Genomic DNA, 72,089 nt, shown 5'->3' with positions numbered 1-72,089 from the left:
AGAGTTTAAAAACTGTTCTGTCGAAAGGAAGGTTCAACTCTTTGAGTTGAAAGGACACATTTCAAACTAGTCTCTGAGAATTCTGTCTAGTTTTATATGAAGAAATCACGTATCAAATGATGGACACAAAGAGGTCCTAATATCCACTTACAGATTCTACAAAAAGAGTGTTTCAAAACTGCTCCATCAAGAGGAATGTTCAACACTGTGATTTGAATGCAAGTATCACAAAGTAGTTTCTGACAATGCTTCTGTCTAATTTTTTTGTGGAGATATTTTCTTTTCTTCAGTAGGCCTCAAAGGGCTCTAAATATACACTTGCAAATTCGACAAAAAGAGTGTTGCAAAACTGCTCTATCAAAAGAAAGTTAAACTCTGTGAGTTGAACGCACACATCACAAAGTAGTTTCTGAGAATAATTCTGTCTAGTTTTCCTATGAAGGTATTGCCTTTTCTACCATAGGCCTGAAACAGTGCTAAATATCCACTTAAAAATTCTACAAAAAGAGAGTTTCAAAACTGATCTTTGGAAAGGAAGGTTAAATTCTGTGAGTTGTAAGAACACATCACCAAGATGTTCCTGAGAATTCTTCTGTCTAGTTTTATTTGAAGAAATCACGTTTCAAATGAAGGCCACAAAGAGGATCCAAATATACACTTGCAGATTCTACAAAAAGCGTGTTTCAAAACTGCTCAATCAAGAGGAGTGTTCAACTCTGTGAGTTGAAAGCAAATATCACATTGTAGTTTCTGAAAATGTTTCTGTCTAGTTTTTTCGTGAAGATATTTCCTTTTCTACCATAGGCCTCAAAGTGCTCTAAATATACAATTCCAAATAACACAAAGAGGGGGTTTCCAAACTTCCCCATCAAAAGAAAGGTGAAACTCCGTAAGCTGAATGCACACATCACAAATTAGTCTCTGATAATTATTCTATCTAGTTCTTTTATGAAGATATTTTCTTTTCTACCATAGGCTTCTAACCGCTCTAAATATCCACTTGGAAATTGTAAAAAAAGAGAATGTCAAAACTGCTCTATCGAAAGGAAGGTCCAAATCTGTGAGTTGAATGTACACATCACAAAGAAGTTTCTGAGAATTCTTCTGTCAACTTTTATATGATGAAATCCCGTTACCAACGATGGCCACAAAAAAGTCAAAATATTAACTTGCAGATATTACAAAAAGTTGGTTTCAAAACTGCTCTATCAAAAGAAAGGTTACACTCTGCGAGTTGAATGCACACATCACAAAATAGTTTCAGAGAATCACTCTGTGTAGTTTTTCTATGAAGATATTTCCTTTGCTACCATAAGCCACAAAAGGCGATAAATGTCCACTTGGAAATTCTACAAAAAGAGTTTCAAAAATGCTCTATCGAAAGCAACATTCAACTCCGTCAGTTGAAAGCACACATCACAAAGAATTTTCTGAGAATGCTTCTGTCTACTATTGTATGAAGAAATCTCGTTTCAAAAGAAAGCCATGAAGAGGACGAAATATTCACTTACAGATTCTACAAAAAGAGTGTATCAAAACTGCTCTATCAAGAGGAATATTTAACTCTCTGAGTTGAATGCAAATATCGCAAAGTAGCTTCCGACAATGCTTCTGTCTAGATTTTTGTGAAGACATTTCCTTTTCTACCTTAGGCGCCAAAGCGATCTAAATATACACTTGTAAAATTCACAAAAGGGGAGTTTAAAAACTGCTCTCTCAAAAGAAAGGTTTAACTCCAGAAGCCGAATGCACACATCACAAAATAGTTTCTCAGAATGATTCTGTCTAGCTTTTCTATGAAGATATTTCCTTTTCTACCATAGGCTACGAACCACTCTGAACATCCACTTGGAAAATCCACAAAAAGAGTATTTCATAACTGCTCTATCGAAAGGAAGGTTCAACTCTGTGAGTTGAATGCACACATCACAAAGTAGTTTCTGAGAATTCTTCTGTCAAGTTTTATATGAAGAAATCGGTTATCCAAAGAAGGTCTCAAAAAAGTCCAAATATTCACGTGCAGATTCTACAAAACGAGTGTTTCAAAACTGGCTATCAAAAGAAAGGTTAAACTCTCTGAGTTGAACACACACATCACAAAGTAGTTTCTGAGAATCATTCTGTCTAGTTTTTCTATGAAGATATTGCCTTTTCTACCATAGGCCTCAAATGGCGCTAAATATCCTCTAGGAAATACTTCAAAAAAGGAGTTTCAAAACTACTCTATATAAAGGAAGGTTCAACTCTTTGAGTTGAAAGCACACATCACAAAGTAGTTTCAGAGAATTCTTCTGTCTAGTTTTATAGGAAGAAATCACGTATCAAACGATGGACAAAAAGAGGTCCTAATATCCACTTACAGATTCTACAAAAAGAGTGTTTCAAAACTGCTCCATCAAGAAGAATGTTCAACACTGTGAGTTGAATGCAAGTATCACAAAGTAGTTTCTGACTATGCTTCTGTCTAATTTTTTGTGAAGATATTTCCTTTTCTTCCATAAGTCTCAAAGTGCTCTAAATATACACTTGCAAATTCGACAAAAAGAGTGTTGCAAAACTGCTCTATCAAAAGAAAGGTTAAACTCTGTGAGTTGAACGCACACATCAAAACGTAGTTTCTGAGCATCATTCTGTCTAGTTTTTCTATGAAGATATTGCCTTTTCCACCATAGGCCTCAAACGGCGCTAAATATCCACTTAAAAATTCTACAAAAAGAGAGTTTGAAAACTGCTCTAAAGAAAGGAATGTTCAACTCTGTGAGTTGAAATAACACATCACCAAGATGTTTCTGAGAATTCTTCTGTCTAGTTTTATATGAAGAAATCACGTTTCAAACGAAGGCCACAAAGAGGATCCAAATATACACTTGCAGATTCTACAAAAAGCATGTTCAAAACTTCTCAATCAAGAGGAATGTTCAACTCTGTGAGTTGAATGCAAATATCACAAAGTAGATTCTGACAATGCTTCTGTCTAGTTTTTTGTGAAGATATTTCCTTTTCTACCATAGGCCTCAAAGGGCTCTAAATATACACTTGCAAATTCCACAAATAGGGGGTTTATAAAGTGCTCTATCAAAGGAAAGGTTAAACTCGGTAAGCTGAATGCACACATCACAAATTAGTTTCTGAGAATGATTCTGTCTAGTTTTTCTATGAAGTTATTTCCTTTTCTACCATAGGCCTCAAACCGCTCTAAATATCCACTTGAAAATTCTACAAAATGAGTATCTGAAAACTGCTCTATCAAAAGAAAGGTTCAACTCTGTGAGTTGAATGCACACATCACAAAGAAGTTTCTGAGAATTCTTCTGTCAAGTTTTATATGAAGAAATCCCGTTTCCAAAGAAGGCTTCAAAAAAGTCCAAATATTCACTTGCAGATACTACAAAAAGTGTGTTTCAAACCTGCTCTATCAAAGGAAAGGTAAAACTCAGTGAGTTGAACGCGCACATCACAAAGTAGTTTCTCAAAATTCTTCTCTCTAATTTTATATGAAGAAATCACGTATCAAATGATGGACACAAAGAATTCCAAATATCCCCTTGCAGATTCTACAAAAAGAGTGTTACAAAAGTGCTCTATCAAGAGGAATGTGATATGAATGTGATTTGAATTCAACAGTGAGTTGAATTCAAATATGACAAAGTAGTATCTGACAATGCTTCTGTCTAGATTTTTTTGTGAAAATACTTCCTTTTCTACCATAGGAATCAAAGCGCTCTAAATATACAATTGCGACTTCCACAAAAAGGTTGTTTCAAAACTGCTGTATCAAAAGAAAGTTAAACTCTGTAAGCTGAATGCACACATCACAAATTAGTTTATGAGAATGATTCTGTCCAGTTTTTCTATGAAGATATTTCCTTTTCTTACACAGGCCTTGAACCGCACTACATATCCACTTGAAAATTCTACAAAAAGAGTATTTCAAAACTGCTTTATCGAAGGAAGGGAAGGTTCAACTCTGTGAGTTGAATGCACAAATCAAAAAGAAGTTTCTGGGAATTCTTCTGTCAAGTTTTCTATGAAGACATCCCGTTTGCAACACAGGCCTCAAAAAAGTCCAAATATTCACTTGCAGATTCTACAAAAAGGGTGTTTCAAAACTGCTCTATCAAAAGAAGGTTAAACTCTGTGAGATGAACGCACACATTGTGAAGTAGTTTCTGAGAATTATTCTGTCTAGTTTTTCTATGAAGATATTGCCTTTTCAACCATAGGCCTCAATCGGCGCTAAATATCTACTTGGAAATTCTACAAAAAGAGAGTCTCGAATCTGGTCTATTGAAAGGAAGGTTCAACTCTGCGAGTTGAAAGAACACATCACAAAGAAGTTTCTGAAAATTCTTCTGTCTAGTTTTATATGAAGAAATCACGTTTCAAACGGAAGCCACAAAGAGGTCCAAATAACCACTTGCAGATCCTACAAAAAGAGTGTTTCAAAACTGCTCTATCAAGAGGAATGTTCAACTCTGTGAGTTGAACGCAAATATCTCAAAGTAGTTTGTGACAGTGCTTCTGTCTACTTTTTATGTGAAGATATTTCCTTTTCTACCGTAGGCCTCAAAGCGCTCTAAATATACACTTGCAAAGACCACAAAAAGAGTGTTTCAAAACTGCTCTATCAAAAGAAAGGTTAAACTCTGTAAGTTGAATGCACGCATCACAAAGAAGTTTCTGAGAATGATTCTGTCTAGTGTTTCTATGAAGATATTTCCTTTTCTAAAATAGATCTGGAACTGTTCCAAATATCCACTCGGAAATTCTACAAAAAGAGTATTTCAATACTGCTCTATCGAAACGAACGTTCAACTCTGTGAGTTGAATGCACAAACCCATAGAAGTTTCTGGGAATTCTTCTGTCAAGTTTTCTATGAAGACATCCCGTTTGCAACACAGGCCTCAAAAAAGTCCAAATATTCACTTGCAGATTCTACAAAAAGGGTGTTTCAAAACTGCTCTATCAAAAGAAGGTTAAACTCTGTGAGATGAACGCACACATTGTGAAGTAGTTTCTGAGAATTATTCTGTCTAGTTTTTCTATGAAGATATTGCCTTTTCAACCATAGGCCTCAATCGGCGCTAAATATCTACTTGGAAATTCTACAAAAAGAGAGTCTCGAATCTGGTCTATTGAAAGGAAGGTTCAACTCTGCGAGTTGAAAGAACACATCACAAAGAAGTTTCTGAAAATTCTTCTGTCTAGTTTTATATGAAGAAATCCTGTTAACAACGAAGGCATCATAAAAGTCCAAATATTCATTTGCAGATACTACAAAAAGTGTGTTTCAAACTGCTATATCAAAAGAAAGGTTAAACTCTGTGGGTTGAACGCACACAACAAAATGAAGTTTCTGAGAATTATTCTGTCTAGTTTTTAAATGAAGATATTGCCTTTTGTACCATAGGCCTCAAACGGAGCTAAATATCCTATTGGAAATTCTACAGAAAGATACTTTCAAAACTCCACTATTGAAAGGAAGGTTCAACTCTGTGAGTTCAAAGCACTCATCAGAAAGAAGTTTCTGAGAATTCTTCTGTCAAGTTTTATATGAAGAAATCAAATTTCAAACGAAGGCCACAAAGAGGTCTAAGTATCCACTTGCAGATTCTATAAAAAGAGTGCTTCAAAACGGCTCTATCAAGAGGAATGTTCAACTCAGTGAGTTGAAAGCAAATATCACAATGTAGTTTCTGAAAATGCTTCTGTCTAGTTTTTATGTGAAGATATTTCCTTTTCTACCATAGGCCTCAAAGCTCTCTAAGTATACACTTTCAAATTCCACAAAAACAGCAATTCAAAGCTGCTCTATCAAAAGAACTATTAAACTCTGTAAGCTGAATGCACAGAACACAAACTAGTTTCTCAGAATGATTCTCTCTAGTTTTTCTATGAAGATATCTCCTTTTCTACCATAGGCCTCGAACCGCTTTAAATATCCACTTCGAAATTCTACAAAAAGAGAGTTTCAAAACTGCTACATCGAAAGGAAGTTTTACCTCTGTGAGTTGAAAGCACACATCACAAAGAAGTTTCTGAGAATTCTTCTGCCCAGTTTTACTTGAAGAAATTCCGTTTCAAACGAAGGCCACAAAAAGGTCCAAATATCCACTTGCAGATTCTACAAAAAGAGTGTTTCAAAACTGCTCTTTCGAGAGAAATGTTCAACTATGTGAGTTGAATGCACACATCACAAAGAAGTTTCTGAGAATTCTTCTTTCTAGCTTTATATGAAGAAATCACCTTTCAAACGAAGGCCTCAATGCATCCAAATATCCACTTGCAGATCCTACAAAAAGAGTGTTTCAAAACAGTCCTATCAAGAGGAATGTTCAACTCTATGAGTTGAATGGAAATAACACAAATTCGTTTCCGACAATGCTTCTGTACAATTTTTTTTTTTGTGTGAATATATATTCTTTTCTACCGTAGGCCTCAAAGCGCTCTGAATATACACTTGCAAATTCCACGAAAAGAGTGTTTCAAAACTGCTCTATCAAAAGAAAAGTTAAACCCTGTGAGTTGAACGCACACATCACAAAGTAGTTTCTGAGAATCATTTTGTCTAGTTTTTCTATGAAGATATTGTCTTTTCTACCATAAGCCTAAAATGGCGCTAAGTATCCACTTGGAAATTCTACAAAAGAAAGTTTCAAAATTGCTCTTTTGAAAGGAAGGTTCAACTCTGTGAGTTGAAAGCACATATCACAAAGAAGTTAGTGAGAATTCTTCTGTCTACTTTTATATGATGAAAACCTGTTTCCAAGGAAGTCCTCAAAAAAGTCCAAATATTCACTTGCAGATACTACAAAAGGAGTGTTTCAAAAATGCTCTATCAAAAGACAGGTTAAACTCTGTGAGTTGAACGATCACATCACAAAGTAGTTTCTCTTTATCATTCTGTCTAGTTTTTCTATGAAGATATTGCCTTTTCTAGCATAGACCTCAAATGGCGCTAAATATCCACTTGGAAATTCTACAAAAACAGAGTTTCAAAACTGCTCTGTCTAACGGAAGGTTCAACTCTGTGAGTTGAAAGCACACATCACAAAGTACTTTCTGAGAAATCTTCTGTCTAGCTTTATAGGAAGAAAACACTTATCAAACGAAGGCCACAAAGAGGTCCTTATATCCACTTGCAGATTCTACAAAAAGGGTGTTTCAAAACTGCTCTATCAAGAGGAGTGTTCAAATCCGTGAGTTGAATGCAAATATCACAAAGTAGCTTCTGACAATGCTTCTGTATAATTTTTTTGAGAAGATATATCCTTTTCTACCGTAGGTCTCAATGCGCCCTAATTATACACTTGGAAATACCACAAAAAGCTGGTTTCAAAACGGCTCTATCAAAAGAAAAGTTAAACTCTGTAAGCTGAATGCAAACATCACAAAGTAGTTTCTGAGAATGATTCTGTCTAGTTTTTCTATGAAGATATTTCCTTTTCTTCCATAGGCCTCGAACTGCTCTAAATATCCATTTGAAAAGTCTATAAAAAGAGTATTTCAAAACTGCTCTATCGAAAGGAAAGTTCAACTCTGTGAGTTGAAAGCACACATCACAAAGAAGTTTCTGAGAGTTCTTCTGTCAAGTTTTATATGAAGAAATCCCGTTAACAACGAAGGCCTCACAAAAGTCCAAATATTCACTTGAAGATACTACAAAAAATGTGTTTCAAACTGCTCTATCAAAAGAAAGGTTAAACTCTGTGAGTTGAACGCACACAACAAAATATTGTTTCTGAGAATTAGTCTATCTACTTTTGCTATGAAGATATTGCCATTTGTACCATAGACCTTAAAGGGAGCTAAATATCCTATTGGAAATTCTACAAAAAGAAACTTTCAAAACTGAACTATTGAAAGGAAGGTTCAACTCTGTGAGTTCAAAGCACTCTTCAGAAAGAATTTTCTGAGAATTCTTCTGTCAAGTTTTATATGAAGATTTCAAACGCAGGCCACCAAGAGTTCCGTATATCCACTTGCAGATTCTATAAAAAGAGTGCTTCAAAACTGCTCTATCAAGAGGAATGTTCAACTCTGTGAGTTGAAAGCAAATATCACAATGTAGTTTCTGAAAATGCTTCTCTGTAGTTTTTATGTGAAGATATTTCCTTTTCTACCATAGGCCTCAAAGCGCTCTAAATATACACTTTCAAATTCCACAAAAAGAGAGTTTCAAAACTGCTCTATCAAAAGAAATTTTAAACTCTGTAAGCTGAATGCACACATGACGAAGTAGTTTCTAAGAATGATTCTGTCTACTTTTTCTATGAAGATATTTCCTTTTCTACCATAGGCCTCGAACCGCTTTAAATATACATTTGGAAATTCTACAAAAAGAAAGTTTCAAAACTGCTATATAAAAAGGAAGGTTTAACTCTGTGAGATGAAAGCACACGTCACAAAGAAGTTTCTGAGAATTTTTCTGTTTTATATGAAGAAATCACGTTTCAAAAGAAGGCCACAAAAAGGTCCAAATATCCACTTGCAGATCCTACAAAAAAAGCGTTTCAACACTGCTCTATCAAGAGAAATGTTCAACTCTGTGAGTTGAATGCACACATCACAAAGAAGTTTCTGAGAATTATCTCCAGGTTTATATAAAGAAATTCCGTTTCCAATGAAGGCCTCCAAAAAGTCCAAATATTCACTTGCAGATTCTACAAAAAGTGTGTTTGAAAGCTGCTCTATCAAAAGGAAGTTTAAAATCTGTGAGTTGAACGCAGACAACAGAAAGCAGTTTCTAAGAATCATTCTGTCTAGTTTTTCTATGAAGTTATTTCCTTTTCTACCATAGGCCTCAAACGGTGCTAAATATCCACTTGGAAATTCTACAAAAACAGACTTTCAAAACTGCTCTATCAAAAGGAAGGTTCAACCACGTAAGATGAAAGCACACATCACAGAGAAGTTTCTGAGAATTCTTCTGTCTAGTTTTAAATGAAGAAATCACGTTTCAAACGAAGACCACAAACTTGTCCAAATATCCACTTGCAGATTCAACAAAAGAGTGTTTTAAAACTGCTCTATCAAGGGGAATGTTCAACTCTTTGAGTTCAATGCAAATATCACAAAATAGTTTCTGACAGTGCTTCTGTCTAGTATTTATGTGAAGATATTTCCTTTTCTACCGTAGGCCTCAAAGCGTTCTAAATATACACATGCAAATTCAAGAAAAAGAGTGTTTCAAAACTGCTCTATCAAAAGAAAGGTTAAACTCTGTAAGTTGAATTCACGCATCACAAAGTAGTTTCTGAGAATGATTCTGTCTGGTTTTCCTATGAAGATATTTCCTTTTCTACCATAGGCCATGAACGGTTCCAAATATGCACTTGGAAATTCTACAACAAAAAATATTTCAAAACTGCTCTATGGAAAGGAAGGTTCAACTCTGTGAATTGAATGCACACATCACAGAGAAGTTTCTGAAAATTCTTCTCTCTAGTTTTACATGAAGAAATCCCGTTTCCAACCAAGGCCTCAAACAAGTCCAAATATTCACTTGCAGATTCTACAAAAAGAGTGTTTCAAAACTGCTCTATAAAAAGAAAGGTTAAACTCTGTACGCAGAATGCACACATCACAATGTAGTTTCTGGCCCCAAACGGCGCTAAATACCCTCTTGGACATTCTACAAAGAGAGTTTCAAAACTGCTCTATCGAAAGGAAGGTTCAACTCTGTGACTTGAAAGCACTCATCACAAACAAGTTTCTGCGACTTCTTCTGTCTTGTTTTATATGAAGCAATCACGTCTCCAAGGAAGGCCACAAAGAGGTCCAAACATCCACTTGCATATTCTACAAAAAGAGTGTTTCAAAACTGCTCTATCAAGATTAATGTTCAACTCTCTGAGTTGAATGTAAATATCACAAAGTAGTTTCTGACAATGCTTCTGTCTACTTTTTATGTGAAGATATTACCTTTTCTACCGTAGGCCTCAAAGCGCTTTAAATATACACTTGCAAATTCCACAAAAAGAGTGTTTCAAAATTGCTCTATCAAAAGAATGGTTAAACTCTGTACGCAGAATGCACACATCACAATGTAGTTTCTGAGAAAGATTCTAATTTTTCTATGAAGATATTTCCTTTCTAACATAGTCCTGGACCGCTAGAAATATCAACTTGGAAATTCTACAAAATGTATTTCAAAACTGCTCTATCAAAAGGAAGGTTCAACTCTGAGAGTTGAATGAACACATCACAAAGAAGTTTCTGAGAATTCCTCTCTCTAGTTTTATATGAAGTCACGTTTTAAACGAATTCCACAAAGAGTTCCAAATATCCACATGCTGATTCTACAAAAAGAGTGTTTCAAAACTGCTCTATCAAGAGGAATGTTCAACTCTGTGAGTTGAATGCAAATATCACAAACTAGTTTCTGACAATGCTTCTGTCTAGTTTTTATGTGAAGATATTTCCTTTTCTAACTTAGGACTCAAAGCGCTCTTAATATACACTTTCAAATTCCACAAAAAGAGGGTTTCAAAACTGCTCTATCAAAAGAAATGTTTAACTCTGTAAGCTGAATGCACACACCATAAAGAAGTTTCTGAGAATGATTCTGTCCAGTTTTTCTATAAAGATATTTCCTTTTCCACCGTTGGCCTCGAAAAGCTCTAAATATTCACTTGGAAATTCTACAAAAAGAGTATTTCACAACTGCTCTATCGAAAGGAAGGTTCAACACTGTGAGTTGAAGGCACACATAACAAAGAAGTTTCTGAGAATTCTTCTCTCAAATTTTATATGAAGAAATCCCGTTTCCAACGAAGGCCTCAAAAAAGTCCAAATATTCACTTGAAGAATCTTCAAAAAGAGTGTTTCAAAACTGCTCTATCAAAAGAATGTTAAAATTTGTAAACTGCATGCCCACACCACAAAGTAGTTCCTGAGATTGATTCTGTCTAGTTTTACTATTAACATGTTTCCTTTTCTTCTATCGGCCTTGCACCGCTCTGAATATCCACTAGGAAATTCTACAAAAGGAGCATTTCAAAACTGCTCTATCCAAAGAAACGTTCATCTCTGTGAGTTGAATGCACACACCACAAAGAACTTTCTGAGAATTTCTATTTCAAGATTTACATGAAGAAATCCCTTTTCCAACAAACGACCCAAAAAGTCCAAATATTCACTTGCAGAAACTACAAAAAGTGTGTTTCGAAACTGCTCTATCAAAAGAAAGGTTAAACTCTGTAAGCTCAATTCACACAGTATAAAAGAGTTTCCTAGACTAATTCTGTATAGTTTTTCTATGAAGATATTTTCTTTTCTAACTTAGGCCACGAATCGCACTAAATACACACTTATAAATTCCACAAAAAGGGTTTTTCAAAACTGCTCTATCAAAAGAAAATTTCAACTCTGCGAGTTGAATGCACACATCACAAAGAATTTTCTGAGAATTATTCTGTCAAGTTTTGTGTGAAGAAATCCCGTTTACAGCGAAGGCCTCAAAAGTCCAAATATCCACTTGCAGATTCTACAAAAAGACTGTTTCAAAACTGCTCTATCAAAAGAAAGCTTAAACTCTGTGAGTTGAACGCAGAAATGACAAACTAGTTTCTGAGAATCATTCTGCGTATTTTTTCTATGAAGATATTGCCTTTTCTACCATAGGCTTCAAACGGCGCTATATATATACTTGGAAATTCTCCAAAAAGAGAGTCTCAAAACTGCTCTATCGAAAGGAAGGTTCAACTCTGTGAGTTGAAAGCTCACATCACAAAGAAGTTACTGAGCATTCTTCTATCTAGTTTTATATGAAGAAATCACGTTTGAAACAAAGGCCACAAAGAAGTCCAAATATCCACTTGCAGATTCTACAAAAAGAGGGTTTCAAAACTGCTCTATCAAGAGGAATGTTCAACTGTGTGAGTTGAATGTAATTATAACAAATTAGTTTCTGACAATGTTTCTGCCTAGTTTTTATGTGAAGATATTTCCTTTTCTACCGTATGCCTCAAAGCGGTCTAAACATACACTTATAAATTCCACAGAAAGAGAGTTTCACAACTGCTCTATCAAAAGAAAGGTTAAACTCTGTGTGTTGAACGCACACATCACAAAGTAGGTTCTGAAAACCATTCTTTCTAGTTTTCTATGAAGATATTTCCTTTTCTACCATAGGCGTCAAACGGCGCTAAATATCTGCTTGGAAATTCCACAAGAAGAGAGTCTCGAATCTGCTCTATCGAAAGGAAGTTTCAACTCTGTGATTTGAAAGCACACATCACAAAGAAGTTTCTGAGAGTCCTTCTGTCTAGTTTTATATGAGGAAATCACGTTTCAAACGAAGGCCACAAAGAGGTCCAAATATCCACTTGGAGATACTACAAAGAGAGTGTTTCAAAACTGCTCTATCAAGAGGAATGTTCAACTCTGTGATTTGAATGCAAATATCTCAAAATACTTTCTGACAATGCTGCTGTCTAGTTTTTATGTGAAGATATTTCCTTTTCTACCGTAGGGCTCAAAGCGCTCTAAACATACACTTGAAAATACCACAAAAAGAGTGTTTCAAAACTGCTCTATCAAAAGAAAGCTTAAACTCTGTAAGCTGAATGCACACATCACAAAATAGATTCTGAGCATGATTCTGTCTAGTTTTTCTATGAAGATATTTCCTTTTCTACCATAGGCCTCGAACCGCTCTAAATATCAACATGGAAATTCTACAAAAAGAGTATTTCAAAACTGCTCTATCGAAAGGAAGTTTGAAATCTGTGAGTTGAAAGCACACATCACAAATAAGTTTCTGAGAATTCTTCTGCCTAGTTTTATATGAAGAAATCCCATTTCCAAAGAAGGCCTTAAAAAGGTCGAAATATTCACTTGCAGATTCTACAAAAAGAGTGTTTCAAAACTGATCTATCAAAAGAAAGTTTAAATTCTGTGAGTTGAACGCACACATCACAAAGTAGTTTCTGAGAATCATTTTTTCTAGTTTTTTTTGAAGATATTTCCTTTTCTAACATGGGCCTCAAATGGCACTTAATATCCACTTGGAAATTCTACAAAAAGAGAGTCTCAAAACTGTCCTATCCAAAGGAAATTTCGACTCTTTGAGTGGAAAGCACACATCACAAAGAAGTTTCTGAGAGTTCTTCTGTCTAGTTTTATATGTAGAAATCACGTACGAAACGATGGACCCAAAGAGGTCCAAATATCCAATTGCGGATTCTACAAAAAGAGAGTTTCAAAACTGCTCTATCAAGAGGAATGTTCAACTCTGTGAGATGAATGCAAATATCACAAATTAGTTTCTGACAATGCTTCTGTCTAGTTTATGTGTGAAGATATTTCCTTTTCTACCCTAGGCCTCAAAGCGCTCTAAATATACATTGGCAAATCCCACAAAAAGGTTGTTTCAGAACTGCTCTATCAAGATGAATGTTCAACTCTGTGAGATGAATGCAAATATCACAAATTAGTTTCTGACAATGCTTCTGTCTAGTTTATGTGTGAAGATATTTCCTTTTCTACCATAGGCCTCAAAGCGCTCTAAATATACATTGGCAAATCCCACAAAAAGGTTGTTTCAGAACTGATCTATCAAAAGAAACGTTAAAATCTGTAAGCTGAATGCAAACATCACAAAGTAGTTTCTGAGAATGATTCTGTCTAGTTATTGTATGAAGATATTGTCTTTTCTACCATAGGCCTTGAATCGCTATAAATACCCTCTTGGAAATACTAAATAAAGAGTATTTCAAAACTGATCTATCGAAAACAAGGTTCAACTCTGTGAGTTGAATGCACACATCACAATGAAGTTTCTGAGAATTCTTCTGTCAAGTTTTATATGAAGAAATCTTGTTTACAATGAAGGCCTCAAAAAAGACCAACTGCAGATTCTACAAAAATATTCAACGGCAGATTCTACAAAAAGAGTGTTTCAAAACTGCTCTATCAAAAGAAAGGTTAAACTCTGTGGGTTGAATGCACACATCACAAAGTAGTTTGTGAGAATGATTCCATCTAGTTTTTCTATGAAGATATTGCTTTTTCTACCATAGTCCTCAAATGGCGCTAAATATCCCCTTGGAAATACTACAAAAAGAGAGTTTCAAAACTGCTCTATCAAAAGGAAGCTTCAACTCTGTGAGTTGAAAGCACACATCAGAAAGAAGTTTCTGAGAATTCTTCTGTCTAGTTTTATATGAAGAAATCACGTATCAAAAGATGGCCACCAAGAGGTCCAAATATCCAATTGCAGATTCAACAAAAGAGTGTTTTAAAACTGCTCTATCAAGGGGAATGTTCAACTCTTTGAGTTCAATGCAAATATCACAAAATAGTTTCTGACAGTGCTTCTGTCTAGTATTTATGTGAAGATATTTCCTTTTCTACCGTAGGCCTCAAAGCGTTCTAAATATACACATGCAAATTCAAGAAAAAGAGTGTTTCAAAACTGCTCTATCAAAAGAAAGGTTAAACTCTGTAAGCTGAATTCACGCATCACAAAGTAGTTTCTGAGAATGATTCTGTCTGGTTTTTCTATGAAGATATTTCCTTTTCTACCATAGGCCATGAACAGTTCCAAATATGCACTTGGAAATTCTACAAAAAGAGTATTTCAAAACTGCTCTATGGAAAGGAAGGTTCAACTCTGTGAGTTGAATGCACACATCACAGAGAAGTTTCTGAAAATTCTTCTGTCTAGTTTTACATGAAGAAATCCCGTTTCCAACCAAGGCCTCAAACAAGTCCAAATATTCACTTGCAGATTCTACAAAAAGAGTGTTTCAAAACTGCTCTATAAAAAGAAAGGTTAAACTCTGTGAGTTCAACACACACATCACAATGTAGTATCTGAGAATCATTCTGTCTAGTTCTTCTATGAAGATATTGCCTATTCTGCCATAGGCCTCAAATAGCGCCAAATATCCACTTGGAAATTATACAAAAAAAGAGTCTCAAAACTGCTCTATCGAAAGCAAGGTTCAACTCCGTGAGCTGGAAGCACTCATCGGAAAGAAGCTTCTGAAAAATCTTCTCTCTGCTTTTATATGCAGAAATCACGTTTCAAACGAAGGCCACAAAGAGATCCAAATATCACCTTGCAGATTCTATAAAAAGAGTGTTTGAAAACTGCTCAATCAATAGGAATTTTAAACTCTGTGAGTTGAAGGTAAATATCACAAAGTAGTTCCTGACAATGCTTCTGTCTACTTTTTATGTGAAGATATTACCTTTTCTACCGTTGGCCTCAAAGCGCTCTAAATATACACTTGCGAATTCCACAAAAATAGTGTTTCAAAACTGCTGTATCAAAAGAAAGGATGAACTCTGTTAGCTGAATGCACACATCTCAAAGTAGTTTCTGAGAATGATTCCGTCCAGTTTTTCTGTGAAGATATTTCCTTTTCTCCCATTGGCCTCGAAAGGCTCTGAATATCCACTTGGAAATCGTGCAAAAAGAATATTTCAAAACTGCTCTATCGAAAGGAAGGTTCAATTCTGTGAGTTGAATGCACAGTTCACAAAGAAGTTTCCGATAATTCTTCTGGCTAGTTTTGTATGAAGATATCTCCTTTCCAACGAAGGCCTCAAAAAGTCCAAATATACACTTGCAGATTCTACAAAAAGAGTATTTCAAATCTGCTATATCAAAGGAAACGATAAACTCTGTGAGTTGAACGCGCACATCACAAATTACTTTCTGGGAATCATTCTGTCAAGTTTTTCTATGAAGATATTACCTTTTCTCCCATGGGCCTCAAATGACACTAAATATTCACTTCGAAATTCTGCAAAAGAGACTCTCAACACTGCTCTATCTAAAGGAAGGTTCAACTCTGTGAGTTGAAAGCACACATCACCAAGAAGTTTCTGAGAATTCTTCTGTCTAGTTTTATATGAAGAAATCACGTTTCAAACTAAGGCCATAAAGAGGTTCAAATATCCACTTGCAGATTCTACAAAAAGAGTGTTTCAAAACTGCTCTATCAAGAGAAATGTTCAACTGTGTGTGCTGAATGCAAACATCACAAAGTAGTTTCTGAGAATGCTTCCACCTATTTTTCATGTGAAGATATTTCCATTTTTACCATATGCCTCAAAGCGCACTAAATATGCACTGGCAAATTCCAGAAAAAGAGTGTTTGAAAGCTGCTGTATCAACGCAAAGTTTAAATTCTTTGTGGTGAACATACAAATCACAAAGTAGTTTCTTTGAATTCTTCTGTCTTTTTTATATGAAAAAATCCCGTTACCAAAAATGGCCTCAAAGTGGTCCAAATATCCACTTGCGGATTCTAAAAAAAGAGTGTTTCAAAACTGCTCTATCAAGAGAAATGTTCAACTCTGTGAGTTGAAAGCAAACGTCACAAGTAGTTTCTGAGAATGCTTCCGTCTAGTTTTCATATGAAGATAATTCTTTTTCTACCGTTGACCTCAAGGCTCTCTAAATATACACCTGCAAATTCTACAAAAAGACTGTTTCAAAACTACTCTATCAAAAAAAAGTTAAACCTTCTGATTTGAAGCCACACATCAAAAAGTAGTTTTCCAGAATGATTCTGTGTACTTTTTCTATGAAGGTATTTCCTTTTCCACAATAGGCCTCAAATCGCTCTAAATATCCACTTGGAAATTCTACAAAAAGAGTGACTCAAAGCTGCTGTACAGAAATGAAGGTTCAACTCTGTGAGTTCAATGAACACAACACAAAGAAATTTCTGAGAATTCTTCTCTCTAGTTTTTTATGAAGAATTCCCATTTCCAAAGAAGGCCACAAATATGCACAAATATCCACTTGCAGACATTTCCAAAAGAGTGTTTCAAAACTGCTCTATCAAGAGGAATGTTCAACTCTGTGAGTTGAATGCAAACATCAAAATGTAGTTTCTCAGAATGCTTCTGTCAAGTTTTTATGTGAATATATTGCCTTACAAACACAGGCCTCAAAGCATTCTAAACATACACATGCAAATTGTACAAGAAGAGCATTTCAAAACTGCTCTATCAAATGAAAGGCTAAACTCTGTGAGTTGAATGCAAACATCAAAAAGTAGTTTCTGAGAATGCTTCCGTCTAGTTTTTATGTGAATATATTTCCTTTTCTACCATAGGGCTCAAAGCGCTCTAAATATACACTTCCAAATTCCACAAAAAGAGTGTTTCAAAGCTGCTGTATCAACAGAAAGTTTAAACTCTGTCAGTTGAAAGGAAACACCACAAAGTAGTATCTGAGAATTCTTCTCTCTTGTTTATATGAAGAAATCCCGTTTCCAACGAAGGCCTCAAAGCGGTCCAAATTTTCACTTGCAGATTCTTCGGAAATTGTGTTTCACTACTGCTCTATCAAGAGGAATGCTCAGCTTTGTGAGTTGAATGCAAACATCACAAAGTAGTTTTGAGAATGCTTCTGTCTAGTTTTTATGTGAAGATATTTCCTTTTCTACCATAGGCTTCAAAGCACACTTAATATACACTTGCAAACTCTACAAAAAGAGTGTTTCAAAACTGCTCTATCAACAGAAAAGTTAAAGTCTGTGAGTTGAATGCACACATCAAAAAGTAATTTCTGAGAATGATTCTGTCTAGTTTTTCTATGAAGATATTTCCTCCTCTACCACAGGCCTCAAAAAGCTCCAAATACCCACTTGGAATTCTAAAAGAAGAGTGTTTCAAAACTGCTGTATCAAAAGAAAGTTTAAACTCTGTGTGTCGAACGCACACACCACATAGTAGTTTCAGAGAAAGATTCTTTCCAGTTGTTCTATGAAGATATTTCCTTTTCTACCGTCGGCCTCAAAGGCTCTAAATATCCACTTGGAAATTCTACAAGAAGAGTTTTTCAATACTTATCTATCGAAAGGAAGGTTCAATTCTCTAAGGTCAATGCACACATCACAAAGAAGTTTCTGAGGATTCTTCTGTCTAGTTTTATATGAAGAAATCACTTTTAAAATGAAGGCATCAAACAGGTCCAAATATCCAGTTGCAGATTCTACAAAAAGAATGTTTGAAAACTGCTCTATCAAGAGGAATGTTCAACTTTGTGAACTGAATGCAAACATCACAAAGTAGTTTCTGAGAATGATTCTGTCTAGCTTTTATATGAAGATATTTCCTTTTCTACCATAGGCTTCAAAGCGCTCTAAATATCCACTTGGAAATTCTACAGGAAGAGTGTTTCAAAACAGCTCTATCGAAAGGAAGGTTCAACTCTGTGAGATGAATGCACACTTCACAAAGAAGTTTCTGTGAATTCTTCTGTCAAGTTTTATATGAAGAAATCCCATTGCCAACAAAACCCTCAAAGAGGTCCAAATTTGCACTTGCAGATTGTACAAAAAGAGTTTTTTCAAAACTACCCTATCAAGAGGAATGTTCAACTCTGTGAATTGAATGAAAACACCACAAACAAGTTTCTGAGAATGCTTCCGTCTAGTTTTTATGTGAAGATATTTCCTTTTCTACAATAGGCCTCAAAGTGCTCTAAATATGCACTTGCAAATTCTACAAAAAGAGTGCTTCCAAACTGCTCTGTCGAAACGAAGGTTAAACTCTTGAGTTAAACGCACACATCACAGAGTACTTTCTGAGAATTCTTTTGTCTTGTTTATATGAATAATTCCCATTTCCAACGAAGGCCTCAAAGAGGTCAAAATGTCCACTTGCAGATTCCACAAAAGCAGTGTTTCAAAACTGCTCTATCAAGAGGAATATTCAACTCTGTGGGTTGAATGCAAACATCAGAAAGTAGTTTCTGAGAATGCTTCCGTCTAGTTTTTATGTGAAGATATTCCCTTTTTTACCATAGGCCCCAAAGCGCACTAAGTATACACTTGCACATTCCAGAGAGAGTGTTTCAAAGCTGCTCTCTCAAGAGAAATTTTAAACTCTGGGAGGTGAACCCACAAATCACAAAGTAGATTCTTTGAATTATTCTGTATTTTTTATATGAAGAAATCCCGTTACCAACGATGGCCTCAAAGAAGTCCAAATATCCACTTGCAGAATCTACAAAAAGAGGGTTCCAAAACTGCTCTATCTAGAGAAATGTTCAACTGTGTGAGCTGAATGCAAACATCACAAAGTAGTTTCTGAGAATGCTTCTGTCTAGTTTTTATGTGAAGATATTTCATTTTCTACCATAGGCCTCAAAGCACTCTAAATATACACTGTCAAATTGTACAAAAAGAGTGTTTCAAAACTGCTCTATCAAAAGAAATGAGGAACTCTGTGAGTTAAAGGCACACATCACATAGTAGTTTCTGAGAATGATTCTGTCTAATTTTTCTATGAAGATATTTTCTTTTCTACCATAGGCCTCATAGTGCTGTAAAGATCCACTTGGAAATTCTACAAAAAGAGTGTTTCAAAACTGCTCTATCGAAAGGAAGGTTCAACACTGTGAGTTCAATGCACACATCACAAAGAAGTCTCTGAGAATTCTTCTGTCTAGTTTTATATGAAAAAATCCCATTTCCAATGAAAGCCTTGAAGAATTCCAAATATCCACTTGCAGATTCTACCAAAAGAGTGTTTCAAAACTGCACTATCAAGAGGAATGTTCAACTCTGTGAGTTGAAAGCAAACTTTACAAAATAGTTTCTGAGAATGCTTCCGTCTAGTTTTTATATGAAGATATTTTCTTTTCTACCGTTAGCCTCAAAGCACTCTAAATATACACTTGCAAATTCTACAAAAAGAGAGTTTCAAAACTGCTCTACCAAAAAAGTTTAAACTCCGTGTGTTGAACGCACACATCAAAAAGCAGTTTCTGAGAATGATTCTGTCAAGATTTTCTATGAAGATATTTCCTTTTCTACCATAGGCCTCAAAACGCTCTAAATATCCACTTGGAAATTCTACAAAAAGAGTGTATCAAAACTGCTCCATCGAAAGGAAGGTTCAACTCTGTGAGATGAATGCACACTTCACAAAGAAGATACTGCGAACACTTCTGTCTAGTTTTATATGAAGAAATCCCATTTCCATTGAAAGGCTCAAAGTGGTCCAAATATCCACTTGCAGATACTACAAAAAGAGTGTTTCAAAATTACTCCATCAAGAGGAATGTTCAACTCTGTGTGTTGAATGCAAACATCACAAAGTAGTTTCTGAGAATGCTTCTGTCTAGTTTTTATGTGAAGATATTTTCTTTTCTACCATAGGCCTCTATGCACTTTTAATATACTCTTGCATATTGTACAAAAAGAGCATTTCAAAACTGCTCTATCAAAAGAAAAGTTAAACTCTATGAGTTGAACGCACATATCACATAGTAGTTTCTGAGAATTATTCTGTCTAGTTTTTCCATGAAGAGTGTTTCAAAACTTCTATATCGAAAGGAATGTTCAACGCTGTGAGTTCAATGCACACATCACAGAGAAGTTTCTGTGAATTCCTCTCTCTAGATTTGTATGAAGAAATCCCGTTTCCAACGAATGCCTCAAAGATGCCCAAATATCCTCTTGCAGACACTACGAAAACAGTGTTTCAAAACTGCTCTATAAAAAGAAATATTCGACTCTGTGGGTTGAATGCAAACATCACAAATTAGTTTTGGAAAATGCTTCTGTCTAGTTTTTATGTGAAGATATTCGCTTTCAAATATTTGTCTCAAAGCACTCTAAGTATACACATGCAAATTGTACAAAAAGAGTGTTTCAAAACTACTCTATCAACAGGAATCTTAAACTCTGTGAGTTGAACGCACACATCACAAAGTAGTTTCTGAGAATGATAATGTGTATTTTTTATATGAAGGTATTTCCGTTTCTACCACAGGCATTGAAAAGCGCTCTAACTATTCACTTGGAAATTCTACAAAAAGAGCGTCTCAAAACTGCTCTGTCATAGGAAAGATTAAACTCTGTGAGTTGAATGCTCACATCACAAGTAGTTTCTGAGAATGCTTCTGTCTAGTTTTTATGTGAATATACTCCTTTTTCTACCATAATCGTCAAAGAGATCTAAATATACACTTGCAAATTCTACAAAAAGAGGGTTTTAAAATTGCTCTATCAAAAGAAAGGTTAAACTCTGTGAGTTGAACGCACGTATCACAAAGTAGTTTCTGGGAATCCTTCTGTCTTGTTTATATGAAGTATTCCCGTTTCCAATGAAGGCCTCAAATAGGTAAAAGTATCCACTTGCAGTTTCTACAAAAAGAGTGTTTCAAAAGTGCTCTATCAAGAGGAATTTTCAACTCTGTGAGTTGAATGCAAACATCACATAGTAGTTTCTGAGCATGCTTCCATCTAGTTTTTATGTGAAGATATTGCCTTTTTTACCATAGGCCTCAAAGCTCTCTAAATACACACTTGCAAATTCTACAAAAAGAGCGTCTCAAAACTGCCATGTCAAAGGAAAGGTTAAACTCTGAGAGTTGAACGCACACATCAAAAAGTAGTTTCTGTGAATGAGTCTGTCTAGTTTTTCTATGAAGATATTTCCTTTTCTACCATAGGCCTCCAAGTGCTCTAAATATTCACTATGAAATCCTACAAAAAGAGTGTTTCAAAACTGCTCTCTGAAGAGGAATGTTCAACTCTGTGAGTTGAATTCAAACATCACAAAGTAGTTTCTGAGAATGCTTCCGTCTAGTTTTTATATGAAGATATTTTCTTTTCTACCATTGTCCTCAAAGCACTCTAAATATACAATTGCAAATTGTACAAAAAGAGTGTTTCAAAACTGCTCTATCAAAAGAAAGGTTAAACTCTGTGAGTTGAATGCACACATCATAATGTAGCTTCTGAGAATGATTCTGTGTAGTTTTTATATGAAGATATTTCCTTTTCTACCATAGGCTTTGAAAAGCGCTCTAAATATCCAATTGGAAATTCTACAAAAAGAGTGTTTCCAAAATGCTCTATCAAAAGGAAGGTTCAACTCTGTGGACAAATGCACAGTTCAAAAAGGAATTTCTGCGAATTCTTTTGTATAGTTTTATATGAAGAAATCCCATTTGCAAATGAAAGCCTCAAAGAGGTCCAAATATCCACTATCAGGTTCTACAAAAAGAGTGTTTCAAAACTACTCTATCAAGAGGAATGTTCAACTCTGTGAGTTGAATGCAAACGTCAAAAATTAGTTTCTGAGAATGCTTCTGTCTAGTTTTTATGTGAACATATTCCCTTTTCTACAATAGGCCTCAAAGCGCTCTAAATATACACTTGCAAATACTACATAAAGAGGGTTTCAAAAGTGCTCTATCAAAAGAAAGGTTAAGCTCTGTGAGTTGAACGCACATATCACAAAGTAGTTTCTGAAAATCCTTCTGTCTCGTTTATATGAAGAATTCCCATTTCCAACGAAGGCCACAAAGAGGACCAAATATTCACTTGCAGATTCTACAAAAACATGGTTTCAAAACTGCTCTATCAAGAGAATGTTCAACTCTGTGAGTTGAATGCAGACATCACGAAATAGTTTCTGAGAATCCTTCCATCTAGTTTTTATGTGAAGATATTTGCTTTTTTAACAATGGCCTCAAAGCTCTCTAAATACACACTTGCAAATTCTACAAAAAGAGTATTTCAAAACTGCTCTATTGAAAGGAAGGTTCAACCCTGTGAGTTGAAAGCACACATCACAAAGAAGTTTCTGAGAATTCTTCTGTGTTCTTTATATGAAGAAATCACTATTCAAACGAAGGACACAAAAAGGTCCAAATGTCCACTTGCAGATTCTACAAGAAGAGGGTTTCAAAACTGCTCTATCAAGAGGAGTGTTCAACTCTGTGAGTTGAATGCAAATATCTTAAAGTAGTTTTTGACAGTGGTTCCGTCTTGTTTTTATGTGAAGGTATTTCCTTTTCTAACATACACCACAAAACGTTCTAAATATACACTTGCAAATTCCACAAAAAGAGTGTTTCCAAACTTCTATATCAAAATATAGGTTAAACTGTGTAAGCTGAATGCACGCATAAGAAAGTAGTTTCTGAGAATGATTCTGTCTAGTTTTTCTATAAAGATATTTCCTTTTCTACCATAGTCCTCGAACCGCTCTAAATATCCACTTGGAAATTCTACAAAGAGAGTATATCAAAGCTGTTCTATCGAAAGGAAGTTTCAACTCTGTGAGTTGAATGCACACATCACAAAGAAGTATCTGAGAATTCTTCTGTCAAGTTTTATATGAAGAAATCTCTTTTCCAACAAGGCCTCAAAAAAGTCCAAATATTCACTTGCAGATTCTACAAAAAGAGTGTTTCAATACTGTTCTATCAAAAGAAAGGTTAAACTCTGTGAGTTGAATGCAGACATCACAAAGTAGTTTCTGAGAATCATTCTGCCTAGTTTTTCTATGAAGATATTTTTGTTTCTACCTTAGATCTCAAACGGCGCTAAATATCCATTTGGAAGTTCTACAACAAGTGAGTTTCAAAACTGCTCTATCTAAAGTTAGGTACAACCCTGTGTGTTGAAATCACACATCACAGAGAAATTTCTAAGAATTCTTCTGTCTAGTTTCATATGAAGAAATCACATTTCAAACGAAGACCACAGAGAGGTCCAAATATCCACATGCAGATTCAACAAAAAGAGTGTTTCAAAACTGCTCTACCAAAAAGAATGTTCAAATTAGTGAGTTGAATGCAAATATCATAAAGTAGTTTCTGACAATGCTTCTGTCTAGTTTTTAAGTGAAGATATTTCCTTTACTAATGTAGGCCTCAAAGAGCTCTAAATATACCCTTGAAAATTCCACAAAAAGAGTTTTTCAAAACTTATCTGTCAAAAGAAAGTTTAAACTCTGTAAGCTGAATGCACACATTACAAAGAAGTTTCTGAGAACGATTCTGTCAAGTTTTTTATGAAGGTATTTCCTTTTCTACCATAGGCCTCAAACTGCTCTAAATATCCACTTGGAAATCCTACAAAAAGAGTATTTCAAAGCTGCTCTATTGAAAGGAAAGTTCAACTCTGTGACTTGAATGGACACATCATAAAGAAGTTTCTGAGTATTCTTCTGTCAAGTTTTATATGAAGAAATCCCATTTCCAACGAAGGCCTCAAAAAAGTCCAAATATTCACTTGCAGATTCTATAAAAAGGATTTTTCAAAACTACTCTATCAAAGGAAAGTTTAAACTCTGAGAGTTGAACGCAAACCTCAAAAAGTCGTTTCTGAGAATCATTCTGACTAGTTTTACTATGATGATATTGCCTTTTCTACCTTAGGCCTTAAATGGCGCTAAATATCCATTTGGAAATTCTACAAAAAGAGAGTTTCAAAACTGAACTATCGAAAGGAAGGTTCAACTCTGTGAAATGAGAGAACACATCACATAGAAGTTTCTGAGAATTCTCCCGTCTACTTTTATATGAAGAAATCACTTTTCAAAATAATGCCAAAAAGAGGTCAACATATCGACTTGCAGATTCTACAGAAAGAGTGTTTGAAAACTGCTCTATCAAGAGGAATGTTCAACTCTGTGACTTGAATGCAAATATCACAAAGTACTTTCTAACAATGCTTCTGTCTAGTTTCTATGTGAAGACATTTCCTTTTCTACCATGGGACTCAAAGTGCTCTTAATGTACACTTGCAAATACCACAAAAAGAGTGTTTCAGAACAGCTCTATCAAAAGAAAGGTTAAACACTATAGGCTGAATGCACGCATCAAAAAGTAGTTTCTGAGAATGATTCTGTCTAGTTCTTCTATGAAGATATTTCGTTTTCTACCATAGGCCTCGAATCGCTCTAAATATCCACTTGGAAATTCTACAAATAGAGTATTTCAAAACGGCTCTATGTAAATGAAGGTTCAATAATGTGATTGGAATGCACACATCACAAAGTAGTTTTTGAGAGTTCTTCTGCCAACTTTTACATGAAGAAATCCCTTTTCCAACGAAGGCCTCAAAAAAGTCCAAATATTCACTTGCAGATTCTACAAAAAGAGTGTTTGAAAACTGTTCTATCAAAAGAAAAGTGAAACTCTGTGAGTTGAACGCACACATCACAAAGTAGTTTCTGAGAATCATTCTGTCTAGTTTTTCTATGAATATATTTCCTTTTCTATCGTAGGCCTAAAACGGTGATAAATATATACTTGGAAATGCTACAAAAAGAGAGTCTCCAATCTGCTCTATTGAAAGGAAGGTTCAACTCTGAGTTCAAAGCACACATCACAAAGAAGTTTCTGAGTATTCTTCTGTCTAGTTTTATATGAAGAAATCACGTTTCAAACGAAAGCTAGAAAGAGGTCCAAGTATCCATTTGGAGAAACTACAAGAAGAGTGTTTCAAAACTGCTCTATCAAGAGGAGTGTTCAACTCTCTGAGTTGAATGCAAATATCTCAAAGTAGTTTTTGACAGTGCTTCTGTCTTGTTTTTATGTGAAGATATTTCCTTTTCTAACGTATGCCTCAAAGCGTTCTAAATATACACTTGCAAATTCCACAAAAAGTGTTTCCAAACTTCTCTATCAAAACAAAGGTTAAACTGTGTAAGCTGAATGCACGCATCACAAAGTAGTTTCTGAGAACGATTCTGTCTAGTTTTTCTATGAAGATATTTCCTTTTCTACCATAGGCCACGAACGGTTCCAACTATCCACTTGGAAATTCTACAAAAAGAGTATTTCAAAACTGCTCTATCGAAAGCAAGCTTCAACACTGTGAGTTGAATGCACACATCACAAAGAAGTTTCTGAGAATTCTTCTGTCTAGTATTATATGAAGAAATCCCTTTTCCGACGAAGGCCTCAAAAAAGTCCAAATATTCACTTGCATAATCTACAAAAAGAGTGTTTCAAAACTGCTCTATCAAAAGAAAGTTTAAACTCTGTGAGTTGAATGCACACATGACAAAGTAGGTTCTGAGAATAATTCTGTCTAGTTTTTCAATGAAGATATTTCCTTTTCTACTATAGGCCTCAAACGGCTCTAAATATCTACTTGGAAAATCCACAAAAAGAGAGTCTCCAATTTGCTCTATCGAAAGGATCGTTCAACTCTGTGATTTGAAAGCACACATCACAAAGAAGTTTCTGAGAATTCTTCTGTCTAGTTTTATATGAAGAAATCACGTTTCAAACGAAGGCCACAAAGAGGTGAAAATATGCACTTGCAGATTCTACAAAGAGAGTGTTTCAAAACTGTTCTATCAAGAGCAATGTTGAACTCTGTGATTTGAATGCAAATACCCCAAAATAGTTTCTGACAATGCTTCTGTCTAGTTTTTATGTGAAGATATTTCCTTTTCTACCGTACGGCTCAAAGTGCTCCAAATACACACTTTCAAATACCACAAAAAGAATGTTTAAAAACTGCTCTATCAAAAGAAAGTTTAAACTCTCTAAGATTAACGCACAGATCACAAAGTAGTTTTTGAGAATTATTCTGTCTAGTTTTTCTATGAAGATATTTCCTTTTCTACCATACGCTTGAACCACTCTAAATATCAACTGCAAAATTCTATCGAAGAGCATTTCAAAACTGCTCTTTCAAAAGGAAGGTTCAACATTGTGAGTTGAATTCACACATCACAAAGAAGTCCCTGAGAATTTTTCTCTCAGGTTTTATATGAAGAAATTCCGTTTCCAATGAAGGCCTCAAAAAAGTCCAAATATTCACTTGCAGATACTTCAAAAAGAGGGTTTCAAAACTGCTCTATCAAAAGAAAGGTTAAACTCTTTGAGTTGAATGCACACATTAAAAAGTAGTTTTTGAGAATCATTATGTCTAATTTTTCCATGAAGATATTTCCTTTTCTACCATTGGCCTCAAACAGCGCTAAATATCCACATGGAAAATCTACAAAAAGGGAGATTCAAAACTGCTCTATTGAAAGGAAGGTTCAACTCTGTGAGTTGAAAGCACACATCACAAAGAAGTTTTTGAGAATTCTTCTGTCTAGCTTTATAGGAAGAAATCACGTATCAAACGAAGGCCACAAACAGGTCGAAATATCCACTTGCGGATTCTACAAAAAGAGTGTTTCAAAACTGCTCTATTAAGAGGAATGTTCATCTATGTGAACTGAATGCAAATATCACAAAGCAGTTTCTGACAATGCTTCTATCTTGTTTTTTCGTGAAGATATTTCCTTTTCTTCCATAGGCCTCAAAGTGCTCTAAATATGCACTTGCAAATTCCACAAAAAGATGTTTTCAAAACTGGTCTATCAAAAGAAAAGTTAATCTCTGTAAGCTGAATGCACACATCACAAACTAGTTTCCGAGAATGATTGTGTCTATTTTTTCTATGAAGTTATATCCTTTTCTACCATAGGCCTCGAACAACGCTAAATATCCAATTGGAAACACTACAAAAAGAGAGTTTCAAAAGTGCTCTATCGAAAGGAAGGTTCAACTCTGTGAGTTGAAGGCACACATCACAAAGTTTTTGAGAATTCTTCTGTCGACCTTTATAGGAAGAAATCACGTATCAAACGAAGGTCACAAAGAGGTCCAAATAACCTCTTGGAGATTCTACAAAAAGAGTGTTTCAAAACTGCACTATCAAGAGGAATGTTCAACTCTGTGAGTTGAATGCAAATATCTCAATGTAGTTTCTGACAATGCTTCTGTCTAGTTTTTAGGTAAAGGTGTATCCTTTTCCACCGTAGGCCTCAAAGCGCTCAAAATACACACATGCAAATTCCATAAAAAGAGTGTTTCAAAACTGATCTGTCAAAAGAAAGGTTAAACTCTGTAAGCTGAATGCACACATCACAAAGTTGTTTCTAACAATGATTCTGTCTAGCTTTTCTACGAAGATATCGCCTTTTCTACCACAGCCCTCAAACGGCGCTAAATAACCCCTTCGAAATTCCACAAAAAGAGTGTTTCAAAACTGCTCTATCAAAAAAAAGGTTGAACTCTCTGAGTTGAACGCACACATCACAAAGTACTTTCTGAAGATCATTCTGTCTAGTTTTTCTATGAAGATATTTACTTTTCTACCATGGGCCTCAATCGGCACTAAATATCCACTTGGATATCCTACAAAAAGAGAGTCTCAAAACTGCTCTGTCCAAAGGAAGTTTCAACTCTGTGAGTTGAAAGCATACATCACAAAGAAGTTTGTGAGAATTCTTCTTTCTAGTTTTATATGAAGAAATCTCGTTTCAAACGAAGGCCACAAGGAGGTCCAAATATCCACTTGCAGATTCTTCAAAAAGAGTGTTTCAAAACTGCCCTATCGAGAGGAATGTTCAACTCTATGAGTTGAATGCAAATATCACAAAATCGTTTCTGACAATGCTTCTGTCTTGTTTTTATGTGAAGACACTTCCCTTTCTCCCATAGGCCTGAAAGCACACTAAATACACACTTGCAAATTCCACAAAAAGAGTGTTTATAATCTGCTCTATCTAAAAAAATGTTAAACTCTGTCAGCTAAATGCACATATCACAAAGAAGTTTTTGAGAATGATTCTGTTTATTCTTTCTATGAAGATATTTCCTTTTCTACCATTGGCCTCGAACGGCTCTAAATATCCACTAGGAAATTCTACAAAAAGAATATTTCAAAACTGCTCTATCGAAAGGAAGGTTCAACTCTGTGAGTTGAATGCACACATCACTAAGAAGTTTCTGAGAATTCTTCTTTCTAGTTTTATAAGAAGAAATCCCTTTTCCAAATAAGGTCTCAAAGGAGTGCAAATATTCACTTGCAGATTCTACAAAAACTGTTTTTCAAAACTGCTCTATCAAAAGAAAAGTTAAACACTGAGAGTTGAATGCACACATCACAAAATAGTTTCTGACAATCATTCTGTCTAGTATTTTTATGAAGATATTTCATTTTCTCCAATAGGCCCGCAAACGGCATTAAATAACCACTTGTAAAGTCTACAAAAAGGGAGTCTCAAAACTGCTCTATACAAAGGAAGGTTCCACTCTGTGAGTTGAAAGCACACATCACAAAGAAGCTTCTGAGAATTCTTCTGTGTAGTTTTACATGAAGAAATCCGTTTCAAACGAAGGCCATAGAGAGGTCCAAATATCTACTTGCAGATTCTACAAAAAGAGTGTTTCACAACTGCTCTATCAAGAGGAATGTTCAACTCTGTGAGTTGAATGCAAATATCTCAAAGTAGTTTCTGACAATGCTTCTGTCTAGTTTGTATTTGAAGATATTTCCTTTTCAACTGTAGGCCTCAAAGCGCTCTATATATACACTTGCAAATGCCACAAATAGAGTGTTTCAAAACTGTTCTATCAAAAGAAAAGTTAAACTCTGTAAGCTGAATGCACACATCACAAAGTTGTTTCTCAGAATGATTCTGTCTAGCTTTTCTACGAAGATATTACCTTTTCTACCACAGGCCTCAAACAGCGCTAATTATCCTCTTGGCAATTCTACAAAAAGAGAGTTTCCAAACTGCTCTATCGAAAGGAAGGTTCAACACTGTGAGTTGAAAGCACACATCACAAAGAAGTTTCTGAGAATTCTTCTGTCTAGTTGTAGATGAAGAAATCACGTATCAAACGAGGCCATAGAGAGGTCCAATTATCCACTTGCAGATTCTTCAAAAAGAGTGTTTCAAAACTGCTCTATTAAGAGAAATGTTCAACTCTGTGAGATGAATGCAAAATTCACAAAGTAGTTTCTGACAATGCTTCTGTCTATATTTTGTGTGAGGATATTTCCTTTTCTAAAGTATGCCACAAAGCACTCTAAATATACAATTGCAAATCCCAAAAAAAGAGTGTTGCAAATCTGCTCTATCAAAAGAAAGGTTAAACACTGTAAGCTGAATGCACATATCACAAATTAGTTTCTTGGAATGGTTCTGTCTAGTTTTTCTATGAAGATATTTCCTTTTCTAACGTAGGTTCCAAACCGCTCTAAATATCCACTTGTAAATTATACAAAAAGAGTATTTCAAAACTGCTCTATCGAAGAGAAGGTTCAACTATGTGAGTTGAACGCACACATCACAAAGAAGTTTCTGAGAATTCTTCCATTAAGTTTTATATGAAAAAATACCGTTTCCAACGAAGGCCTCCAAAAAGGCCAAATATTCTCTTGCAGATTCTAAAAAAAGAGTGTTTCAAAACTGCTATATCAAAAGAAAGTTTAAACTCTGTGACTTGAACGCACACATCACAAGGTAGTTTCTGAGAATGATTCTGTCTAGTTTTTATATGAAGATAAGTCCTTTTCTACCAGAGGCCTCAAACGGCAGTAAATATCCACTTGAAAATTCTACAAAAACAGAGTTTCAAAACTGCTCTATTGAAAGGAAGGTTCAACTTTGTGAGTTGAAAGCCCACATGAAAAAGAAGTTTCTGAGAATTCTTCTGTCTAGTTTTATATGAAGAAATCACTTAGCAAACGATGGACACAAATCGTTCCAAATATCCACTTGCAGATTTTACAAAAAGAGTGTTTCAAAACTGCTCTATCAAGAGGAATGATCAACACTGTGAGTTGAATGCAAATTTGACAAAGTATTTTCTAACAATGCTTCTGTCTACTTTTTTTGTGAAGATATTTCCTTTTCTACCGTAGGCCTCAAGAGTTCTAAATATACACATGCAAATATCAAAAAAAGGTTGTTTCAAAACTGCTCTATCAAAAGAAATGTTAAACTCTGTAAGCTGAAAGTACACATCACAAAATAGATTCTGAGAATGATTCTGTATAGCTTTTCTATGAAGGTATTTCCTTTTCAACCATAGACCTTGAACCGCACTAAATATCCACTTGAAAATTCTACAAAAAGAGTGTTTCAAAACTGCTCTATCAAAAGAAAGGTTAAACTCTGTGAGTTGACCGCACACATCACAAAGTAGTCTCTGAGAATCATTCTGTCTACTTTTTCTATGAAGATATTGCCTTTTCTACCGTAGGGCTCAAACGGCGCTAAATATCCACTTGGAAATTCTACCAAAACAGAGTTTCAAAACTGCTCTATCGAAAGGAAGGTTCAACTCTGTAAGTTGAAAGCGCACATCACAAAGAAGTTTCTGAGAATTCTTCTGTCTAGTTTTATATGAAGAAATCACGTTTCAAACGAAGGCCACAAAGAGGATCCAAATATCCCCTTGCAGATTCTACAAAAAGAGTGTTTCAAAACAGCCCTATCAAGAGGAATGTTCAACTCAGTGAGTTGAATGCAAATATAACAGAGTAGTTTCTGACAATGATTCTGTACTTTTTTTTTGTGAAGATATGTCCTTTTCTACTGTAGACCTCAATACACTTTAAATATACACTTGCACATTACCAAAAAAGAGTGTTTCAAAACTGCTCTATCAAAAGAAATGTTAAATTCTGTAAGCTGAATGCCCACATCACAAAGAAGTTTCTGACAATGCTTCTGTCTAGTTCTTTTGTGAAGATATTTCCTTTTCTACAGTAGGCCTCTAGGCGCTCTATAAATACACTTGCAAATTCCACAAAAAGTTTGTTTTAAAACTGCTCTATGAAAAGAAAGGTTAAACTCTGTAAGCTGAACGCACACATCACAAAGAAATTTCTGAGAATGATTCTGTCTAGTTTTATATGAAGCAATCAACTTTAAACGAAAGCCACAAAGAGGTCCAAATATCCACTTGCAGATTCTACAAAAGGAGTGTTTCAAAACTACTCTATCAAGAGAAATGTTCAACTCTGTGAGTTGAATGCAAATATCACAAAGCTGTTTCTGACAATGCTTCCGTGTAGTTTTTATGTGAAGATATTTCCTTCTCTACCGTAGGCCTCAAAGCGCTTTAGATATACACTTGCAAATTCCATAAAAAGAGTGTTTCAAAACTGCTCTATCAAAAGAAAGGTTAAACTCCATAAGCTGAATGCAAACATCACAAAGTAGTTTCTGAGAATGATTCTGTCTAGTTTTTCTGTGAAGATATTTCCTTTTCTACCATAGGCGACGAACCGCTGTAAATATCCAGTTGGAAATTCTACAAAAAGTGTATTTCTAAACTGCTCTATCGAAAGGAAGCTTAAACACTGTGAATTGAATGCACACATCACAAAGAAGTTTCTGAAAATTCTTCTGTCAAGATTTATATGAAGAAATCCCGTTTCCAATGAAGGCCTGAAAAAAGTCTAAATATTCACTTGGAGATACTACTAAAAGAGTGTTTCAAACTGCTCTATCAAAAGAAAGTTTAAACTCTGTGAGTTGAAGGCACACATCACAAAGTAGTCTTTGAGAATGATTGTGTCGAATTTTTCTATGAAGATATTGTCTTTTACACCATAGGCTTCAAACGGCGCTAAATATCCACTTGGAAAATCTGCAAAAAGAGAGTTATAAAACTGCTCTATCAAAAGGAAGGTTCAACTCTGCGAGTTGAAAGCACACATTACAAAGAAGTTTCTGAGAATTATTCTGCCTAGTTTTATATGAAGAAATCACGTTTCAAACGAAGGCCACAAAGAGGATCCAAATATCGACTTGCAGATTCTACAAAAAGAGTGTTTCAAAACACCCCAATCAAGAGGAATGTTCAACTCTGTGAGTTGAATGCAAATATCACAAAATAGTTTCTGTCAATGCTTCTGTACAGTATTTGTTAAGATATTTCCTTTTCTACCGCAGGCCTCAAAGCGCTGTAAATATACACTTGCAAATTCCACAAAAAGTGTGTTTCAAAACTCCTCTATCAAAAGAAATGTTAAACTCTGTAAACTGAATGCCCACATCACAATGTAGTTTCTGAGAATAATTCTGTCTAATTTTTCTAGGAAGATATTGCCTTTTATATCAGAGGCCTCAAACCGTTCTAAATATCCTATTGGAAATTCTACAAAAAGAGAATTTCAAAACTGCTCTTTCAAAGGTAGGTTCAACTCTGTGAGTTGAATGCACACATCACAAAGAAGTTTCTGAGAATTCTTCTGCCAAGTTTTATATGATGAAATCCCTTTTCCAACGATGGCCTCAAAAAAGTCCAAATACTCACTTGCAGATACTCTAAAAAGAATGTCTCATAACTGCTCTATCAAAAGAAAGGTTAAACTCTGTGAGTTGAATGCACAATCACACAGTATTTTCTGAGAATGATTCTGTCTAGTTTTTCTATGAAGATATTGCCTTTTCTACCAGAGGTCTCAAATGGCGCCAAATATCCATTTGGAAATTCTACAAAAAGAGAGTTTCAAAACTGCTCTATCAAAGGGAATGTTCAACTCTGTGAGTTGAAAGCACACATCACAAAAAGTTTCTGAGAATTCTTCTGTCTAGTTTTTTATGAGGAAATCACGTATCAAAAGAGGAACACAAAGAGGTCCAAATATCCACTAACAGATTCTATAAAAAGAGTGTTTCAAAACTGCTCTATCAAGAGGAATGTTCAACACTGTGACTTGAATGCAAATATCACAAAGTAATTTCTGACAATGCTTCTGTCTAGTTTTTTTGTGAAGATATTTCCTTTTCTACCACAGGCCTCAAAGCACTCTAAATATAGTATTGCAAATTCCACAAATAGGTTGTTTCAAAACTGCTCTATCAAAATAAAGGTTAAACTCTGTAAGCAGAATGCACACATCACAAAGTACTTTCTCAGAATGATTCTGTCTTTTTTTCTATGAAGTTATTTCCCTTTCTACCATAGGCCTCGAACCGCAATAATTGTCCCCTTGAAAATTCTACAAAAAGAGTATTTTAAACTGTTCTATCAAGGGGAAGGTTCAATTCTGTTAGTTCAATGCACACATCACAAAGAAGTTTCTGATAATTCTTCTGTCAAGTTTTATTTGAAGAAATCCCATTTCCAACCAAAGCCTCAAAAAAGTCCAAATATTAACTTGCAGATTCTACAAAAAGAGTGTTTCAAAACTGCTCTATCGAAAGGAAGGTTCAACACTGTGAGTTGATGTCACACATCACAAAGAAGTTTGTGAGATTTCTTCTGTCTAGTTTTTTTTTTTTTTTTTTTTTTTTTTTTTGAGACGGAGTCTCGCTCTGTCGCCCAGGCTGGAGTGCAGTGGCGCGATCTCGGCTCACTGCAAGCTCCGCCTCCCTGGTTCACGCCATTCTCCTGCCTCAGCCTCCCGAGTAGCTGGGCTTCTGTCTAGTTTTATATGAAGAAATCACGTTTCAAACGAAGGCCACAAACAGGTACAAACATCCACTTGCAGATTCTGCAAAAAGAGGGTTTCAAAACTGCTCTATCAAGAGGAATGTTCAAATGTGTAAGTTGAATGCAAAGTTCACAAAACAGTTTCTGACAATGCTTCTGTCTAGTTTTTTATGTGAAGATATTTCCTTTTATACCGTGGCCCTCAAAGCGCTCTAAATATACACTTGCAAATTCCACAAAAAGAGTGTTTCAAAACTGCTCTACCAAAAGAAAGGTTAAACTTTGTGAGTTGAAGGCCCACATCACAAAGTAATTTGTCATAATCATTCTGGCTAGTTTTTGTATGAAGTTATTGCCTTTTCTCCCTTAGGCCTCAAACGGTGCTAATTCTCCACTTGGAAATTCTACAAAAAGAGGGTCTCCAAACTGCTCTATCGAAAGAAAGTTCCAACACTGTGAGTTGAAAGCACACATCACCAAGAAGTTTGAGAGAATTCTTCTGTCTAGTTTTAGATTAAGAAATCACGTTTCAAACGAAGACAACAAACAGGTCCAAATATCCACTTGCAGATTCTACAAAAAGAGTGTTTCAAAAGTGCTCTATGAAGAGGAATGTTCAATCTGTGTGTTAAATGCAAATATCACAAAGTAGTTTTTGACAATGCATCTGTCTAGTTTTTATTTGTAGACATTTGCTTTTCTACGACAGGCCACAATGCGCTCTAAATATACACTTCGAAATTTGACAAAAAGAGTGTTTCAAACCTGCTCTATCAAAAGAAAGTTAAACTCCGTAATCTGAATGCACACATCACAAAGTAGTTTCTGAGAATGATTCTGTCTAGTTTTTCTATGAAGATATTTCCTTTTCTAACATAGGCCTCGAACCGCTCTAACTATCCACTTGGAAATTCTACAGAAAGAGTATTTCAAAACTGCTCTGTTGAAAGAAAGTTTCAACACTGTGTGTTGAATGCAGACATCGCAAAGAAGTTCCTGAGAATTCATCTGTCAAGTTTTATATGAAGAGGTACCGTTTCCAACGAACGCCTCAAAACAGTCCCAATATCTACTTGCAGATTCTACAAAAGGGGTGTTTCAAAACTGCTCTATCAAAATAAAAGTGAAACTCTGTGAGTTGCACGCACACATCGCAAAGTAGTTTCTGAGAATCGTTCTGTCTTGTTTTTCTATGAAGATATCGTCTTTTCAACCATAGGCCTCAATCGGCGCTAAATATCCACTTGGAAATTCTACAAAAAGGGAATCTGAAAACTGCTCTATCGAAAGGAAGGTTCAACTCTTTGAGTTGGAAGCACACATCAGAAACAAGTTTCTGAGAATTATTCTGTCTATTTTTATATGAAGAAATCACAGTTCAAACGAAGGCCACAAAGAGGTCTAAATATCCACTTGCAGATACTACAAAAAGAGTGTTTCAAAACTGCTCTATCAAAAGAAAGTTTAAACTCTGTGAGTTGAACGCACACATCACAAAGTAGTTTCTGAGAATGATTCTGTCTAGTTTTCCAATGAAGATATTTCCTTTTCTACCATAGGTCTCAAACGGCGCTAAATATTCACTTGGAAATTCTGCAAAAAGAGTCTCAAAACTGCCCTATAGAAAGGAAGATTCAACACTGTGAGATGAAAGCACACATCACAAAGGTGTTTCTGAGAAATCTCTTGTCTAGTTTTATATGAAGACATCACGTATCAAACGAAGGCCACAAAGAGGTCCAAATAACTACTTGCAGATTCTACAAAAAGAGTGTTTCAAAACTGCTCTATCAAGAGGAATGTTCAAATCTGTGAGTTGAATGCAAATATCCCAAAGCAGTTTCTGACAATGCATCTGTCTAGTTTTTATGTGAAGATAATTCCTTTCTACTGTAGGCCACAAAGCGCTGAAAAAATACATTTGCAAATTCTACAAAAAGAGTGTTTCCAAACTGCTGTATCAAAAGAAAGGTTAAACCCTGTCAGCTGAATGCTCACATCGCAAAGTAGTTTCTGATAAGGATTCTGTTTAGTTTTTCTATGAAGATATATCCTTTTCTACCATAGGCCATGAACCGCTGTAAATATCCACATGGAAATTCTACAGAAAGATTATTTCAAAACTGCTCTATCGAAAGGAAGGTTCAACACTGTGAGTTGAATGCACACATCACAAAGAAGTTCCTGAGAATTCTTCGGTCAATTTTAATATGAAGAATTCCCGTTTATAATGAAGACCTCTAAAAACTTCAAATATTCACTAGCATATTCAACAAAAAGTGTGTTTCAAAACTGCTCTATCAAAAGAAAGGTTAAACTCTGTGAGTTAAATGCTCACATCTCAAAGAAGTTTCTGAGAATCATTCTGTCTAGCTTTTTATGAAGATATTGCCTTTTCTACCATAGGCCTCAAACGACGCTAAATATATACTTTGGAAATCCTACAAAAGAGAGTCTCAAAACTGAACTATCGAAAGGAAGGTTCAACTCTGTGAGTTAAAAGCGCACATCACAAAGAAGTTTCTGAGAATTCTTCTGTCCAGTTTTGTATGAAGAAATTTCATTTCAAACGAAGGCCACAAAGAGGTCCAAATGTCCACTTGCAGATTCTACAAAAAGAGTGTTTCAAAACTGCTCTATCAAGAGGAATGTTCAACTCTGTGAGTTGAATGCAAATATCTCAAAGTAGTTTCTGACAGTTCTTCTGTCTAGTTTTTATGTGAAGATATTTCCTTTTCCTCCATAGGCCTCAAAGCACTCAAAATATAGATGTGCAAATTCCACAAAGAGTGTTTCAATACTGCTCTATCAAAAGAAAATTTAAACCCTGTAAGCTTAATGCACACAACACAAAGTAGTTTCAGAGAATGATTCTGTCTAGTTTTTCTGTGAAGATATATCCTTTTCTAAAATAGGCCTCGAACCGCTGTAAATATCCTCTTGGAAATTCTACAAAAGAGCATTTCAAAACTGCTCTATCGAAAGGAAGGTTCAAATCTGTGAGGTGAATGCACACATGACAACGAAGTTTCTGAGAATTCTTCTGTCAGGTTTTATATGAAGAAATCCCGTTTCCAAAAAAGGCCTCCAAAAAGTCCAAATATTCACTTGCAGATTCCACAAAAAGAGTTTTTCAAAACTGCTCTTTCCAAAGAAAGTTTTAATTCTGTGAGTTGAACGCACACATCACAAAGTAGTTTCTGAGAATCATTCGGTGTAGTATTTCTATGAAGATATTTCCTTTTCTACCAGAGGCCTCAACTGGCGTCAAATATCCACTTGGAAATTCTACAAATAGAGAATACAATAGAATACAAATAGAGACTCTCAAAATTTCTCTATCAAAAGGAATGTTCAACTCTGTGAGTTGATAGCACACATCACAAAGTATTTTCTGAGAATTCTTCTGTCTAGTTTTATATGAACAAATCACTTTTCAAAGGAAGGCCACAAAGACGTCCAAATATCCATTTGCAGATTCTACAAAATGAGTGTTTGAAAACTGCTCTATCAAGAGGAATGTTCATCTAGGTGAGTTGAATGCAAATATCACAAATTAGTTTCTGACAATGATTCTGTCTAGTTTTTCTGTGCAGTTATTTCCTTTTCTACCGTAGGCCTCAAAGCCATCTAAATATACCATAGCAAATTCCACAGAAAGAGTGTTTCAAAATTGCTCTATCAAAAGAAAGGTTAAACTCTGTCAGCTAAATGCACACATCACAATTTAGTCTCTGAGAAGGATTCTGTCAATTTTTCAATGAAGATATATTGTTTTCTACCGTTGGCCTTGAACCGCTGTAAATCTCCACTTGGACATGCTACAGAAAGAGAACTTCAAAACTGCTCTATCGAAAGGAAGTTTCAACGCTGTGAGTAGAATGCACTCATCACAAAGAAGTTTCTGAGAATTCTTCTCTCAAGTTTAATATGAATAATTCCCGTTTCCAATGAAGGCCTCAAAAAACTCCAACTATTCACTTGCAGATTCTACATAAAGAGTGTTTGAAAACTGCTCTATCAGAAGAAAGGTGAACTTCTGAGAGTCGAACGCACACATCACAAAGTAGTTTCTAAGAATCATTCTGTCTAGTTTTCCTATGAAGATATTGCCTTTTCTGCCATAGGCCTCAAACGGCGATAAATATCCTCTTGGAATTACTTCAAAAAGAGAGTGTCAAAACTTCTCTATCAAAAGGAAGGTTCAACACCATGAGTTGAAAGCACACATCAAAAAGAAGTTTCTGAGAATTATTCTGTCTAGTTTTACATGAAGAAATCACGTTTCAAACGACGGCCACACAGAGGTCCAAATATCCACTTACAGATTCTACAAAAGAGTGTTTCAAAACTACTCTCTCAAGAGAAATGTTCAACTCTATGACTTGAATGCAAATATCTCAAAATAGTTTCTGACAATGCTGCTGTCTAGTTCTTATGTGAAGATATTTCCTTTTCTACCGTAGGGCTCAAAGGACTCTAAATATACACTTGCAAATTCCACAAAAAGAGTGTTTCAAAACTGCTCTATCAATAGAAATTTTAAACACTGTAAGCTGAATGCACACTTCACAAATTAGTATCTGAGAATGATTCTGTCTTGTTTTTCTATGAAGATATTTCCTTTTCTACAATAGGCCTCGAACCGCTCTAAATATCCACTTGGAAATTCTACAAAAAGACTATTTCAAAACTGCTGTATCGAAAGGAAGGTTCAACTCTGTGAGTTGAATGCACACATCGCAAAGATATTTCTGAGAATTGTCCCGTCAATTTTTATATGCAGAAATCCTGTTTCCAACGAAGGCCTCAAAAAAGTCCAAATATTCACTTGCAGATTCTACAAAAAGAGTGATTGAAAACCGTTCTATCAAAAGAGAGAATAACTCTGTGAATTGAATGCACACATCACAGAGTAGTTTCTGAGAATCATTCTGTCTGGTTTTTCTATGAAAATATTGCCTTTTCAAACATAGGCCTCAAACAGCGATAAATATCCACCTGGAAATTATCCAAAAAGTCTCAAAACGGCTCTATAGAAAGGAAGGTTCAACTCTGTGATTTGAAAGCACACATCACAAGTTTCTGAGAATTCTTCTGACTAGTTGTATATGAACAAATCACATTTCAAACGAAGACCACAAAGAGGATCTAAATATCCACTTGCAGATTCTACAAAAATAGTGTTTCAAAACAGCCCTATGAAAAAGAATGTTCAACTTTGTGAGTTGAATGCAAATATCACAAAGTAGTTTCTGACAATTATTCTGTCTAGTTTTTAAGTGAAGATATTTCCTTTTCTACATTAGGCCTCAAAGCCCTCTAAATATACACTTGCAAATTCTACAAAAAGAGTGTTTCAGGACTGCTCTATCAAAAGAAAGGTTAAACTCTGTAAGCTGAACGCACACATCACAAAGAAATTTCTGAGAATTCTTCTGTCAAGTTTCATATGAAGAAATCCCGTTTCCAATGAACTCCTCCAAAAAGTCCAAATATTCACTTGCAGATTCCACAAAAAGAGTTTTTCAAAACTGCTCTTTCCAAAGAAAGTTTTAATTCTGTGAGTTGAACGCACACATCACAAAGTAGTTTCTGAGAATCATTCGGTGTAGTATTTCTATGAAGATATTTCCTTTTCTACCAGAGGCCTCAACTGGCGTCAAATATCCACTTGGAAATTCTACAAATAGAGAATACAATAGAATACAAATAGAGACTCTCAAAATTTCTCTATCAAAAGGAATGTTCAACTCTGTGAGTTGATAGCACACATCACAAAGTATTTTCTGAGAATTCTTCTGTCTAGTTTTATATGAACAAATCACTTTTCAAAGGAAGGCCACAAAGACGTCCAAATATCCATTTGCAGATTCTACAAAATGAGTGTTTGAAAACTGCTCTATCAAGAGGAATGTTCATCTAGGTGAGTTGAATGCAAATATCACAAATTAGTTTCTGACAATGATTCTGTCTAGTTTTTCTGTGCAGTTATTTCCTTTTCTACCGTAGGCCTCAAAGCCATCTAAATATACCATAGCAAATTCCACAGAAAGAGTGTTTCAAAATTGCTCTATCAAAAGAAAGGTTAAACTCTGTCAGCTAAATGCACACATCACAATTTAGTCTCTGAGAAGGATTCTGTCAATTTTTCAATGAAGATATATTGTTTTCTACCGTTGGCCTTGAACCGCTGTAAATCTCCACTTGGACATGCTACAGAAAGAGAACTTCAAAACTGCTCTATCGAAAGGAAGTTTCAACGCTGTGAGTAGAATGCACTCATCACAAAGAAGTTTCTGAGAATTCTTCTCTCAAGTTTAATATGAATAATTCCCGTTTCCAATGAAGGCCTCAAAAAACTCCAACTATTCACTTGCAGATTCTACATAAAGAGTGTTTGAAAACTGCTCTATCAGAAGAAAGGTGAACTTCTGAGAGTCGAACGCACACATCACAAAGTAGTTTCTAAGAATCATTCTGTCTAGTTTTCCTATGAAGATATTGCCTTTTCTGCCATAGGCCTCAAACGGCGATAAATATCCTCTTGGAATTACTTCAAAAAGAGAGTGTCAAAACTTCTCTATCAAAAGGAAGGTTCAACACCATGAGTTGAAAGCACACATCAAAAAGAAGTTTCTGAGAATTATTCTGTCTAGTTTTACATGAAGAAATCACGTTTCAAACGACGGCCACACAGAGGTCCAAATATCCACTTACAGATTCTACAAAAGAGTGTTTCAAAACTACTCTCTCAAGAGAAATGTTCAACTCTATGACTTGAATGCAAATATCTCAAAATAGTTTCTGACAATGCTGCTGTCTAGTTCTTATGTGAAGATATTTCCTTTTCTACCGTAGGGCTCAAAGGACTCTAAATATACACTTGCAAATTCCACAAAAAGAGTGTTTCAAAACTGCTCTATCAATAGAAATTTTAAACACTGTAAGCTGAATGCACACTTCACAAATTAGTATCTGAGAATGATTCTGTCTTGTTTTTCTATGAAGATATTTCCTTTTCTACAATAGGCCTCGAACCGCTCTAAATATCCACTTGGAAATTCTACAAAAAGACTATTTCAAAACTGCTGTATCGAAAGGAAGGTTCAACTCTGTGAGTTGAATGCACACATCACAAAGATATTTCTGAGAATTGTCCCGTCAATTTTTATATGCAGAAATCCTGTTTCCAACGAAGGCCTCAAAAAAGTCCAAATATTCACTTGCAGATTCTACAAAAAGAGTGATTGAAAACCGTTCTATCAAAAGAGAGAATAACTCTGTGAATTGAATGCACACATCACAGAGTAGTTTCTGAGAATCATTCTGTCTGGTTTTTCTATGAAAATATTGCCTTTTCAAACATAGGCCTCAAACAGCGATAAATATCCACCTGGAAATTATCCAAAAAGTCTCAAAACGGCTCTATAGAAAGGAAGGTTCAACTCTGTGATTTGAAAGCACACATCACAAGTTTCTGAGAATTCTTCTGACTAGTTGTATATGAACAAATCACATTTCAAACGAAGACCACAAAGAGGATCTAAATATCCACTTGCAGATTCTACAAAAATAGTGTTTCAAAACAGCCCTATGAAAAAGAATGTTCAACTTTGTGAGTTGAATGCAAATATCACAAAGTAGTTTCTGACAATTATTCTGTCTAGTTTTTAAGTGAAGATATTTCCTTTTCTACATTAGGCCTCAAAGCCCTCTAAATATACACTTGCAAATTCTACAAAAAGAGTGTTTCAGGACTGCTCTATCAAAAGAAAGGTTAAACTCTGTAAGCTGAACGCACACATCACAAAGAAATTTCTGAGAATTCTTCTGTCAAGTTTCATATGAAGAAATCCCGTTTCCAATGAACTCCTCAAAAAAGTCCAAATATTCAATTGCAGATCATACAAAAAGAGTGTTTCAAAACTGCTCTATCAAGAGGAATGTTCAACTCTGTGAGTTGAATGCAAATATCTCAAAGTAGTTTCTGACAGTTCTTCTGTCTAGTTTTTATGTGAAGATATTTCCTTTTCCTCCATAGGCCTCAAAGCACTCAAAATATAGATGTGCAAATTCCACAAAGAGTGTTTCAATACTGCTCTATCAAAAGAAAATTTAAACCCTGTAAGCTTAATGCACACAACACAAAGTAGTTTCAGAGAATGATTCTGTCTAGTTTTTCTGTGAAGATATATCCTTTTCTAAAATAGGCCTCGAACCGCTGTAAATATCCTCTTGGAAATTCTACAAAAGAGCATTTCAAAACTGCTCTATCGAAAGGAAGGTTCAACTCTGTGAGGTGAATGCACACATGACAACGAAGTTTCTGAGAATTCTTCTGTCAGGTTTCATATGAAGAAATCCCGTTTCCAAAAAAGGCCTCCAAAAAGTCCAAATATTCACTTGCAGATTCCACAAAAAGAGTTTTTCAAAACTGCTCTTTCCAAAGAAAGTTTTAATTCTGTGAGTTGAACGCACACATCACAAAGTAGTTTCTGAGAATCATTCGGTGTAGTATTTCTATGAAGATATTTCCTTTTCTACCAGAGGCCTCAACTGGCGTCAAATATCCACTTGGAAATTCTACAAATAGAGAATACAATAGAATACAAATAGAGACTCTCAAAATTTCTCTATCAAAAGGAATGTTCAACTCTGTGAGTTGATAGCACACATCACAAAGTATTTTCTGAGAATTCTTCTGTCTAGTTTTATATGAACAAATCACTTTTCAAAGGAAGGCCACAAAGACGTCCAAATATCCATTTGCAGATTCTACAAAATGAGTGTTTGAAAACTGCTCTATCAAGAGGAATGTTCATCTAGGTGAGTTGAATGCAAATATCACAAATTAGTTTCTGACAATGATTCTGTCTAGTTTTTCTGTGCAGTTATTTCCTTTTCTACCGTAGGCCTCAAAGCCATCTAAATATACCATAGCAAATTCCACAGAAAGAGTGTTTCAAAATTGCTCTATCAAAAGAAAGGTTAAACTCTGTCAGCTAAATGCACACATCACAATTTAGTCTCTGAGAAGGATTCTGTCAATTTTTCAATGAAGATATATTGTTTTCTACCGTTGGCCTTGAACCGCTGTAAATCTCCACTTGGACATGCTACAGAAAGAGAACTTCAAAACTGCTCTATCGAAAGGAAGTTTCAACGCTGTGAGTAGAATGCACTCATCACAAAGAAGTTTCTGAGAATTCTTCTCTCAAGTTTAATATGAATAATTCCCGTTTCCAATGAAGGCCTCAAAAAACTCCAACTATTCACTTGCAGATTCTACATAAAGAGTGTTTGAAAACTGCTCTATCAGAAGAAAGGTGAACTTCTGAGAGTCGAACGCACACATCACAAAGTAGTTTCTAAGAATCATTCTGTCTAGTTTTCCTATGAAGATATTGCCTTTTCTGCCATAGGCCTCAAACGGCGATAAATATCCTCTTGGAATTACTTCAAAAAGAGAGTGTCAAAACTTCTCTATCAAAAGGAAGGTTCAACACCATGAGTTGAAAGCACACATCAAAAAGAAGTTTCTGAGAATTATTCTGTCTAGTTTTACATGAAGAAATCACGTTTCAAACGACGGCCACACAGAGGTCCAAATATCCACTTACAGATTCTACAAAAGAGTGTTTCAAAACTACTCTCTCAAGAGAAATGTTCAACTCTATGACTTGAATGCAAATATCTCAAAATAGTTTCTGACAATGCTGCTGTCTAGTTCTTATGTGAAGATATTTCCTTTTCTACCGTAGGGCTCAAAGGACTCTAAATATACACTTGCAAATTCCACAAAAAGAGTGTTTCAAAACTGCTCTATCAATAGAAATTTTAAACACTGTAAGCTGAATGCACACTTCACAAATTAGTATCTGAGAATGATTCTGTCTTGTTTTTCTATGAAGATATTTCCTTTTCTACAATAGGCCTCGAACCGCTCTAAATATCCACTTGGAAATTCTACAAAAAGACTATTTCAAAACTGCTGTATCGAAAGGAAGGTTCAACTCTGTGAGTTGAATGCACACATCACAAAGATATTTCTGAGAATTGTCCCGTCAATTTTTATATGCAGAAATCCTGTTTCCAACGAAGGCCTCAAAAAAGTCCAAATATTCACTTGCAGATTCTACAAAAAGAGTGATTGAAAACCGTTCTATCAAAAGAGAGAATAACTCTGTGAATTGAATGCACACATCACAGAGTAGTTTCTGAGAATCATTCTGTCTGGTTTTTCTATGAAAATATTGCCTTTTCAAACATAGGCCTCAAACAGCGATAAATATCCACCTGGAAATTATCCAAAAAGTCTCAAAACGGCTCTATAGAAAGGAAGGTTCAACTCTGTGATTTGAAAGCACACATCACAAGTTTCTGAGAATTCTTCTGACTAGTTGTATATGAACAAATCACATTTCAAACGAAGACCACAAAGAGGATCTAAATATCCACTTGCAGATTCTACAAAAATAGTGTTTCAAAACAGCCCTATGAAAAAGAATGTTCAACTTTGTGAGTTGAATGCAAATATCACAAAGTAGTTTCTGACAATTATTCTGTCTAGTTTTTAAGTGAAGATATTTCCTTTTCTACATTAGGCCTCAAAGCCCTCTAAATATACACTTGCAAATTCTACAAAAAGAGTGTTTCAGGACTGCTCTATCAAAAGAAAGGTTAAACTCTGTAAGCTGAACGCACACATCACAAAGAAATTTCTGAGAATTCTTCTGTCAAGTTTCATATGAAGAAATCCCGTTTCCAATGAACTCCTCAAAAAAGTCCAAATATTCACTTGCAGATTCCACAAAAAGAGTTTTTCAAAACTGCTCTTTCCAAAGAAAGTTTTAATTCTGTGAGTTGAACGCACACATCACAAAGTAGTTTCTGAGAATCATTCGGTGTAGTATTTCTATGAAGATATTTCCTTTTCTACCAGAGGCCTCAACTGGCGTCAAATATCCACTTGGAAATTCTACAAATAGAGAATACAATAGAATACAAATAGAGACTCTCAAAATTTCTCTATCAAAAGGAATGTTCAACTCTGTGAGTTGATAGCACACATCACAAAGTATTTTCTGAGAATTCTTCTGTCTAGTTTTATATGAACAAATCACTTTTCAAAGGAAGGCCACAAAGACGTCCAAATATCCATTTGCAGATTCTACAAAATGAGTGTTTGAAAACTGCTCTATCAAGAGGAATGTTCATCTAGGTGAGTTGAATGCAAATATCACAAATTAGTTTCTGACAATGATTCTGTCTAGTTTTTCTGTGCAGTTATTTCCTTTTCTACCGTAGGCCTCAAAGCCATCTAAATATACCATAGCAAATTCCACAGAAAGAGTGTTTCAAAATTGCTCTATCAAAAGAAAGGTTAAACTCTGTCAGCTAAATGCACACATCACAATTTAGTCTCTGAGAAGGATTCTGTCAATTTTTCAATGAAGATATATTGTTTTCTACCGTTGGCCTTGAACCGCTGTAAATCTCCACTTGGACATGCTACAGAAAGAGAACTTCAAAACTGCTCTATCGAAAGGAAGTTTCAACGCTGTGAGTAGAATGCACTCATCACAAAGAAGTTTCTGAGAATTCTTCTCTCAAGTTTAATATGAATAATTCCCGTTTCCAATGAAGGCCTCAAAAAACTCCAACTATTCACTTGCAGATTCTACATAAAGAGTGTTTGAAAACTGCTCTATCAGAAGAAAGGTGAACTTCTGAGAGTCGAACGCACACATCACAAAGTAGTTTCTAAGAATCATTCTGTCTAGTTTTCCTATGAAGATATTGCCTTTTCTGCCATAGGCCTCAAACGGCGATAAATATCCTCTTGGAATTACTTCAAAAAGAGAGTGTCAAAACTTCTCTATCAAAAGGAAGGTTCAACACCATGAGTTGAAAGCACACATCAAAAAGAAGTTTCTGAGAATTATTCTGTCTAGTTTTACATGAAGAAATCACGTTTCAAACGACGGCCACACAGAGGTCCAAATATCCACTTACAGATTCTACAAAAGAGTGTTTCAAAACTACTCTCTCAAGAGAAATGTTCAACTCTATGACTTGAATGCAAATATCTCAAAATAGTTTCTGACAATGCTGCTGTCTAGTTCTTATGTGAAGATATTTCCTTTTCTACCGTAGGGCTCAAAGGACTCTAAATATACACTTGCAAATTCCACAAAAAGAGTGTTTCAAAACTGCTCTATCAATAGAAATTTTAAACACTGTAAGCTGAATGCACACTTCACAAATTAGTATCTGAGAATGATTCTGTCTTGTTTTTCTATGAAGATATTTCCTTTTCTACAATAGGCCTCGAACCGCTCTAAATATCCACTTGGAAATTCTACAAAAAGACTATTTCAAAACTGCTGTATCGAAAGGAAGGTTCAACTCTGTGAGTTGAATGCACACATCACAAAGATATTTCTGAGAATTGTCCCGTCAATTTTTATATGCAGAAATCCTGTTTCCAACGAAGGCCTCAAAAAAGTCCAAATATTCACTTGCAGATTCTACAAAAAGAGTGATTGAAAACCGTTCTATCAAAAGAGAGAATAACTCTGTGAATTGAATGCACACATCACAGAGTAGTTTCTGAGAATCATTCTGTCTGGTTTTTCTATGAAAATATTGCCTTTTCAAACATAGGCCTCAAACAGCGATAAATATCCACCTGGAAATTATCCAAAAAGTCTCAAAACGGCTCTATAGAAAGGAAGGTTCAACTCTGTGATTTGAAAGCACACATCACAAGTTTCTGAGAATTCTTCTGACTAGTTGTATATGAACAAATCACATTTCAAACGAAGACCACAAAGAGGATCTAAATATCCACTTGCAGATTCTACAAAAATAGTGTTTCAAAACAGCCCTATGAAAAAGAATGTTCAACTTTGTGAGTTGAATGCAAATATCACAAAGTAGTTTCTGACAATTATTCTGTCTAGTTTTTAAGTGAAGATATTTCCTTTTCTACATTAGGCCTCAAAGCCCTCTAAATATACACTTGCAAATTCTACAAAAAGAGTGTTTCAGGACTGCTCTATCAAAAGAAAGGTTAAACTCTGTAAGCTGAACGCACACATCACAAAGAAATTTCTGAGAATTCTTCTGTCAAGTTTCATATGAAGAAATCCCGTTTCCAATGAACTCCTCAAAAAAGTCCAAATATTCAATTGCAGATCATACAAAAAGAGTGTTTCAAAACTGCTCTATCAAGAGGAATGTTCAACTCTGTGAGTTGAATGCAAATATCTCAAAGTAGTTTCTGACAGTTCTTCTGTCTAGTTTTTATGTGAAGATATTTCCTTTTCCTCCATAGGCCTCAAAGCACTCAAAATATAGATGTGCAAATTCCACAAAGAGTGTTTCAATACTGCTCTATCAAAAGAAAATTTAAACCCTGTAAGCTTAATGCACACAACACAAAGTAGTTTCAGAGAATGATTCTGTCTAGTTTTTCTGTGAAGATATATCCTTTTCTAAAATAGGCCTCGAACCGCTGTAAATATCCTCTTGGAAATTCTACAAAAGAGCATTTCAAAACTGCTCTATCGAAAGGAAGGTTCAACTCTGTGAGGTGAATGCACACATGACAACGAAGTTTCTGAGAATTCTTCTGTCAGGTTTCATATGAAGAAATCCCGTTTCCAAAAAAGGCCTCCAAAAAGTCCAAATATTCACTTGCAGATTCCACAAAAAGAGTTTTTCAAAACTGCTCTTTCCAAAGAAAGTTTTAATTCTGTGAGTTGAACGCACACATCACAAAGTAGTTTCTGAGAATCATTCGGTGTAGTATTTCTATGAAGATATTTCCTTTTCTACCAGAGGCCTCAACTGGCGTCAAATATCCACTTGGAAATTCTACAAATAGAGAATACAATAGAATACAAATAGAGACTCTCAAAATTTCTCTATCAAAAGGAATGTTCAACTCTGTGAGTTGATAGCACACATCACAAAGTATTTTCTGAGAATTCTTCTGTCTAGTTTTATATGAACAAATCACTTTTCAAAGGAAGGCCACAAAGACGTCCAAATATCCATTTGCAGATTCTACAAAATGAGTGTTTGAAAACTGCTCTATCAAGAGGAATGTTCATCTAGGTGAGTTGAATGCAAATATCACAAATTAGTTTCTGACAATGATTCTGTCTAGTTTTTCTGTGCAGTTATTTCCTTTTCTACCGTAGGCCTCAAAGCCATCTAAATATACCATAGCAAATTCCACAGAAAGAGTGTTTCAAAATTGCTCTATCAAAAGAAAGGTTAAACTCTGTCAGCTAAATGCACACATCACAATTTAGTCTCTGAGAAGGATTCTGTCAATTTTTCAATGAAGATATATTGTTTTCTACCGTTGGCCTTGAACCGCTGTAAATCTCCACTTGGACATGCTACAGAAAGAGAACTTCAAAACTGCTCTATCGAAAGGAAGTTTCAACGCTGTGAGTAGAATGCACTCATCACAAAGAAGTTTCTGAGAATTCTTCTCTCAAGTTTAATATGAATAATTCCCGTTTCCAATGAAGGCCTCAAAAAACTCCAACTATTCACTTGCAGATTCTACATAAAGAGTGTTTGAAAACTGCTCTATCAGAAGAAAGGTGAACTTCTGAGAGTCGAACGCACACATCACAAAGTAGTTTCTAAGAATCATTCTGTCTAGTTTTCCTATGAAGATATTGCCTTTTCTGCCATAGGCCTCAAACGGCGATAAATATCCTCTTGGAATTACTTCAAAAAGAGAGTGTCAAAACTTCTCTATCAAAAGGAAGGTTCAACACCATGAGTTGAAAGCACACATCAAAAAGAAGTTTCTGAGAATTATTCTGTCTAGTTTTACATGAAGAAATCACGTTTCAAACGACGGCCACACAGAGGTCCAAATATCCACTTACAGATTCTACAAAAGAGTGTTTCAAAACTACTCTCTCAAGAGAAATGTTCAACTCTATGACTTGAATGCAAATATCTCAAAATAGTTTCTGACAATGCTGCTGTCTAGTTCTTATGTGAAGATATTTCCTTTTCTACCGTAGGGCTCAAAGGACTCTAAATATACACTTGCAAATTCCACAAAAAGAGTGTTTCAAAACTGCTCTATCAATAGAAATTTTAAACACTGTAAGCTGAATGCACACTTCACAAATTAGTATCTGAGAATGATTCTGTCTTGTTTTTCTATGAAGATATTTCCTTTTCTACAATAGGCCTCGAACCGCTCTAAATATCCACTTGGAAATTCTACAAAAAGACTATTTCAAAACTGCTGTATCGAAAGGAAGGTTCAACTCTGTGAGTTGAATGCACACATCGCAAAGATATTTCTGAGAATTGTCCCGTCAATTTTTATATGCAGAAATCCTGTTTCCAACGAAGGCCTCAAAAAAGTCCAAATATTCACTTGCAGATTCTACAAAAAGAGTGATTGAAAACCGTTCTATCAAAAGAGAGAATAACTCTGTGAATTGAATGCACACATCACAGAGTAGTTTCTGAGAATCATTCTGTCTGGTTTTTCTATGAAAATATTGCCTTTTCAAACATAGGCCTCAAACAGCGATAAATATCCACCTGGAAATTATCCAAAAAGTCTCAAAACGGCTCTATAGAAAGGAAGGTTCAACTCTGTGATTTGAAAGCACACATCACAAGTTTCTGAGAATTCTTCTGACTAGTTGTATATGAACAAATCACATTTCAAACGAAGACCACAAAGAGGATCTAAATATCCACTTGCAGATTCTACAAAAATAGTGTTTCAAAACAGCCCTATGAAAAAGAATGTTCAACTTTGTGAGTTGAATGCAAATATCACAAAGTAGTTTCTGACAATTATTCTGTCTAGTTTTTAAGTGAAGATATTTCCTTTTCTACATTAGGCCTCAAAGCCCTCTAAATATACACTTGCAAATTCTACAAAAAGAGTGTTTCAGGACTGCTCTATCAAAAGAAAGGTTAAACTCTGTAAGCTGAACGCACACATCACAAAGAAATTTCTGAGAATTCTTCTGTCAAGTTTCATATGAAGAAATCCCGTTTCCAATGAACTCCTCAAAAAAGTCCAAATATTCAATTGCAGATCATACAAAAAGAGTGTTTCAAAACTGCTCTATCAAGAGGAATGTTCAACTCTGTGAGTTGAATGCAAATATCTCAAAGTAGTTTCTGACAGTTCTTCTGTCTAGTTTTTATGTGAAGATATTTCCTTTTCCTCCATAGGCCTCAAAGCACTCAAAATATAGATGTGCAAATTCCACAAAGAGTGTTTCAATACTGCTCTATCAAAAGAAAATTTAAACCCTGTAAGCTTAATGCACACAACACAAAGTAGTTTCAGAGAATGATTCTGTCTAGTTTTTCTGTGAAGATATATCCTTTTCTAAAATAGGCCTCGAACCGCTGTAAATATCCTCTTGGAAATTCTACAAAAGAGCATTTCAAAACTGCTCTATCGAAAGGAAGGTTCAACTCTGTGAGGTGAATGCACACATGACAACGAAGTTTCTGAGAATTCTTCTGTCAGGTTTCATATGAAGAAATCCCGTTTCCAAAAAAGGCCTCCAAAAAGTCCAAATATTCACTTGCAGATTCCACAAAAAGAGTTTTTCAAAACTGCTCTTTCCAAAGAAAGTTTTAATTCTGTGAGTTGAACGCACACATCACAAAGTAGTTTCTGAGAATCATTCGGTGTAGTATTTCTATGAAGATATTTCCTTTTCTACCAGAGGCCTCAACTGGCGTCAAATATCCACTTGGAAATTCTACAAATAGAGAATACAATAGAATACAAATAGAGACTCTCAAAATTTCTCTATCAAAAGGAATGTTCAACTCTGTGAGTTGATAGCACACATCACAAAGTATTTTCTGAGAATTCTTCTGTCTAGTTTTATATGAACAAATCACTTTTCAAAGGAAGGCCACAAAGACGTCCAAATATCCATTTGCAGATTCTACAAAATGAGTGTTTGAAAACTGCTCTATCAAGAGGAATGTTCATCTAGGTGAGTTGAATGCAAATATCACAAATTAGTTTCTGACAATGATTCTGTCTAGTTTTTCTGTGCAGTTATTTCCTTTTCTACCGTAGGCCTCAAAGCCATCTAAATATACCATAGCAAATTCCACAGAAAGAGTGTTTCAAAATTGCTCTATCAAAAGAAAGGTTAAACTCTGTCAGCTAAATGCACACATCACAATTTAGTCTCTGAGAAGGATTCTGTCAATTTTTCAATGAAGATATATTGTTTTCTACCGTTGGCCTTGAACCGCTGTAAATCTCCACTTGGACATGCTACAGAAACAGAACTTCAAAACTGCTCTATCGAAAGGAAGTTTCAACGCTGTGAGTAGAATGCACTCATCACAAAGAAGTTTCTGAGAATTCTTCTCTCAAGTTTAATATGAATAATTCCCGTTTCCAATGAAGGCCTCAAAAACTCCAACTATTCACTTGCAGATTCTACATAAAGAGTGTTTGAAAACTGCTCTATCAGAAGAAAGGTGAACTTCTGAGAGTCGAACGCACACATCACAAAGTAGTTTCTAAGAATCATTCTGTCTAGTTTTCCTATGAAGATATTGCCTTTTCTGCCATAGGCCTCAAACGGCGATAAATATCCTCTTGGAATTACTTCAAAAAGAGAGTGTCAAAACTTCTCTATCAAAAGGAAGGTTCAACACCATGAGTTGAAAGCACACATCAAAAAGAAGTTTCTGAGAATTATTCTGTCTAGTTTTACATGAAGAAATCACGTTTCAAACGACGGCCACACAGAGGTCCAAATATCCACTTACAGATTCTACAAAAGAGTGTTTCAAAACTACTCTCTCAAGAGAAATGTTCAACTCTATGACTTGAATGCAAATATCTCAAAATAGTTTCTGACAATGCTGCTGTCTAGTTCTTATGTGAAGATATTTCCTTTTCTACCGTAGGGCTCAAAGGACTCTAAATATACACTTGCAAATTCCACAAAAAGAGTGTTTCAAAACTGCTCTATCAATAGAAATTTTAAACACTGTAAGCTGAATGCACACTTCACAAATTAGTATCTGAGAATGATTCTGTCTTGTTTTTCTATGAAGATATTTCCTTTTCTACAATAGGCCTCGAACCGCTCTAAATATCCACTTGGAAATTCTACAAAAAGACTATTTCAAAACTGCTGTATCGAAAGGAAGGTTCAACTCTGTGAGTTGAATGCACACATCACAAAGATATTTCTGAGAATTGTCCCGTCAATTTTTATATGCAGAAATCCTGTTTCCAACGAAGGCCTCAAAAAAGTCCAAATATTCACTTGCAGATTCTACAAAAAGAGTGATTGAAAACCGTTCTATCAAAAGAGAGAATAACTCTGTGAATTGAATGCACACATCACAGAGTAGTTTCTGAGAATCATTCTGTCTGGTTTTTCTATGAAAATATTGCCTTTTCAAACATAGGCCTCAAACAGCGATAAATATCCACCTGGAAATTATCCAAAAAGTCTCAAAACGGCTCTATAGAAAGGAAGGTTCAACTCTGTGATTTGAAAGCACACATCACAAGTTTCTGAGAATTCTTCTGACTAGTTGTATATGAACAAATCACATTTCAAACGAAGACCACAAAGAGGATCTAAATATCCACTTGCAGATTCTACAAAAATAGTGTTTCAAAACAGCCCTATGAAAAAGAATGTTCAACTTTGTGAGTTGAATGCAAATATCACAAAGTAGTTTCTGACAATTATTCTGTCTAGTTTTTAAGTGAAGATATTTCCTTTTCTACATTAGGCCTCAAAGCCCTCTAAATATACACTTGCAAATTCTACAAAAAGAGTGTTTCAGGACTGCTCTATCAAAAGAAAGGTTAAACTCTGTAAGCTGAACGCACACATCACAAAGAAATTTCTGAGAATTCTTCTGTCAAGTTTCATATGAAGAAATCCCGTTTCCAATGAACTCCTCCAAAAAGTCCAAATATTCACTTGCAGATTCCACAAAAAGAGTTTTTCAAAACTGCTCTTTCCAAAGAAAGTTTTAATTCTGTGAGTTGAACGCACACATCACAAAGTAGTTTCTGAGAATCATTCGGTGTAGTATTTCTATGAAGATATTTCCTTTTCTACCAGAGGCCTCAACTGGCGTCAAATATCCACTTGGAAATTCTACAAATAGAGAATACAATAGAATACAAATAGAGACTCTCAAAATTTCTCTATCAAAAGGAATGTTCAACTCTGTGAGTTGATAGCACACATCACAAAGTATTTTCTGAGAATTCTTCTGTCTAGTTTTATATGAACAAATCACTTTTCAAAGGAAGGCCACAAAGACGTCCAAATATCCATTTGCAGATTCTACAAAATGAGTGTTTGAAAACTGCTCTATCAAGAGGAATGTTCATCTAGGTGAGTTGAATGCAAATATCACAAATTAGTTTCTGACAATGATTCTGTCTAGTTTTTCTGTGCAGTTATTTCCTTTTCTACCGTAGGCCTCAAAGCCATCTAAATATACCATAGCAAATTCCACAGAAAGAGTGTTTCAAAATTGCTCTATCAAAAGAAAGGTTAAACTCTGTCAGCTAAATGCACACATCACAATTTAGTCTCTGAGAAGGATTCTGTCAATTTTTCAATGAAGATATATTGTTTTCTACCGTTGGCCTTGAACCGCTGTAAATCTCCACTTGGACATGCTACAGAAACAGAACTTCAAAACTGCTCTATCGAAAGGAAGTTTCAACGCTGTGAGTAGAATGCACTCATCACAAAGAAGTTTCTGAGAATTCTTCTCTCAAGTTTAATATGAATAATTCCCGTTTCCAATGAAGGCCTCAAAAACTCCAACTATTCACTTGCAGATTCTACATAAAGAGTGTTTGAAAACTGCTCTATCAGAAGAAAGGTGAACTTCTGAGAGTCGAACGCACACATCACAAAGTAGTTTCTAAGAATCATTCTGTCTAGTTTTCCTATGAAGATATTGCCTTTTCTGCCATAGGCCTCAAACGGCGATAAATATCCTCTTGGAATTACTTCAAAAAGAGAGTGTCAAAACTTCTCTATCAAAAGGAAGGTTCAACACCATGAGTTGAAAGCACACATCAAAAAGAAGTTTCTGAGAATTATTCTGTCTAGTTTTACATGAAGAAATCACGTTTCAAACGACGGCCACACAGAGGTCCAAATATCCACTTACAGATTCTACAAAAGAGTGTTTCAAAACTACTCTCTCAAGAGAAATGTTCAACTCTATGACTTGAATGCAAATATCTCAAAATAGTTTCTGACAATGCTGCTGTCTAGTTCTTATGTGAAGATATTTCCTTTTCTACCGTAGGGCTCAAAGGACTCTAAATATACACTTGCAAATTCCACAAAAAGAGTGTTTCAAAACTGCTCTATCAATAGAAATTTTAAACACTGTAAGCTGAATGCACACTTCACAAATTAGTATCTGAGAATGATTCTGTCTTGTTTTTCTATGAAGATATTTCCTTTTCTACAATAGGCCTCGAACCGCTCTAAATATCCACTTGGAAATTCTACAAAAAGACTATTTCAAAACTGCTGTATCGAAAGGAAGGTTCAACTCTGTGAGTTGAATGCACACATCACAAAGATATTTCTGAGAATTGTCCCGTCAATTTTTATATGCAGAAATCCTGTTTCCAACGAAGGCCTCAAAAAAGTCCAAATATTCACTTGCAGATTCTACAAAAAGAGTGATTGAAAACCGTTCTATCAAAAGAGAGAATAACTCTGTGAATTGAATGCACACATCACAGAGTAGTTTCTGAGAATCATTCTGTCTGGTTTTTCTATGAAAATATTGCCTTTTCAAACATAGGCCTCAAACAGCGATAAATATCCACCTGGAAATTATCCAAAAAGTCTCAAAACGGCTCTATAGAAAGGAAGGTTCAACTCTGTGATTTGAAAGCACACATCACAAGTTTCTGAGAATTCTTCTGACTAGTTGTATATGAACAAATCACATTTCAAACGAAGACCACAAAGAGGATCTAAATATCCACTTGCAGATTCTACAAAAATAGTGTTTCAAAACAGCCCTATGAAAAAGAATGTTCAACTTTGTGAGTTGAATGCAAATATCACAAAGTAGTTTCTGACAATTATTCTGTCTAGTTTTTAAGTGAAGATATTTCCTTTTCTACATTAGGCCTCAAAGCCCTCTAAATATACACTTGCAAATTCTACAAAAAGAGTGTTTCAGGACTGCTCTATCAAAAGAAAGGTTAAACTCTGTAAGCTGAACGCACACATCACAAAGAAATTTCTGAGAATTCTTCTGTCAAGTTTCATATGAAGAAATCCCGTTTCCAATGAACTCCTCAAAAAAGTCCAAATATTCAATTGCAGATCATACAAAAAGAGTGTTTCAAAACTGCTCTATCAAGAGGAATGTTCAACTCTGTGAGTTGAATGCAAATATCTCAAAGTAGTTTCTGACAGTTCTTCTGTCTAGTTTTTATGTGAAGATATTTCCTTTTCCTCCATAGGCCTCAAAGCACTCAAAATATAGATGTGCAAATTCCACAAAGAGTGTTTCAATACTGCTCTATCAAAAGAAAATTTAAACCCTGTAAGCTTAATGCACACAACACAAAGTAGTTTCAGAGAATGATTCTGTCTAGTTTTTCTGTGAAGATATATCCTTTTCTAAAATAGGCCTCGAACCGCTGTAAATATCCTCTTGGAAATTCTACAAAAGAGCATTTCAAAACTGCTCTATCGAAAGGAAGGTTCAACTCTGTGAGGTGAATGCACACATGACAACGAAGTTTCTGAGAATTCTTCTGTCAGGTTTCATATGAAGAAATCCCGTTTCCAAAAAAGGCCTCCAAAAAGTCCAAATATTCACTTGCAGATTCCACAAAAAGAGTTTTTCAAAACTGCTCTTTCCAAAGAAAGTTTTAATTCTGTGAGTTGAACGCACACATCACAAAGTAGTTTCTGAGAATCATTCGGTGTAGTATTTCTATGAAGATATTTCCTTTTCTACCAGAGGCCTCAACTGGCGTCAAATATCCACTTGGAAATTCTACAAATAGAGAATACAATAGAATACAAATAGAGACTCTCAAAATTTCTCTATCAAAAGGAATGTTCAACTCTGTGAGTTGATAGCACACATCACAAAGTATTTTCTGAGAATTCTTCTGTCTAGTTTTATATGAACAAATCACTTTTCAAAGGAAGGCCACAAAGACGTCCAAATATCCATTTGCAGATTCTACAAAATGAGTGTTTGAAAACTGCTCTATCAAGAGGAATGTTCATCTAGGTGAGTTGAATGCAAATATCACAAATTAGTTTCTGACAATGATTCTGTCTAGTTTTTCTGTGCAGTTATTTCCTTTTCTACCGTAGGCCTCAAAGCCATCTAAATATACCATAGCAAATTCCACAGAAAGAGTGTTTCAAAATTGCTCTATCAAAAGAAAGGTTAAACTCTGTCAGCTAAATGCACACATCACAATTTAGTCTCTGAGAAGGATTCTGTCAATTTTTCAATGAAGATATATTGTTTTCTACCGTTGGCCTTGAACCGCTGTAAATCTCCACTTGGACATGCTACAGAAAGAGAACTTCAAAACTGCTCTATCGAAAGGAAGTTTCAACGCTGTGAGTAGAATGCACTCATCACAAAGAAGTTTCTGAGAATTCTTCTCTCAAGTTTAATATGAATAATTCCCGTTTCCAATGAAGGCCTCAAAAAACTCCAACTATTCACTTGCAGATTCTACATAAAGAGTGTTTGAAAACTGCTCTATCAGAAGAAAGGTGAACTTCTGAGAGTCGAACGCACACATCACAAAGTAGTTTCTAAGAATCATTCTGTCTAGTTTTCCTATGAAGATATTGCCTTTTCTGCCATAGGCCTCAAACGGCGATAAATATCCTCTTGGAATTACTTCAAAAAGAGAGTGTCAAAACTTCTCTATCAAAAGGAAGGTTCAACACCATGAGTTGAAAGCACACATCAAAAAGAAGTTTCTGAGAATTATTCTGTCTAGTTTTACATGAAGAAATCACGTTTCAAACGACGGCCACACAGAGGTCCAAATATCCACTTACAGATTCTACAAAAGAGTGTTTCAAAACTACTCTCTCAAGAGAAATGTTCAACTCTATGACTTGAATGCAAATATCTCAAAATAGTTTCTGACAATGCTGCTGTCTAGTTCTTATGTGAAGATATTTCCTTTTCTACCGTAGGGCTCAAAGGACTCTAAATATACACTTGCAAATTCCACAAAAAGAGTGTTTCAAAACTGCTCTATCAATAGAAATTTTAAACACTGTAAGCTGAATGCACACTTCACAAATTAGTATCTGAGAATGATTCTGTCTTGTTTTTCTATGAAGATATTTCCTTTTCTACAATAGGCCTCGAACCGCTCTAAATATCCACTTGGAAATTCTACAAAAAGACTATTTCAAAACTGCTGTATCGAAAGGAAGGTTCAACTCTGTGAGTTGAATGCACACATCACAAAGATATTTCTGAGAATTGTCCCGTCAATTTTTATATGCAGAAATCCTGTTTCCAACGAAGGCCTCAAAAAAGTCCAAATATTCACTTGCAGATTCTACAAAAAGAGTGATTGAAAACCGTTCTATCAAAAGAGAGAATAACTCTGTGAATTGAATGCACACATCACAGAGTAGTTTCTGAGAATCATTCTGTCTGGTTTTTCTATGAAAATATTGCCTTTTCAAACATAGGCCTCAAACAGCGATAAATATCCACCTGGAAATTATCCAAAAAGTCTCAAAACGGCTCTATAGAAAGGAAGGTTCAACTCTGTGATTTGAAAGCACACATCACAAGTTTCTGAGAATTCTTCTGACTAGTTGTATATGAACAAATCACATTTCAAACGAAGACCACAAAGAGGATCTAAATATCCACTTGCAGATTCTACAAAAATAGTGTTTCAAAACAGCCCTATGAAAAAGAATGTTCAACTTTGTGAGTTGAATGCAAATATCACAAAGTAGTTTCTGACAATTATTCTGTCTAGTTTTTAAGTGAAGATATTTCCTTTTCTACATTAGGCCTCAAAGCCCTCTAAATATACACTTGCAAATTCTACAAAAAGAGTGTTTCAGGACTGCTCTATCAAAAGAAAGGTTAAACTCTGTAAGCTGAACGCACACATCACAAAGAAATTTCTGAGAATTCTTCTGTCAAGTTTCATATGAAGAAATCCCGTTTCCAATGAACTCCTCCAAAAAGTCCAAATATTCACTTGCAGATTCCACAAAAAGAGTTTTTCAAAACTGCTCTTTCCAAAGAAAGTTTTAATTCTGTGAGTTGAACGCACACATCACAAAGTAGTTTCTGAGAATCATTCGGTGTAGTATTTCTATGAAGATATTTCCTTTTCTACCAGAGGCCTCAACTGGCGTCAAATATCCACTTGGAAATTCTACAAATAGAGAATACAATAGAATACAAATAGAGACTCTCAAAATTTCTCTATCAAAAGGAATGTTCAACTCTGTGAGTTGATAGCACACATCACAAAGTATTTTCTGAGAATTCTTCTGTCTAGTTTTATATGAACAAATCACTTTTCAAAGGAAGGCCACAAAGACGTCCAAATATCCATTTGCAGATTCTACAAAATGAGTGTTTGAAAACTGCTCTATCAAGAGGAATGTTCATCTAGGTGAGTTGAATGCAAATATCACAAATTAGTTTCTGACAATGATTCTGTCTAGTTTTTCTGTGCAGTTATTTCCTTTTCTACCGTAGGCCTCAAAGCCATCTAAATATACCATAGCAAATTCCACAGAAAGAGTGTTTCAAAATTGCTCTATCAAAAGAAAGGTTAAACTCTGTCAGCTAAATGCACACATCACAATTTAGTCTCTGAGAAGGATTCTGTCAATTTTTCAATGAAGATATATTGTTTTCTACCGTTGGCCTTGAACCGCTGTAAATCTCCACTTGGACATGCTACAGAAAGAGAACTTCAAAACTGCTCTATCGAAAGGAAGTTTCAACGCTGTGAGTAGAATGCACTCATCACAAAGAAGTTTCTGAGAATTCTTCTCTCAAGTTTAATATGAATAATTCCCGTTTCCAATGAAGGCCTCAAAAACTCCAACTATTCACTTGCAGATTCTACATAAAGAGTGTTTGAAAACTGCTCTATCAGAAGAAAGGTGAACTTCTGAGAGTCGAACGCACACATCACAAAGTAGTTTCTAAGAATCATTCTGTCTAGTTTTCCTATGAAGATATTGCCTTTTCTGCCATAGGCCTCAAACGGCGATAAATATCCTCTTGGAATTACTTCAAAAAGAGAGTGTCAAAACTTCTCTATCAAAAGGAAGGTTCAACACCATGAGTTGAAAGCACACATCAAAAAGAAGTTTCTGAGAATTATTCTGTCTAGTTTTACATGAAGAAATCACGTTTCAAACGACGGCCACACAGAGGTCCAAATATCCACTTACAGATTCTACAAAAGAGTGTTTCAAAACTACTCTCTCAAGAGAAATGTTCAACTCTATGACTTGAATGCAAATATCTCAAAATAGTTTCTGACAATGCTGCTGTCTAGTTCTTATGTGAAGATATTTCCTTTTCTACCGTAGGGCTCAAAGGACTCTAAATATACACTTGCAAATTCCACAAAAAGAGTGTTTCAAAACTGCTCTATCAATAGAAATTTTAAACACTGTAAGCTGAATGCACACTTCACAAATTAGTATCTGAGAATGATTCTGTCTTGTTTTTCTATGAAGATATTTCCTTTTCTACAATAGGCCTCGAACCGCTCTAAATATCCACTTGGAAATTCTACAAAAAGACTATTTCAAAACTGCTGTATCGAAAGGAAGGTTCAACTCTGTGAGTTGAATGCACACATCACAAAGATATTTCTGAGAATTGTCCCGTCAATTTTTATATGCAGAAATCCTGTTTCCAACGAAGGCCTCAAAAAAGTCCAAATATTCACTTGCAGATTCTACAAAAAGAGTGATTGAAAACCGTTCTATCAAAAGAGAGAATAACTCTGTGAATTGAATGCACACATCACAGAGTAGTTTCTGAGAATCATTCTGTCTGGTTTTTCTATGAAAATATTGCCTTTTCAAACATAGGCCTCAAACAGCGATAAATATCCACCTGGAAATTATCCAAAAAGTCTCAAAACGGCTCTATAGAAAGGAAGGTTCAACTCTGTGATTTGAAAGCACACATCACAAGTTTCTGAGAATTCTTCTGACTAGTTGTATATGAACAAATCACATTTCAAACGAAGACCACAAAGAGGATCTAAATATCCACTTGCAGATTCTACAAAAATAGTGTTTCAAAACAGCCCTATGAAAAAGAATGTTCAACTTTGTGAGTTGAATGCAAATATCACAAAGTAGTTTCTGACAATTATTCTGTCTAGTTTTTAAGTGAAGATATTTCCTTTTCTACATTAGGCCTCAAAGCCCTCTAAATATACACTTGCAAATTCTACAAAAAGAGTGTTTCAGGACTGCTCTATCAAAAGAAAGGTTAAACTCTGTAAGCTGAACGCACACATCACAAAGAAATTTCTGAGAATTCTTCTGTCAAGTTTCATATGAAGAAATCCCGTTTCCAATGAACTCCTCAAAAAAGTCCAAATATTCAATTGCAGATCATACAAAAAGAGTGTTTCAAAACTGCTCTATCAAGAGGAATGTTCAACTCTGTGAGTTGAATGCAAATATCTCAAAGTAGTTTCTGACAGTTCTTCTGTCTAGTTTTTATGTGAAGATATTTCCTTTTCCTCCATAGGCCTCAAAGCACTCAAAATATAGATGTGCAAATTCCACAAAGAGTGTTTCAATACTGCTCTATCAAAAGAAAATTTAAACCCTGTAAGCTTAATGCACACAACACAAAGTAGTTTCAGAGAATGATTCTGTCTAGTTTTTCTGTGAAGATATATCCTTTTCTAAAATAGGCCTCGAACCGCTGTAAATATCCTCTTGGAAATTCTACAAAAGAGCATTTCAAAACTGCTCTATCGAAAGGAAGGTTCAACTCTGTGAGGTGAATGCACACATGACAACGAAGTTTCTGAGAATTCTTCTGTCAGGTTTCATATGAAGAAATCCCGTTTCCAAAAAAGGCCTCCAAAAAGTCCAAATATTCACTTGCAGATTCCACAAAAAGAGTTTTTCAAAACTGCTCTTTCCAAAGAAAGTTTTAATTCTGTGAGTTGAACGCACACATCACAAAGTAGTTTCTGAGAATCATTCGGTGTAGTATTTCTATGAAGATATTTCCTTTTCTACCAGAGGCCTCAACTGGCGTCAAATATCCACTTGGAAATTCTACAAATAGAGAATACAATAGAATACAAATAGAGACTCTCAAAATTTCTCTATCAAAAGGAATGTTCAACTCTGTGAGTTGATAGCACACATCACAAAGTATTTTCTGAGAATTCTTCTGTCTAGTTTTATATGAACAAATCACTTTTCAAAGGAAGGCCACAAAGACGTCCAAATATCCATTTGCAGATTCTACAAAATGAGTGTTTGAAAACTGCTCTATCAAGAGGAATGTTCATCTAGGTGAGTTGAATGCAAATATCACAAATTAGTTTCTGACAATGATTCTGTCTAGTTTTTCTGTGCAGTTATTTCCTTTTCTACCGTAGGCCTCAAAGCCATCTAAATATACCATAGCAAATTCCACAGAAAGAGTGTTTCAAAATTGCTCTATCAAAAGAAAGGTTAAACTCTGTCAGCTAAATGCACACATCACAATTTAGTCTCTGAGAAGGATTCTGTCAATTTTTCAATGAAGATATATTGTTTTCTACCGTTGGCCTTGAACCGCTGTAAATCTCCACTTGGACATGCTACAGAAAGAGAACTTCAAAACTGCTCTATCGAAAGGAAGTTTCAACGCTGTGAGTAGAATGCACTCATCACAAAGAAGTTTCTGAGAATTCTTCTCTCAAGTTTAATATGAATAATTCCCGTTTCCAATGAAGGCCTCAAAAAACTCCAACTATTCACTTGCAGATTCTACATAAAGAGTGTTTGAAAACTGCTCTATCAGAAGAAAGGTGAACTTCTGAGAGTCGAACGCACACATCACAAAGTAGTTTCTAAGAATCATTCTGTCTAGTTTTCCTATGAAGATATTGCCTTTTCTGCCATAGGCCTCAAACGGCGATAAATATCCTCTTGGAATTACTTCAAAAAGAGAGTGTCAAAACTTCTCTATCAAAAGGAAGGTTCAACACCATGAGTTGAAAGCACACATCAAAAAGAAGTTTCTGAGAATTATTCTGTCTAGTTTTACATGAAGAAATCACGTTTCAAACGACGGCCACACAGAGGTCCAAATATCCACTTACAGATTCTACAAAAGAGTGTTTCAAAACTACTCTCTCAAGAGAAATGTTCAACTCTATGACTTGAATGCAAATATCTCAAAATAGTTTCTGACAATGCTGCTGTCTAGTTCTTATGTGAAGATATTTCCTTTTCTACCGTAGGGCTCAAAGGACTCTAAATATACACTTGCAAATTCCACAAAAAGAGTGTTTCAAAACTGCTCTATCAATAGAAATTTTAAACACTGTAAGCTGAATGCACACTTCACAAATTAGTATCTGAGAATGATTCTGTCTTGTTTTTCTATGAAGATATTTCCTTTTCTACAATAGGCCTCGAACCGCTCTAAATATCCACTTGGAAATTCTACAAAAAGACTATTTCAAAACTGCTGTATCGAAAGGAAGGTTCAACTCTGTGAGTTGAATGCACACATCACAAAGATATTTCTGAGAATTGTCCCGTCAATTTTTATATGCAGAAATCCTGTTTCCAACGAAGGCCTCAAAAAAGTCCAAATATTCACTTGCAGATTCTACAAAAAGAGTGATTGAAAACCGTTCTATCAAAAGAGAGAATAACTCTGTGAATTGAATGCACACATCACAGAGTAGTTTCTGAGAATCATTCTGTCTGGTTTTTCTATGAAAATATTGCCTTTTCAAACATAGGCCTCAAACAGCGATAAATATCCACCTGGAAATTATCCAAAAAGTCTCAAAACGGCTCTATAGAAAGGAAGGTTCAACTCTGTGATTTGAAAGCACACATCACAAGTTTCTGAGAATTCTTCTGACTAGTTGTATATGAACAAATCACATTTCAAACGAAGACCACAAAGAGGATCTAAATATCCACTTGCAGATTCTACAAAAATAGTGTTTCAAAACAGCCCTATGAAAAAGAATGTTCAACTTTGTGAGTTGAATGCAAATATCACAAAGTAGTTTCTGACAATTATTCTGTCTAGTTTTTAAGTGAAGATATTTCCTTTTCTACATTAGGCCTCAAAGCCCTCTAAATATACACTTGCAAATTCTACAAAAAGAGTGTTTCAGGACTGCTCTATCAAAAGAAAGGTTAAACTCTGTAAGCTGAACGCACACATCACAAAGAAATTTCTGAGAATTCTTCTGTCAAGTTTCATATGAAGAAATCCCGTTTCCAATGAACTCCTCAAAAAAGTCCAAATATTCACTTGCAGATTCCACAAAAAGAGTTTTTCAAAACTGCTCTTTCCAAAGAAAGTTTTAATTCTGTGAGTTGAACGCACACATCACAAAGTAGTTTCTGAGAATCATTCGGTGTAGTATTTCTATGAAGATATTTCCTTTTCTACCAGAGGCCTCAACTGGCGTCAAATATCCACTTGGAAATTCTACAAATAGAGAATACAATAGAATACAAATAGAGACTCTCAAAATTTCTCTATCAAAAGGAATGTTCAACTCTGTGAGTTGATAGCACACATCACAAAGTATTTTCTGAGAATTCTTCTGTCTAGTTTTATATGAACAAATCACTTTTCAAAGGAAGGCCACAAAGACGTCCAAATATCCATTTGCAGATTCTACAAAATGAGTGTTTGAAAACTGCTCTATCAAGAGGAATGTTCATCTAGGTGAGTTGAATGCAAATATCACAAATTAGTTTCTGACAATGATTCTGTCTAGTTTTTCTGTGCAGTTATTTCCTTTTCTACCGTAGGCCTCAAAGCCATCTAAATATACCATAGCAAATTCCACAGAAAGAGTGTTTCAAAATTGCTCTATCAAAAGAAAGGTTAAACTCTGTCAGCTAAATGCACACATCACAATTTAGTCTCTGAGAAGGATTCTGTCAATTTTTCAATGAAGATATATTGTTTTCTACCGTTGGCCTTGAACCGCTGTAAATCTCCACTTGGACATGCTACAGAAAGAGAACTTCAAAACTGCTCTATCGAAAGGAAGTTTCAACGCTGTGAGTAGAATGCACTCATCACAAAGAAGTTTCTGAGAATTCTTCTCTCAAGTTTAATATGAATAATTCCCGTTTCCAATGAAGGCCTCAAAAAACTCCAACTATTCACTTGCAGATTCTACATAAAGAGTGTTTGAAAACTGCTCTATCAGAAGAAAGGTGAACTTCTGAGAGTCGAACGCACACATCACAAAGTAGTTTCTAAGAATCATTCTGTCTAGTTTTCCTATGAAGATATTGCCTTTTCTGCCATAGGCCTCAAACGGCGATAAATATCCTCTTGGAATTACTTCAAAAAGAGAGTGTCAAAACTTCTCTATCAAAAGGAAGGTTCAACACCATGAGTTGAAAGCACACATCAAAAAGAAGTTTCTGAGAATTATTCTGTCTAGTTTTACATGAAGAAATCACGTTTCAAACGACGGCCACACAGAGGTCCAAATATCCACTTACAGATTCTACAAAAGAGTGTTTCAAAACTACTCTCTCAAGAGAAATGTTCAACTCTATGACTTGAATGCAAATATCTCAAAATAGTTTCTGACAATGCTGCTGTCTAGTTCTTATGTGAAGATATTTCCTTTTCTACCGTAGGGCTCAAAGGACTCTAAATATACACTTGCAAATTCCACAAAAAGAGTGTTTCAAAACTGCTCTATCAATAGAAATTTTAAACACTGTAAGCTGAATGCACACTTCACAAATTAGTATCTGAGAATGATTCTGTCTTGTTTTTCTATGAAGATATTTCCTTTTCTACAATAGGCCTCGAACCGCTCTAAATATCCACTTGGAAATTCTACAAAAAGACTATTTCAAAACTGCTGTATCGAAAGGAAGGTTCAACTCTGTGAGTTGAATGCACACATCACAAAGATATTTCTGAGAATTGTCCCGTCAATTTTTATATGCAGAAATCCTGTTTCCAACGAAGGCCTCAAAAAAGTCCAAATATTCACTTGCAGATTCTACAAAAAGAGTGATTGAAAACCGTTCTATCGAAAGAGAGAATAACTCTGTGAATTGAATGCACACATCACAGAGTAGTTTCTGAGAATCATTCTGTCTGGTTTTTCTATGAAAATATTGCCTTTTCAAACATAGGCCTCAAACAGCGATAAATATCCACCTGGAAATTATCCAAAAAGTCTCAAAACGGCTCTATAGAAAGGAAGGTTCAACTCTGTGATTTGAAAGCACACATCACAAGTTTCTGAGAATTCTTCTGACTAGTTGTATATGAACAAATCACATTTCAAACGAAGACCACAAAGAGGATCTAAATATCCACTTGCAGATTCTACAAAAATAGTGTTTCAAAACAGCCCTATGAAAAAGAATGTTCAACTTTGTGAGTTGAATGCAAATATCACAAAGTAGTTTCTGACAATTATTCTGTCTAGTTTTTAAGTGAAGATATTTCCTTTTCTACATTAGGCCTCAAAGCCCTCTAAATATACACTTGCAAATTCTACAAAAAGAGTGTTTCAGGACTGCTCTATCAAAAGAAAGGTTAAACTCTGTAAGCTGAACGCACACATCACAAAGAAATTTCTGAGAATTCTTCTGTCAAGTTTCATATGAAGAAATCCCGTTTCCAATGAACTCCTCAAAAAAGTCCAAATATTCAATTGCAGATCATACAAAAAGAGTGTTTCAAAACTGCTCTATCAAGAGGAATGTTCAACTCTGTGAGTTGAATGCAAATATCTCAAAGTAGTTTCTGACAGTTCTTCTGTCTAGTTTTTATGTGAAGATATTTCCTTTTCCTCCATAGGCCTCAAAGCACTCAAAATATAGATGTGCAAATTCCACAAAGAGTGTTTCAATACTGCTCTATCAAAAGAAAATTTAAACCCTGTAAGCTTAATGCACACAACACAAAGTAGTTTCAGAGAATGATTCTGTCTAGTTTTTCTGTGAAGATATATCCTTTTCTAAAATAGGCCTCGAACCGCTGTAAATATCCTCTTGGAAATTCTACAAAAGAGCATTTCAAAACTGCTCTATCGAAAGGAAGGTTCAACTCTGTGAGGTGAATGCACACATGACAACGAAGTTTCTGAGAATTCTTCTGTCAGGTTTCATATGAAGAAATCCCGTTTCCAAAAAAGGCCTCCAAAAAGTCCAAATATTCACTTGCAGATTCCACAAAAAGAGTTTTTCAAAACTGCTCTTTCCAAAGAAAGTTTTAATTCTGTGAGTTGAACGCACACATCACAAAGTAGTTTCTGAGAATCATTCGGTGTAGTATTTCTATGAAGATATTTCCTTTTCTACCAGAGGCCTCAACTGGCGTCAAATATCCACTTGGAAATTCTACAAATAGAGAATACAATAGAATACAAATAGAGACTCTCAAAATTTCTCTATCAAAAGGAATGTTCAACTCTGTGAGTTGATAGCACACATCACAAAGTATTTTCTGAGAATTCTTCTGTCTAGTTTTATATGAACAAATCACTTTTCAAAGGAAGGCCACAAAGACGTCCAAATATCCATTTGCAGATTCTACAAAATGAGTGTTTGAAAACTGCTCTATCAAGAGGAATGTTCATCTAGGTGAGTTGAATGCAAATATCACAAATTAGTTTCTGACAATGATTCTGTCTAGTTTTTCTGTGCAGTTATTTCCTTTTCTACCGTAGGCCTCAAAGCCATCTAAATATACCATAGCAAATTCCACAGAAAGAGTGTTTCAAAATTGCTCTATCAAAAGAAAGGTTAAACTCTGTCAGCTAAATGCACACATCACAATTTAGTCTCTGAGAAGGATTCTGTCAATTTTTCAATGAAGATATATTGTTTTCTACCGTTGGCCTTGAACCGCTGTAAATCTCCACTTGGACATGCTACAGAAAGAGAACTTCAAAACTGCTCTATCGAAAGGAAGTTTCAACGCTGTGAGTAGAATGCACTCATCACAAAGAAGTTTCTGAGAATTCTTCTCTCAAGTTTAATATGAATAATTCCCGTTTCCAATGAAGGCCTCAAAAAACTCCAACTATTCACTTGCAGATTCTACATAAAGAGTGTTTGAAAACTGCTCTATCAGAAGAAAGGTGAACTTCTGAGAGTCGAACGCACACATCACAAAGTAGTTTCTAAGAATCATTCTGTCTAGTTTTCCTATGAAGATATTGCCTTTTCTGCCATAGGCCTCAAACGGCGATAAATATCCTCTTGGAATTACTTCAAAAAGAGAGTGTCAAAACTTCTCTATCAAAAGGAAGGTTCAACACCATGAGTTGAAAGCACACATCAAAAAGAAGTTTCTGAGAATTATTCTGTCTAGTTTTACATGAAGAAATCACGTTTCAAACGACGGCCACACAGAGGTCCAAATATCCACTTACAGATTCTACAAAAGAGTGTTTCAAAACTACTCTCTCAAGAGAAATGTTCAACTCTATGACTTGAATGCAAATATCTCAAAATAGTTTCTGACAATGCTGCTGTCTAGTTCTTATGTGAAGATATTTCCTTTTCTACCGTAGGGCTCAAAGGACTCTAAATATACACTTGCAAATTCCACAAAAAGAGTGTTTCAAAACTGCTCTATCAATAGAAATTTTAAACACTGTAAGCTGAATGCACACTTCACAAATTAGTATCTGAGAATGATTCTGTCTTGTTTTTCTATGAAGATATTTCCTTTTCTACAATAGGCCTCGAACCGCTCTAAATATCCACTTGGAAATTCTACAAAAAGACTATTTCAAAACTGCTGTATCGAAAGGAAGGTTCAACTCTGTGAGTTGAATGCACACATCACAAAGATATTTCTGAGAATTGTCCCGTCAATTTTTATATGCAGAAATCCTGTTTCCAACGAAGGCCTCAAAAAAGTCCAAATATTCACTTGCAGATTCTACAAAAAGAGTGATTGAAAACCGTTCTATCAAAAGAGAGAATAACTCTGTGAATTGAATGCACACATCACAGAGTAGTTTCTGAGAATCATTCTGTCTGGTTTTTCTATGAAAATATTGCCTTTTCAAACATAGGCCTCAAACAGCGATAAATATCCACCTGGAAATTATCCAAAAAGTCTCAAAACGGCTCTATAGAAAGGAAGGTTCAACTCTGTGATTTGAAAGCACACATCACAAGTTTCTGAGAATTCTTCTGACTAGTTGTATATGAACAAATCACATTTCAAACGAAGACCACAAAGAGGATCTAAATATCCACTTGCAGATTCTACAAAAATAGTGTTTCAAAACAGCCCTATGAAAAAGAATGTTCAACTTTGTGAGTTGAATGCAAATATCACAAAGTAGTTTCTGACAATTATTCTGTCTAGTTTTTAAGTGAAGATATTTCCTTTTCTACATTAGGCCTCAAAGCCCTCTAAATATACACTTGCAAATTCTACAAAAAGAGTGTTTCAGGACTGCTCTATCAAAAGAAAGGTTAAACTCTGTAAGCTGAACGCACACATCACAAAGAAATTTCTGAGAATTCTTCTGTCAAGTTTCATATGAAGAAATCCCGTTTCCAATGAACTCCTCCAAAAAGTCCAAATATTCACTTGCAGATTCCACAAAAAGAGTTTTTCAAAACTGCTCTTTCCAAAGAAAGTTTTAATTCTGTGAGTTGAACGCACACATCACAAAGTAGTTTCTGAGAATCATTCGGTGTAGTATTTCTATGAAGATATTTCCTTTTCTACCAGAGGCCTCAACTGGCGTCAAATATCCACTTGGAAATTCTACAAATAGAGAATACAATAGAATACAAATAGAGACTCTCAAAATTTCTCTATCAAAAGGAATGTTCAACTCTGTGAGTTGATAGCACACATCACAAAGTATTTTCTGAGAATTCTTCTGTCTAGTTTTATATGAACAAATCACTTTTCAAAGGAAGGCCACAAAGACGTCCAAATATCCATTTGCAGATTCTACAAAATGAGTGTTTGAAAACTGCTCTATCAAGAGGAATGTTCATCTAGGTGAGTTGAATGCAAATATCACAAATTAGTTTCTGACAATGATTCTGTCTAGTTTTTCTGTGCAGTTATTTCCTTTTCTACCGTAGGCCTCAAAGCCATCTAAATATACCATAGCAAATTCCACAGAAAGAGTGTTTCAAAATTGCTCTATCAAAAGAAAGGTTAAACTCTGTCAGCTAAATGCACACATCACAATTTAGTCTCTGAGAAGGATTCTGTCAATTTTTCAATGAAGATATATTGTTTTCTACCGTTGGCCTTGAACCGCTGTAAATCTCCACTTGGACATGCTACAGAAAGAGAACTTCAAAACTGCTCTATCGAAAGGAAGTTTCAACGCTGTGAGTAGAATGCACTCATCACAAAGAAGTTTCTGAGAATTCTTCTCTCAAGTTTAATATGAATAATTCCCGTTTCCAATGAAGGCCTCAAAAAACTCCAACTATTCACTTGCAGATTCTACATAAAGAGTGTTTGAAAACTGCTCTATCAGAAGAAAGGTGAACTTCTGAGAGTCGAACGCACACATCACAAAGTAGTTTCTAAGAATCATTCTGTCTAGTTTTCCTATGAAGATATTGCCTTTTCTGCCATAGGCCTCAAACGGCGATAAATATCCTCTTGGAATTACTTCAAAAAGAGAGTGTCAAAACTTCTCTATCAAAAGGAAGGTTCAACACCATGAGTTGAAAGCACACATCAAAAAGAAGTTTCTGAGAATTATTCTGTCTAGTTTTACATGAAGAAATCACGTTTCAAACGACGGCCACACAGAGGTCCAAATATCCACTTACAGATTCTACAAAAGAGTGTTTCAAAACTACTCTCTCAAGAGAAATGTTCAACTCTATGACTTGAATGCAAATATCTCAAAATAGTTTCTGACAATGCTGCTGTCTAGTTCTTATGTGAAGATATTTCCTTTTCTACCGTAGGGCTCAAAGGACTCTAAATATACACTTGCAAATTCCACAAAAAGAGTGTTTCAAAACTGCTCTATCAATAGAAATTTTAAACACTGTAAGCTGAATGCACACTTCACAAATTAGTATCTGAGAATGATTCTGTCTTGTTTTTCTATGAAGATATTTCCTTTTCTACAATAGGCCTCGAACCGCTCTAAATATCCACTTGGAAATTCTACAAAAAGACTATTTCAAAACTGCTGTATCGAAAGGAAGGTTCAACTCTGTGAGTTGAATGCACACATCACAAAGATATTTCTGAGAATTGTCCCGTCAATTTTTATATGCAGAAATCCTGTTTCCAACGAAGGCCTCAAAAAAGTCCAAATATTCACTTGCAGATTCTACAAAAAGAGTGATTGAAAACCGTTCTATCAAAAGAGAGAATAACTCTGTGAATTGAATGCACACATCACAGAGTAGTTTCTGAGAATCATTCTGTCTGGTTTTTCTATGAAAATATTGCCTTTTCAAACATAGGCCTCAAACAGCGATAAATATCCACCTGGAAATTATCCAAAAAGTCTCAAAACGGCTCTATAGAAAGGAAGGTTCAACTCTGTGATTTGAAAGCACACATCACAAGTTTCTGAGAATTCTTCTGACTAGTTGTATATGAACAAATCACATTTCAAACGAAGACCACAAAGAGGATCTAAATATCCACTTGCAGATTCTACAAAAATAGTGTTTCAAAACAGCCCTATGAAAAAGAATGTTCAACTTTGTGAGTTGAATGCAAATATCACAAAGTAGTTTCTGACAATTATTCTGTCTAGTTTTTAAGTGAAGATATTTCCTTTTCTACATTAGGCCTCAAAGCCCTCTAAATATACACTTGCAAATTCTACAAAAAGAGTGTTTCAGGACTGCTCTATCAAAAGAAAGGTTAAACTCTGTAAGCTGAACGCACACATCACAAAGAAATTTCTGAGAATTCTTCTGTCAAGTTTCATATGAAGAAATCCCGTTTCCAATGAACTCCTCAAAAAAGTCCAAATATTCAATTGCAGATCATACAAAAAGAGTGTTTCAAAACTGCTCTATCAAGAGGAATGTTCAACTCTGTGAGTTGAATGCAAATATCTCAAAGTAGTTTCTGACAGTTCTTCTGTCTAGTTTTTATGTGAAGATATTTCCTTTTCCTCCATAGGCCTCAAAGCACTCAAAATATAGATGTGCAAATTCCACAAAGAGTGTTTCAATACTGCTCTATCAAAAGAAAATTTAAACCCTGTAAGCTTAATGCACACAACACAAAGTAGTTTCAGAGAATGATTCTGTCTAGTTTTTCTGTGAAGATATATCCTTTTCTAAAATAGGCCTCGAACCGCTGTAAATATCCTCTTGGAAATTCTACAAAAGAGCATTTCAAAACTGCTCTATCGAAAGGAAGGTTCAACTCTGTGAGGTGAATGCACACATGACAACGAAGTTTCTGAGAATTCTTCTGTCAGGTTTCATATGAAGAAATCCCGTTTCCAAAAAAGGCCTCCAAAAAGTCCAAATATTCACTTGCAGATTCCACAAAAAGAGTTTTTCAAAACTGCTCTTTCCAAAGAAAGTTTTAATTCTGTGAGTTGAACGCACACATCACAAAGTAGTTTCTGAGAATCATTCGGTGTAGTATTTCTATGAAGATATTTCCTTTTCTACCAGAGGCCTCAACTGGCGTCAAATATCCACTTGGAAATTCTACAAATAGAGAATACAATAGAATACAAATAGAGACTCTCAAAATTTCTCTATCAAAAGGAATGTTCAACTCTGTGAGTTGATAGCACACATCACAAAGTATTTTCTGAGAATTCTTCTGTCTAGTTTTATATGAACAAAT

Source organism: Pan paniscus, chromosome 5 (assembly GCF_029289425.2).
Source record: "Pan paniscus chromosome 5, NHGRI_mPanPan1-v2.0_pri, whole genome shotgun sequence".
Classification (NCBI taxonomy): domain Eukaryota; kingdom Metazoa; phylum Chordata; class Mammalia; order Primates; family Hominidae; genus Pan; species Pan paniscus.
This window is presented reverse-complemented; position numbering follows the sequence as displayed.